This window comes from Molossus molossus, unplaced genomic scaffold (genome assembly GCF_014108415.1).
Source record: "Molossus molossus isolate mMolMol1 unplaced genomic scaffold, mMolMol1.p scaffold_m16_p_6, whole genome shotgun sequence".
NCBI classification, from domain to species: domain Eukaryota; kingdom Metazoa; phylum Chordata; class Mammalia; order Chiroptera; family Molossidae; genus Molossus; species Molossus molossus.
The window spans coordinates 35,459,601-35,531,689 of NW_023425399.1; the positions used below are offsets into that span (position 1 = coordinate 35,459,601).

The window sequence follows — 72,089 nt, forward strand, 5'->3', positions numbered from 1 at the left end:
CTCTTTCCTCCTTGCCTCCTACTCTCTTACCTAGCTATAGTATTCCACTCCATTTCCTTGAAGCCCCATTTCCTGTTGACAATGCTTTTTCCCTCTGAGGTGAGACAGGAAGGCTACAGGAGACTCAAGTGGGAGGAATGTTTTTCTGCTAGATGAAGGGACAATGCTCTGGCAAAGTCTTCAGCGTGGAGCTCAGGCCTTCATTGTAGAGAAGGGTCTGTGCATATTTTAGACCAGAACCATGAGGAGATCTGTCTTAGATCTACACTGTGAGAACCTAATGAGGTTCCTGGAAGTAAAGCTCAGAAATGTGTGATGACCTCCTAACAGTATAGCCTTCATAGTTTCTCACTCTCATGCTTGTCCACACTCAGTCTCCAGGAACTCATGAAAATGGATGTTTACCAGTTCCTACAATGTCTGGCTCCAGTGGCATCATGCCATGTAAGCAGATTGCAGCTGTAATTCTCCAGGTTGGCCTGTCTGTCCAGATTTCAGAGTAGATGTTTATCCTGAAACTTCAGTTCTCTGATGGGTCCAAGAAAAGCCATTGATTTTCAGTTTGTCCAGCTTTTTCTTGTTAGAATGGGAGTGATAATTCCCAAACTGTTTAGGTATAGGAGTTGAGATCAGTGTGCTTTTATGCAGAAATTGTCACAACAGAATAATGAGATCAATATTTTACACCTTTTAATTTTGAATAATTATAGATACCTGAAGAGTTTAAAAAAAATTTTATAGGAAGGTCACATTTTTTCTTCAGCCAGTTTCCCTCAATGGTAACATCTGTATAATTATGGTACAATGTAAAATCCAGAAAGTTGGCATTGTTGTAATCCACAGAGCTTAATCAGATATCACTAGAATTACATGCATTTGTGTGTGTGTGTGTGTAACATGCAATCAGATTTATTTTTAGGAATAAAGATAACTTCCATAAACACAAACATGTTAAAAATAGGAAACTGGTACTGATAAAATACTATTATATCTGGCACAAAACTTATTTGGAATTCATCAGTTTTTATATGCACTCTTTTGTGTGCATTTCTATAAAATTTTATCACATGTCTTGATTTAATTAACCACTGCACAGTCAGGATATAGAACTGTTCAATCACCATAAAGAAACTCCCTGATGTTACTCCTTACTAAGTACTGACCTATTCTTCATTACTATAATCTTGTTACCTAGATATATACATAATATTTTGTTCATATGTGTGTGTATGCATAATATATATATATACATATCTCAGCATATAATCCTTCACGATTAGTTTTTTTTTTAATAGAACTCAGTATAATATCTTTGCGATTCATCCAAGTTGTTGCATACAATAGTTCATTACTTTTTATTGCTGAGTATTCCATTGTTTGGATGTACAGTCGGCCCTCATTTATCTTGGTTAATCAGTTCCAGACTCTACTGTGATAAATGAATTTCTGCAAAGTAGTATTCTTTATTTATAAACTGAATATTTTCGCAGCTAGAGCATAGAAAATCTGTTTATGACCTTCTAAATACATTTTTTAACATTAGAGCCTGCTAGACATGAAATGACACCCTTTAGTCACCATTACACTCATATTACCCAATATATTGGACAAAATAAGTTAAAATATGTTAGATGTTACAAATATTATATTATTATTATTGTACATTTAATTACACACACACACAGTTCTTACATACAACCACTAACCTATGAAAATAGTGCAACTCATTCAATGATGAAGCGATGAAGATGAAGAGATGTACTGTACAGCAAAGAAGAGCAAGATTACTGCTCCTCTGAAGGCATGACCTCAGTAGGAGAGTCTTCAGGTGGTGCAGTATATTCAGCAGGTGCATCGTGGTCTTCTTCCACTGAAGGAATACCAGGAGTAGGCAGTGGCTGAAGAACATCATGATAGGCAGTTGTTGGAGCTGTTTTTTTCATATGCGTGAGGAGCCTTTTGTAGTGTTCTATTGCCCCATCAGGTGCATTCCAGAACCACAATGCATGCATCATTTGTGGGTCTTATTTGCCAATCATGTCCTGTACTACCTCAATAGTTCTCACCACTTGTGAGAGACACTCAAGTGTAGGTCAACTTCCTCCTCCTGACCCTCAGGAATCTCTGGCTGCTCTTCCTCCTCCTCACTTACAGACTTAGTCATCTCCACCAGATCCTCATCAGTTAAGGGATCTGAATGTGTTTCCAGCAGCTCATCCATGTGTTCTGGATGATACTCACCCTCCTCAAGGATCTTCTGGAATGTGTTGTTCACATAGTCCTCTGCTTCAGGCTGGTCAGCAGAGGAATCTTCAGATGACACCTTTTATGGAACTTCTCGAACCAACCCTTGCTTAACGTGAAATCTGTGAACATTACAGAAGAGGGTCCTGGTTGAAGTTCAACCACCGTAAAGCACTGATAGAGCTGCCTTGCCTTCTCCCGGATGACCAGCGAATCCAACAGAATGTTTTTCTTGCATCTGTCGCTGATCCAAATGGCTAGGGCAAACTCCATTTTCACTGTGAACTTATTACAACTTGTCACAACGCACTTCGCTTTCTTCTTGAAAGAGACAGTAGCCGTTGCACGGATGGAGCGAACAGTATACTCATTCAAGTCCTAATGGTGGGCACCCTCCATGATTTTCTTGCCATCTTTGATCATATCCAAGAGTTTCACCTTTTCCTGGATGGTAAGCATCTTCCTCCAGTGTTCGGTTTTATTGTCAGAAGGCTTAGAAGAAGCAGCATGGTTAGGAGTCATCGTGGGGCTTAGAAAAAAATTCTCAGAAATCGCAAACACAAGAGCAAAGATACTTCCAATGCATAGTGATGTGGAATTTGCATGAGGCTGAGCCAATCAGTGGCCAGGATAGAAAGAGGATAGAATAGCCAATTAGTGAACAGGAAGCTCTGATTGGCTTGGTTTCACCACACCTGTTTTTTTGGAAAAAAGTGATTGCCCACACACAAGGAGTGGTCGGAAGGTTGTACCTGGCGTTGAAGGATTTGCGGGGGTGCTCGAATATGTAGGCCTACAGTTCATATGTAATTTTAATTTTAATTTCAATACAAAGGTGTATAATTGACTCAGACAACTGAGCGCACGCTGTTATCACTTTCACTGGCTCTATCAACTTTTTAATGAATAAATTTGAAAAAATCATGATAGAGTGAAGCCACAAAAGTCTAAGTGCGAAGTGGTGAGGGATGACTGTACAACCATCACTCAACTGTTAGAGGACATTTGGGTTATCTGCAATTTTTGGTGATGGCAAATGAAGCTGCTATGAACATTTATGTATAGGTTTTGAAGGAACATACATTTTTATGATTTTAGGATAAATTCCAAGAAAGTGATAGTTGGGTCAAACCATAAGTGTATATTTATCTTTATAAGAAACTGCCAAATTGTTTTCCAGACTGGTGGTACCCTCTTTATCTTACCACTAGCAATGTATAAGAGATCTAAGAGATCCAGTTGTTCCATATCCCTGTCAGTACTTGCAATTAACATTATATTTTAATTTAATTTTTAATATTTCAATCCTCACCCCAAAATATGTTTTTATTGATTTTAAGAGAGAAGAATGGAGAGAGAAAGAAAGAGAGAGAGAGAAAGAGAGAGAGAGAGAAACATTGTTCAGTTGTCTCCTATATGCACTCTGGTGGGGATTGAACCCGAAACCCAGGTATGTGCCCTGACTGGCATTTGAACCCACAATTTTTTGGTGTAGGGAACAATGCTCCAAACCACGCAGCCAGGGCTATATTTTTATTGTAGTCATTCTAAGTTGTGTGCAATGGTATTTTATCACAGTTTTAATGTGCATTTCACTAATGGCCGATGATGTTAAAAATCTTTTCATATGCATAATTGTCATCCTTTGATTTTCTTTGGTGAAACATCCAAGATTTTGTTCATTTCTAATTGGATTTTCACTTTCTTACTGTTTAGTTTACAAAATTATTAATATATTCTGGATCCAAGTCCTTTGTCAGATGTTTGTTTTGCAAATAATTTCTCCCAGTCTATGGCATGTCTTTTTATTGTCTTAGAAAGGTATTCTGCAAAGTAACATTTTTTAATGAAGTTTAACTTATTGATTTCTAAAATAGATGTGCTTTTGGTTACATGTCTGAGATCCCATTACCTAATATTTTTCAATAGATTAAAAATAAGAATAAATAAATTATAAAACAGAAAATTGTAATGAAAGGTATTTTTGGGAGGTGAATGAAACATATATAATAGTAGTATATGTTTGTATAATATATAAATATGTGTATGCTTATAATGTTCATATGTATACACATATATGTAGCCACAAAATAAATTTATCAAATAAATCACAACTAAAGGAAATATTAAATTGTAGAGAAAACTTATAGACTTATTAAAATATTTTCATAGCTTTGTGTTATTAAATTTGAAAGCTTTCAAAAAATAAATGATTTTATAAGGAAATTTAAATGACTAAATAATAAAATAATCATGTAGAATGTGCAATAATAGATAACTATCTACTTAAACAAAAGGAAAATAAAATAATATAGATTTTCATCATGAATACTTTCAAGCACAAAAAATGTAAACCCATTTATGTCTGTATTTTGTACAGTGTTAGAATAAACAAAGGTAAAAATAAAATTAAACTGAATAAATGCAGTTGTTATTGAAACCAATTCATGACAAACTAGCACGGGCAGAAAAAATGGCAATTTAAATTACACTCTATGAAAGAATAAAATATACATAGGAAATATGTTACAGTGATCAAGTGAAGTTAATGCTAAAAATGCAGAAAATCTAAATTTTCATGAAATCCACTACAGATTAATTATATTCATAAGTTGATGTAAAAAACAAAATGTTACAATTACTTAGATACTTTTTAAAATGTACTTAGTGCAATTCAAATATGTAAGGCACAAATAATTCTGATAATATAATAATAGAGTTATTTTTATTAAAATATAATTTTCATAGGCTTATATGTGTACATATAGATAGGTTTATATATGTATTTATAGCTCACAATAATATCCAGCAACATAATTAATGTTGAAACACTGGGCACTTTCCCCTGTAAACTAGAAACAAAAGGAGGACAATTGCAATCATCAGTATTCTTTATAATTGTTCTGAAAATATAAAGGCTATAAATAGTGAAAGCAGAAAGAAAATAATTATTATTTTCAATTTCTGTAATTATACATTCAGGAAACTTTAAGAAAAACAACAACAACTAAAATTAGTGGGAGAATTTAGTAGTGTGGTCAATCACATAATAAATATCCAAATACAGCTTTCTTATATAATAATATCTCTTTAGGAGTTATATTACAGAAAATAATTTTATTCATCATATAATATTGTAAATACTAATATCGCAAATATAAGATAATAAACAAGAAATATCACAATAAATGAAAAGGTATTATATAAAAATATATAACATATAAAAACTTAGAAGACTTGAATAAATGGAGAACTATATTTTATGTGGCTAGAGACATAATATTGAAAGTAAGCCGCTTGTCCTAAAATAACCAACTTGAATTCAACTTACAGAAAAAGGAGTACAATTTTATTTTTCTTTCTTTTTAAGAATTGACAGAAATTATTCTAATGTTTACCTAAAAATATGAATATGTAGAAGTGGCTAGAGAAAACCTGACATTAGAAGAAGCATAAACGATTTGGTTTACCAAATATTAAAATATTTTAAGTGACATCACAAAAGATGTGAGAATAGAAAGCTTAAGGAATTGATCTCTCTATCAAAACATCTATTGAACTGCCAGAACTGTTCCAGTCAAATATATGAGAACTCTAGAGTCTAGTCAAATACTTACAGTGCTCAAGGGAGGGCGTGATGAAGAAAGGCTGGTTAATTTCAGTAGCAGCAACCACTCCTCATCTCTGAGCCCTGTGGCAAGCAGCAATGGGGTCACCACCATATCTTCCTGGTACAACTTTCTGGTACTGGATGGAAATAAGTACCTTGCTTTCCAAAGATTGCGGTTGTGTATTTTGATCTGCCTAGTGGTCACTGGACTGGCAAAGAGACTGCCCATTGTTTCAAACCCATTGGGTTAATGTGGCTTCTCAGGAACAATCTGTAAAAAAAAATTAAAAAAAATAAAAAGGCAGACCACACCTCTCTCTTTCCTTCTCTCTCTCTCTTTCTCTGTTTCTTTTTCATATTGGAATCTAGCTCTCAAGGAAAATCTGTCAGGTAACTGACTATGAAGTAACAGAACTAAGAATTCAAATGCTACAAACAAAAAATATAGCCTTTGCAAAAATAATTTAGAAAAGTCACTAAACTAACAGATTACCGAAGCCCTCAGCAAGAAACAATGGTATCCCTGTAAGAAAAAATAATCTTGTCCTGGACTGTTTGGTTCAGCAGTTAGAGCGTCTGCTCGTGGTCCAGAGGGGCCCGTGTTTGGTTCCCGCTAAGGGCACGTACCTCAGTTGCAGCTTATCCCCGGGGCCCGGTTGGGGTCGTGTGGGTAGCAGCCACTCAATGTATCTCTCTCGCATTGATGTTTCTCTCTCTCTCTTCCTCCCTCTCTCCTTCCTGGTCTATCTAAAGATAAATAAAAATAAAAAAAATTGTCCTTGGGTGAGGATAAAAAAAAGTAAATAAAAATGGACTTGAGCCCTGGCTAGTTTGGCTCAGCAGTTGGAGCATTGGCCTGCAGACCAGAGAGTCTCACTAAGAGTTCGGTTCCCGCTAAGAGCACATACCAAAAAAAATAAATAAATAAAAAAAAAAAATGGACTTGAATGAAGATTTCTCCAAAGATGATATAAAAACAGCCTTTAAGAACATGAAAATATGCACACTTTCATTGGTAATAAGGAAATGCAGATGAAAATCACAATGAGATACCACTTCATATATACTAGGACACCACTACTACAAATAATAAAAAAGGAAAATAAAAAGTGTTGGTAAGGATGTGAAGAATTAGGGATCGTCATACATTATGGTGGCAATGTATGATGGTGTAACTGATGTGGAAAATAGTTTGCACCTCCTCAAATAGTTAAACATAGAATTAACATATGACCCAGAAATTCTGTTTGTACCTATATAACCAAGAGATATTAAAACACATGTTCACATAAAAGCTTGTACATGGCCCTGGCCAGTTTGGCTCAGCGGTTAGAGCATCGGCTTTTGGTCCAAAGAGATCCAGATTCGGTTCCCGCTAAGGGCGTGTACCTTGGTTGCAGTTTGTCCCCGGCCCTGGTTGGTTGTGCGGGTGGCAGCCACCCAATGTGTCCCTTTCACATCGATGTTTCTCTCTCTCTCTTTCTCTCTTCCTCTCTCTCCCTCCCACTCTATCTGAACAAAAAAATGAAAAAATATCCTTGGGTGAGGATAGAAAAACAACAACTTGTACATGAATTTGAATGTTTATAGCAGCATTATTCATAGTAGCTTAAAAGAATAAACAATCCAAATGCACATCAATGGATGAACAAATTGTAATATATATTTATAATATTATATAAATATATATGTTATATATTATAAATACTTATATATAATATTATTCAGCCATAAAAAGAAACAAAGTATTGATGCATGCTGTAAGTTGGATGGACTTTGAAAACATTATGCTAAGTGAAAGAACACAGACACAAAAGGTCACATATTTTCTGATTTCTTTGAAATGCAATGTGATAAACTGATAATTACAGAAAGATAATTGTGGTTGCCAGAGGATGGGGAGGATAGAATGAAGTATGGCTTTAAAATAAGACTATATTTTGATATTGTATTCATGGTATGTTGTAGTTTAATGTTTCTCCCCCTATGAGTGTCATAATTGAATTAAGAGTAAGAGCTCATGAACAAGTTTTGAATTGAATTGAACCAAGGCCAAAATTGGGCCACAGTCACCCAATAGTAAACTTTTTTTGAATTGTGATGAGGATTGTACTTAATTCCTACATCGATCTGAACACGCACATTATAACTGCTGATTAACTCAATTTCTAACTTAAATCAGTAGATCAATAATGTAGGAAGACCTGTTGTATAGTGGGCATGGCAGCTTGAAGATAGAAAATAATAGGCTAGGAGTACTGCCAAGCTTAATGCATGGGAAGTGCTTTTACCTCCTTGCACTAAAGAACTTACTCTACCAGCTTCTCTCACTTCCTTCCAAGTTTCTCCTAAAAGTACTATCTCAATAAATTATTTATACATGAATGCTCATTTCAGGCTCTGCTTCTAGTGAAGCTCATTTAAGACCCTGGATACCTATATATATCATTGAATTTCTTTGATCTTCCCTATATTCCTGGGGGAATGAGTGCTTTAATCCTAAAGTATGTCAGTATATATGCTAACATTCTATTGGCCAAAGCAGGTCACATGGCCAATCCTAGCATCAAGAGGCCGAAATGCAGTCTGTCCATAGACAAAAACAGAGAGAGAATAGTTGCTAATTATACACCAAATAATCATAGAATTATTAATAAATTGGGTCAATTTTATTTAACCAACTACAGTTTTTCATCAAGATATACCAAAGATCTTTGCAATTGGTTTCTGAGATATCTTACTAAATTTAACTGATTGCCTAAGAATCCTTTAAAAATACACACAATGCCATCTCTGGAAGGAATTCTGTCAAGTGGAATATTTTACATCTTCTACTCTTCTACAGGCATTATCGTTCCTCATAAAATGGCACCTCAGACTGCTCTCTGGATGATCCTCCCATTATTTCAGCCCTGTTTCTGTTCTAAGGGAAGATTAAAGATTCCTTGTCAACAGATTAATGATTCTGCATTAAATCAGTTGGACTACTGGCCACCTTTCTATGAGGTGTGTTAATTTTAGGAAAATTTATGAAACTGTGAACTTAACCCAGTCAAGAAGCAGAATATTACCAGCATGACAAAAGCCACCCTCATGCTCCTTTCTAGACTCTTAGCCCCCAAGGGTAACCACAATCCTGATTTTGATTAACATAGATTAGTTTCTGCCCTTTAGATAAGTAGAGTTAGGTATGTAGTGTGTACTCTTGTGTCTTGTGTCACTTAACTCTGTGTTTGTGATTTATCCATATTTTTACATATTGCTGTAAAGCATTAGTTCTTATTCTGTGTAATATTTATTTATTTATTATACTGATAATTAAAAACTTGGTAACTTGGTTTTTAGCCATTAGGAATAAAGCTGCTATGAACATTCTGCTACATTACTTTTGTTGAACCTATGAATAGATTTTATTTGGGTATACACCTACAAGTCACATTGCTGAGCCATAGGATTTGTATATGTTCATATTTAGTCACACTTTTAGATTCTATTTTAAGAGTCTGACTGGAGAGTGGTATAGACTTAGTCATAGGTACATATAGCTACATTTCATTTATAACCTTGTGATTTTCCACTTAAAATTTAATGAATCTATTTTTCTCTGGGCCAAAGCTGTTGTTTGGTTGCAAATGAGGCAGTTGTAAAAGCTGCACTACTTTATCTCTCTGGGGCTGTATCCAGTGTATTACTTACAGATTGGTAAGAGATGGAGGTTCTTCCCACCAGCACTATCATGCACAGGGAAATGCCCTACCATACCATTATCCAATATTCTCCTGGGAATGGATAATGGGCCTGGAAAATGATTATCCCTTTAGAGTCCCAGTAACAGAGTCATTTATCATTTAGAGTCTTACAGAGAAGGATAGTCCTTGTTCAATGGCTATGCTAAATGAGATGAGTGCTCGCCAGGGCAGGAGGCAGCACTGCCTCCCTCCTTAATTTGCATCCCTGTCTGTCTGTGGAGGGAGCAGAATCTTAGAATCTGAGAGATGACAGAGCCCTTTGGGGAAAGAGAAAGACAGACAGAGACGTAGAGAAAGATACTTCCAGTTCTCTGAGAAAGCCATACCTCTTCTTTCCTTATGGATCCAAGTTAAAGTACCTGTCCACTGAAAAGGTTAAAGAGATTGTCTTGCTCAGCATCTGATTTTTGGCCACAACCAATAAATGTATCCAAGAGACCCTAGACTAGAGAGAAAAAAATGCTGAGTTGAAGGCTTCCCTTCAAAGGGCTTACCTCTCAGATAGATTTGACCAATGGGAGCAAAATATAAAACACACTGAGGAAAACTTCATCACAACACCTTCCTTTACAACAGGTTGATTTTTTTATGCTCTTTCCGATCTGTCTTTGCCCCTTGGTGAATACAAAAGCTGTCTGAAAAGCTTCCTTCACAGTTTCCATTTTGGTGGAGAAGACATGAACAATATGCAGGAAACAATATGAAAATAAAATACAAATTATAAATCAAATGATACATATGACTATGAATGAGTGAATGTGTTTCACCTTACAAATTATACCAACAGAGAGGCATTTAATTTGGCATTAAAGTAGCCTGAAGTCATAGTTATATCCTAAATATATATACTTACCAATATATGTTTAAATAAAAATTTAGTTATGCTGCCCCGGCCTGTGTGGCTCAGTTGGTTGGGTATTGTCCTGTGCACCAAAAGGATGCTGGTTCGGTTCCCAATCAGGGCACATACCCAGGTTGTGGGCTCGTTTCCCAGTAGGGGGTGTGCAGGAGGCAGCCGAGGGATGTTTCACTTCCACATCAATGTTTCAGAATCTCTCCCCCCTCTCTCTAAAAATCACTAAAAGTATTTTTAAAAATTAGTTATGCTTTTAAATAAATTTAGTTTTTCATCCGAGTGAAAAACAGACTTTCAAGGAGGAGAAGGCAGAGCTATCGAAGGAATCACATGCCCCTTCAAGTAAGAAACTTGACTACAGTTAAAGAAATATGTTTACAAAATTGTGGCCAGGATTAAAGGGAACCAACAGAAATTGTGAAGCCCCTGGGGCCAGCAATAGTTTCTCAAGAAATGAAACAAAGCTCTGTGTTTAAATCATGTTCTGTTCTTTTTTAAAAAATGCATAACTATTGTACTATTATGATTTAATGATCATTAAACACTTCTAGCTCATTAAGCATTCATTAATTAGGTTCTAATTCTGCAAACTCCTTTTTCCAGCTATGAAAACTGGGAGTGGTCTTGTTGTTGTTTTTCTCAACTGCCTTTATCTGGCTGAAAGAGAAAAGAAAGTTAAAGTTTGAGAGTTGTGTAAAAACTTTGGAAAAAATGTCAACAATCAGCTTCAAAGGGTGAACACAAAGTTTTCTGAAACATCTGTAATTATATTAGGATTTTATAGACAAGACATTATCTTCTAGCTCCAAACCTATATTTAGGGGCTAAAATAACAGATTGCCTCCTGTTCAGTCCCAGCTATTGATTTAGGAATTCATAGAACTATTTATTCTCCTGCTAAATAAAAAAGATTGCTTACCATAGCAACCTGTGCATTACTATTCAACTTCCTGGTTACAAAGCATCTTCCTAAGAAGGATTTACATCAATGTACAAAGTAAACCCAATTTTTAAACATAATTTTAAGAGGGGAGGCTGTTCTTTGAAACTCATAACATAGAGGACAACCCCAGGTGGAGACTGTCAACTACCTAAGTCATTTTTGCATTTATTTAATTGGCATTTTTTCTCTGATCCCAGGCATTCTGTTTCTCTTGCAGTTCTATAAGCCAAAATGGGTGAGAAATAAAGTATTATGCACAACCCACACTCAGCATAAGAAGCTTGCTGGTCTCTATGGGAAGTTCCAGCTTAAGTTAGCTTCACACTGCTATTCTTAGAGTTATCTTATTTTCTTTTGTTAGAAAAAGTCAAATTCCTGATCCTACCACTCAAAATCTCAAAGTGAAAATATTTAGTCTAATTTTCAAGTGTATTGCCCTGATGTCAATTAAGTGTTGGAAACACTCGTGATTGTTTTTACCTATTATTGTGGATTGAAGTAGCATTTTAATTAGGGGAAATATATTTGACTTGTTCTCATAAGTGATAGTCACAGTATTTGTGACTGAGCTTAAAATTTATAGAGCCAGGAAGTTTTGATTTGTGGATTAATGATTGAACCATTCAAGTCCTTTTTGCAGTTTCTCTGGTTAAAAGGGGCCAGTTAGTTCACAAGAGCACTGTAGCACTGCAGCACTGCTCACAGTCAAAGGTACTGCTGATAAATAACTCTGGAATTGCTAGTGATTTTGATGCTCAGTTTCAGCTCTAGGACAATTTTTATTTAATGGAAGACAATGGCTAAACAGAAAATACAAGTGCTGAGGCTCAAGTAACCAAGGAGGACTTGGTAGATAATAGAGGTGAAGAGAGGTGACCATAGAGGTTATATCCAAGGAAATGTTTTGGAGGAAGATGAGCTGGAAAATGGGGTTAAACTTTGGGTCCAGGTAGAAGCTCTTTTTTTTTTTTTTTTTTGTATGCTTTGTGTCTGGAGCCCAGCCTGGGCCCCATGAAACATGCCAACAGAGATGACATGGGCTTTGCTTTCAGATTAAACTCCCGTCGTCCAGCCTTGATGAAAAATGCAAATCTGGGTCCTTGGCAGATATACCATTGCATTACTTTTCATGGAGACTTGGCTTAGCAATAAGTGGTTCTCTTCATCCAAGGTGACCTCAGCTTTGATGGGTGCTGTCTGTGAGAGAATCAGGAAGGTCCACCCAGATGGATAAAGTGGGATGAGGAATCAGCTAACAAATGTATTAAAGCAGGCCTTCTACAGTTATCAGGGATTTGTGGTCCAAGTAATAAATCAGACAGCTCATGGGTGACTGGAATATTACCATTGTCTGAAATATTATTTTCCACTGTTATCCTTGTTACAGAGTTCTTACCAGTTTCTTTGGAGTGATGATGCTCCTCATTGGTAGACATCAGTAGCACTTGGAGAGCTAATAATCCTAAAGATTCAGAAACTCCACTCATAGTGACTCCATTTCGGGAGATACCTGAGGATCTGCATTTCTAACAAGCTCTCCAGTGATGCCTTTGTACTGACTGAGGCCCAAAGTTTGAGAAGCACTGAGGAAGTGGTCTGTTAATCTGTGGTTGGGCCCAGAAGTCTGTGTCTTAACAAGTGGCCAGATGATACTGGTGCTCTCCAAAGTCTGAGAAGAGCTGTTTTAAACCACATGTTCTCAATCTCAGCTAAACATTGGACCCACCCGATGAGCTGCTTGAAGAATGCCAATGCCTGAGTCTCACTCAGCTGGTTCTGTTGACATTGGACTGGGAAACATCCTGACATGGAGATTAGGTGAAGGTCTCCAGATGATTCTAATGTGCAGCCAAGGTTGAAAACCATTTCTTAGATCATCTTTTCACTTCTAGGTTGCAAGACTAGACTCCAAAATTTGTACTTTTCAATGTGTTGCTATGGAAGGAACAGAGATGGATACAAATTCTGGCATCTGAAAGGAAATAAGCTTTGCTAGCCTTGGGTGAAGTCAACCCCAGCTACCTCACATACTGCAGGGAGTGTGAGTAATAAAGAGCTCATTTAAGAAGTACTGGGAGTGAGTCAGCCAGAAGAGGTAGAACTTTGGGTAAAGAGCAAATCCTATAAATCTGTAGAAGTAAAATCCATTTAGTTACCTCCAAAGGGCCAAATGTGCTATTTAAAATGCTCCAATAGAGCATTCAGTTTCACAGCTGTCTGTAGCTTTGAGGCCAAATTCTCATTTCTTAAAGTTAGGAAACAGAAGTAGGAGCACTACCAAAAGCCACACGTATAACTGAGATAATAATTAAGCCCCAAATACTTCAAGGACCCCTGTCCAGTCCTCGTAAGTGCATTATTCTTTGCTGGCTGATGCAAATAGATTTCTCTTGACCTTCCTCATGCCTGACCCAGACCTCTAAATCTGCATATTATTACCATGAAAGAATGTCAAAATTTAAAATTTTAGAGAATAGATTCCTCCAAAGCTAACCCACATCCTTTTGTTATATTCCCAAGATATTGAATTTGTTTTTTCTGTTTTTATGAAACAAGAATGTGTTGAACAACAATAAGATTCCTTCCATTTGGAAATGCAGTTTTACATTTAGGCAGAAAATGAGAGTATAAAGCCCTGTCAGAGCACAGGATGAAGAATCAGAAACACAGGCTCCTCAACCTGGTTTTGACCTTATGTGAGCTGGAGAAAGTTGTTTATTCTGAGCCTTGGTTGCATTAACTGTCAAATGACAATGACTTTTCATGTTCTCTTTTGATTTTAATACTGTAAAAGGTTCTTACTAGACAATGGGGATCTGAAAAACTATATAATCACAATCAACTGCGAATCTATTGGGCTAGTTTTCAAACTTTCAACTGAAACACTAAGTGGATCATTGCCTCTGCAATGACACAGCTTCAGGGCTGACTCCTTCTCCCCTCTTCCTGCTGTGTAAAGGCTGTTGTTTTCATTGATGTGAGAGACTGGAAAAAGCAAGCCATATTCTCCAACTCATTCCTCTTAGGGTGATAGCAAATAAACTATTTTTTCTATGATCTGCTTCCAAATCACTCTCACCATCTGTGAATCTCCCATTCTCAGAAAGTTATCAGTTGAAGCATTTCCCTCTGTTGGTTTGTACTTAGCCATATTTTTTAAATGAAGTTCCATTTGCTTTTTGGTTCCAGGAAAATGTAAGCTATTTCAAGGCCTGTTGCTGCTCCTCTCTGATTAGAATGAGGTGGGGGTGGAGGACAAACTTCTCTAAGTTGCTGGTAAACTAACATATTCCAAAGACTCTTGCTTAGTCCTCCTGAGTAGATTGATCTTTGCCAACAGATAACAAATACATTTTTCTTGACTTTGTCAACCACTGTACCCATGCCAAAGTTGAGACTATATTAACATAAAAGGATCAAAACGTAATCACTGCAGAGAGTTGATCGAGCCAAACCTAGAATTTGCGATGATGGGCATTGATAGCAATTGTATTACTATTAAGGGTTTGTAGGAGAAGAATTGCCCATTTTGCCTAAAGTGTGTCAATAAGAAGAAAGAGGAGCCAGAGAAAGGTACAGTTCTGGACTTCAGGAACCCTAGGCTTGAATTTTGATCATTAAATAACTAGCTATGGGAACTTGGAACTATTCCTCAGTTGCTCCAGGTGTGAAATAGGCTTAGAGCAGTGCTTCTTGAACTTTATTATGCATTTGAATCCCTTGGTATGTTGGTAAATGCAGACTTTATTCAGTAGGTCTTGGATCCTGTGCTTCTGATGTGTCTGAGGTGATGCCCATGTTGAGAATCTAGACCACACTCTGAGTAGCAAGTGGACGGAAGATTCTCCCCAAGTTACCATGTAGTTCTGCAAGCAAATGAGTACATAAATAAATAACTCTTAAGCCATTTTGAAGAACTCTATTAAGTATGATACTGAAGTCCAAATTCTTTAAAGCAGCATATGAATGTGGGTAGCACCTGAGTGCAGTCTCCATAATTTCACCCCTCCTTTGCAGGAAAAATACCAATCACAGAAGTAAAAACTTTTGGAGTAATGATCATATTCTGTTCCCCAAAATATTATTCTCTGCCTATCACATCCCTTGTAACCCCTCTCCAAAATAACCTAGAAGAAATTTATAGTATTAGAAGCATTTTGATTTATATTGCAGCCAGAGAATTATGCTTTTTAGGTTTTAGCAAAATTTATGAAACATAAACAATGGGGTTAAGTCAATGTTTTTACTATCAAAGCAGTTATTTTATTTTAAATTTTTATATTGTAGTATGAGTTACTAATGTCCGTCCTGAGATTGAATCTTTATTCTAGTGAGTGACACTATATTAGCAAGTATTTGCATGCCACTAAAAAGAAATGCTAAGTTGAAGTTCTAACCTAACTTATGTGAACAGATACGAAATCCAGGGAAGTGTGTCTGGTATGCATGGATTGCTTTGCACACCCCAACACATGCTTGTAAAATGAACAAATGTGATGGTTAATATATAGCCAGATATATAAATTTGGCTTTCTACTCTTATATATTTAACTGGATAGTGTTATGAGGCTTCAGAGTGTTCAGGTTTTTCCTTGGAAATGTAGTCACTTGTGACAAGATACAACCTACTAGCACTAACAGCAGAAACAAGCTGTGGGCTCTTCTGAGGAAGCCATTTCCAGATTTCATCTACAAGACTAACAACAAAGTCAAGTTCGGCTTTCTTGCAGTGTGTGGAAAGAGGTCATTGGGGGTGGCCTAGCTTCTATTTGGCATCAAGGAACAGAAAATTATAAGAGAGAGTTTCATGGACAATGAACATTAGTGCCTTCTTGTTTGGTGTATAAAAAGTTACTGCTTAGAGTGCTGGATGGTTGGCTCAGTTGGTTGGAGTGTTGTCCAGTACACCAACAGTTTGCAGACTTGATTCCAGTCAGGACACATACCTAGGTCGCAGGTTGATCCCCAGTTGGGGCGCTTCTAGGATGCAACCAACCAATCGATGTTTCTTTCTCACATCACTATTTCTCTCTCTCTCTCTCCCTTCCTCTTTTTTTGAAATCAATAAAAACAGGTGAGGATAAAAAAAAGTTACTGCTTAGAATATAAACTTAATGGAGATATATTTTTAAAAAGTACCTTACACTCATTGGGTAAATATTAAAAATTATTAGAGTCCTTGTTGTCTTGAAATATCATATCATAATAATACTCTAAAATTGAACTGATGTGAATTTTTAAATATTGCGACTTAATGGTCAAGGCAATTCATTTGGAATTAGAATACACTGATTTAAAATCTGACCTTAAACTTTCTGGGCCTCAATTTTCTTACTATACAATCTTATCTACCTAAAATGATAGTTTATATATTTACCAAGGTCCAAACTTGCCCTGTATTTCCATGATCAATTTCCCAATGAAATATATATATCTTTTTTATATTTACTTATAAATCCCAATCTATGTTCACTGTTCTTTTCCACAAAAAATTTTTACATTTAATTGTTTTTAGGATTTGGCCATTTCCTTTTAAAAAGCCCACACAGAATTTTCTATCTGATGATGTTTGGGTTTCAGAGCCTAATAAGGCCCAGGAGACAGAGGAGGGACTGGAGGAAAGCAGACAGATGGGTTCAGTAATGTGCATCTGCTCCTTTTAGCGTGTATGTTGGTGAGTTTGACTTGTACGGAACTGGGATTTTTGGAAAGGAGCTTCAAATTGACCACTGATAATTGTTTTCTAGAAGCCATTTGTAGGTGGTTAGCTTCTGGCTCAGAGAGGTATTTGGTAGAAGATGAAGTCCAGAGGTCCCTTGGGGCTGGCTCAACTACAGCCTTCTGAGACCAACCATGTGTTTCTCTGCCCAGCCCTTGGCTACCATTAGAATACTGACACCATGAAAATCAGAAAATGCTACAGATTGGGGTATTTACTGAAGCCAGTTGTTAAAAATTTGCGAGCATGACAACTGGATGTTGCACATACACATCCACACAAAGACACACAGACCACTACTCCCCATATTCAGAAATTGTAAATGTCTGTGTCAAGGCAAAGAATGACACTAGAAATTTCCTCTCCCAAATGCCCATTTTTAGTATTTTTCTCCAATTTAGGACATCCATGCAACTAATCTTTTAAGAACATGTACAATGTATAATTATTGTGTATATATATATATATATATATACACACTATATATAGTATATATACTATATATAGTGTATATATTGTATATATATAACATATATATACAATATATATTGTATATATATTATGAATATTATTCCATTTATATATATATTAATGGAATAATATTCATAATATATTAAAGTGGGTTGTAAATGGAAAGAAGAAAACAATCATTCATGTTTACATAACCCAAATTATTACAATTAGTAATATGGGTAGTATATCACAACTGTTTTTATTTTTTCTATATACAATCCTGTGGTTTAGGTTTCTTCTCAGTTCTTCACTATGATAACTAATACTGTGATAGACAACTTAATGTATAACTTAGATGGTAGAGAGAGTGTAGAATTATAGATTGTTATTTTTGGGGAATCCTGTTACCCTCTGAAATATTGGCAAGGTTTGGGAGAAGATAGCATGTACAGTTTAATCATGGCCAAGGGAAACTCAGCTGTCCGTAGAACAGTTTGCAGAACCTGAATGGCATCTGTGGGTGTATTGAGATCTGCTACCAGGTGGTACTGAAAAAAAGCTTGCCAGGGTTCAAATCAACCCTGCATCAGGATCAGAGCAGATTAGATATCAGCAATTTTTTTTCTTGCCCCATTTTTGGACCTTATTGAGGACATCTGCTAGGAATGTTTGTCACCTGATACATATCCAGGGAAGCAACACCATCAAATAGAGTTTGATAACAGCAAAATTAGGACCTTTAGTTGTTGGGAGAGACCAAGGTTTTCTGTGTACTATGATTTGCTAAATCTACCCCCAGCTTCTTCGGGGAGCATGTTTCTGAACCCACTGAGGCACCAAATCAAGCCAACTGATCTGGTACATTGTGTTCCCTGATAGCTCTGCTTTGAATATATTTGTGTATTTCTCCACCTGCTCTGTTCACCAAACTGAAAGGTCTGTTGCTGAACACATTTGGTTTTAAATTTATTAAATTCTTCATTTAATTTAAGTCACCAGACATTTAATGTGCAATTTTCCACTGCAAGGCAGCATGAGTTGTTGTACCCCTATTTTTTCAGATTGATAGTCTAATAGAAGTGATGAGTATTAGAATGCCCAGGATATAAGGTACATGGGATAAAGCTTATTATATGAGTTTCCACTGAGATATGGAGACAGAAAAGGTATAAATCTGAGTAAAGAGATGTGGGAACAATGCCTTTATGGGGGAGTGGCATGACTCATTCCTTTGCTGGTAAACATAGAATAAAGGAAATCTAGGGAGAGGGAGTTTTATAGACAGACAAGAAGCTAATAACAATAGCTCACAATTATACAGTGATTTTAATAAAGTGATTTCACATATTTTATTATGGCTAAATAAAAGTAGGAGTGGAAAACACCCTGAATTGGCTAAGCATAGATTTGAAGGACAGAGATGGAAGTATTTCCATGACAGTCAATTGTTGCTATACCACAGAGTCATATTAGTTTGGATTCCTCTAGTAGCCGATCCTAAAAATAAAGACTTTATTTAGTCTATCTGGGAAGGAATCCCAGGAAGTAGGTGAGGAGAATGGAAAGTGAGGTAGGGAAGTGAGGAAATCCGATAAAGAGAGCATGAGTGAATGAATAAGCAGATTATCATCAGGGCCAGGACCAGGGTAAAGTGAGGGAAGCATTCACTCAAGGTGCAGAATTTAAGGGGTGCTAAACAGTCAGTGGCCCAAATACACAATATTTAATAAAACACTGTTTAACATATTAAAATTAACACAAAAAAATATGATATGAAATTATATAATTTTAAATAAAGATAAGATCTAACAGTGCTATGCTGAGCCATATTGGAGCCTGAGGCAAAAGGAAAAATGTGTAAAAATATGAATTTAATGTATTTTTTAATTGGTGAATTTTCTACAGAACATTAAACATGTTGATAAATTTTTAAAAAGTAGGTGTGTTAAAACCCACACCATTATTTTAAAGGTAAATGTTTTATTTACCTCAAAACCAAATTTCATTATAATTTTACTTTACTGACTTTAATGATAACAAAGTCATTAATAATATTTTATTAAAACAATAAAAAGTAAAATAAAATCAATAAAGAAAAAGCTCTATCAGAAATATGCATGTAGGACAGTAGCCTTTGAGCTGGACACCTATTCCAGATATTATTAAATTATATAGTACTGTCTTCAGAGTTTATAACCTAACACTTACTCATATTGGCAGGGATGGAAATACTGTAATGTGAGAACCGTGATGTTAAAATATTACTAAATGAGTGAGCTTGCTACCTTCGTCGCGCCTAGGCCCTGAGATGTGTGGCCACCGGGACCGTGCCAGCTGCAGACATCTATGGAGATTACAAATACTATAGAACTCATCAAAATATATCACTGAAGACTATGATGGCTGAAAACAATTGAACAATGCTAAAGATTGAACAGTGTGTTGTAGCCAACAAACTACCCAGAAACAGGCCATATATTTGCAATATTTGCTTCAAGCACTTTGAAACACCATGAAAATTAGCTAGGCATTATCTCACTCTTATTGGTCAGACGCCATCTGAATGTGATGTGTGTCATAAAACCTTTTAGACAACTAGGTCATCTGGAGAGACATCAACTAACTCATAACCTGCCTTTCAAATGTATGATTTGTCAACGCCACTTTAAAAATCTGAAGACGTTTGTGAAGCACCAACACCTTCCCAATGAAACCTACCAGAATGATGTTAAACAGGTCAGAAGACTGTTGGAGGCCAAGCAAGAAAAGCCAATGTATGGAATGTATCATACTTTTATCGCAGAGGAGAGATGGGCATTACACCCGTGTACTAAGTCTGATCCTACCTACAGCCCTACAAAGAAAAAGAATATTCACACATGTACAATCTGTGGCAAGATGTTTCCGTCACAATCAAAACTTGATAGGCATGCACCTATTCATACTGGTCAGAGGCCTTTTAAATGTGTCCTGTGCAGTAAATCTTTCCAACAGTCAACTCATTTAAAAATCCACCAACTCACACATTCAGAAGAAAGATCTTTTCAATGTTGTTTCTGTCAAAAAGGATTTAAAATTCAAAGCAAACTTCTGAAGTGTAAACAAATCCATACCAAGGAATATGACTTTTCAGACTCTTTCATTAAAGGTGACGAGTCCAGAGTCATGCCTCTTGCCTAATAAATTAAATGCAAAGCAGGATGGTTTTGAAAATGGTGATATAGGTGAATTCGATGAAAATAATCAACTTGATGCCCACTGTATTTATATTGTTCCCTTTCAATGTCCAGAGTGTGAAGAGCGTTTTGAATTAGAGCAGATTCTCAATGGACACATGTGTTTTCCTGTCAGAAGTGGCAAAATTCCAAGCTGTTTCAAAAGAAGCCTCAACTATAAAACTATTGTTAAGAAAATCTTGGCCAAAGTTAAATGTATCAGCAGTAAGAAATTAGATAATTTTAAATCTGAGAAAAAAAATGTATTTAAAAATAGTTTCTTAAAAAAATTGTGATCTTATTTCTGGTGAGCAGAGCCCTGAGCAAACCAAGAGAACATTTATGGGTACTGTTGGCAAACATGGGACAAAGAAGACAGTTGTCAATAAAACGAAAAAGAACATTGACTCTGCCATCTTCTTGGCAAAAGCACTTCCAGAGCCAAAATATGGGGAAAAAACTTGAAAGGCATCCTTACGACAGAAAACATGTTAACTATGGGTAATTCACTGAATAATAAAGACATATCTATCTGTGGTTCATAAGTGAGGAATTCTTTGATAACTGTGAAGTGCTTCAGTGTGGTTTTTCAGTACCAACGGAAAACATGCATGTTGGACTTAAGATGTGTCCTTGTGACAAATGTGAGAAAGTATTTCCTTCTATATCCAAACTACAAAGACACTATTTAATTCATACTGGACAGAGGCCTTTTGGCTGTAATGTTTGTGGGAAATCTTTTAGAGAGTCAACTCACTTAAAAAGACATAAATTAACTCATATTGAAAAGATGCCTTATAAAAGATCTCTCGGCCAAGTAGAATTTGACAATTTGAGCAAACTTTTGATTCATCCAGGTGATAATGTTAACTATAAGGCTTCCCAACAATGCCAGACTCTTGGTTTTCAAAAATGTGAGGTCCCAGATTCACATCAAATATCAGAAATAAAAATTAAGGCAGAATCAGAGGATTTCATTGTCGGCACCCACGGTAGGAGCAGGTAGGCCTCTCTCGCTAATGCACTCCTGGAATCAGACAGAGCCATCATAGTCATTGTTGTAGTTATTCAGAACATACTGAGAAGAATGATGGCCTTCTTTACCAATGTAGTGTTTGTTCTAAAAGTTTTAGATCCTCATCTAAACTGGAGAGACATTATCTAATTCATGCAGGGCAGATGCCATTCGAATGAGCAGTTTGTGGCAAAACATTCAGACAGGCCCCTCACTGGAAGAGACATCAACTTACTCACTTTAAGGAACGACCACAAGAAAAAGTGGTTGTTTAAATTTGGTTATGTAACTGACAGAGCCACTAACACATTTGTGGTCTCTCTGGTGATCTTAAAGCCTGTGCATTTAAAATGTGTTTTCATCAAAAGGCCTGCATTAGGTTGAATGATTTTATAGGCAGTTGCTTGTCCTGCACAGTAAGATAGGATACATAGAAAACTAAGACAATGTTTTAGGAACAGCCATATTTTTAGAGGGAAGAACATGATTTGATGCTATAAACTAAGCATCTATTTTATTGTAATATATACTTTGGCTTTATTGGAATCTGTCTTTTGTAAATCCATGATGCGGTACAAACATTAATTTTTTAAAGAAATTATTCCTTAAGACATGTCATCTTTTAGAAAGAGTTGAAAACTGAGAGGCAAAAATGGGTTTTGGCTGCAGCAAATAGCTCCATGATACTTCATTTATTTTGCATTTTATGTGAAAGCCCAGTTTTGTTCCCCTATGGCTCAAATTCCATTGCAAAGTTTTTTCCTGTAAGCTTTTAAAACATAAAGACAATAAAAGTAAGAATGGATGAGAAAATTTAAAAAATAAATAAATAAAAAATAAAATATTACTAAATGAGATGAAGGTTTTCCTACATAATTAGCACATTATATTTCTGTGTGTTTCATATAGATCTATTTCTATATTTAGCATAATCCTTCTACCCATGTTTTATATTCCATCCCTCCCCACCTTTCTTGAAATTGATCTATTTAATAACTGAAAACAATTTAACTACTTAAAAAATATAAAAATTTTATATAGGAGCATAATATTTCTTTTTTTGTTAAATTTATTGGGATTATATTGTTTAATAATATATGTTTCAAATGTACAATATTATAATGCATCATCTGTATATTGCATTGTGTGCTCATCACCCAAAGTTTAGTATTCTTCTGTCACCATGTATTTGAGCCCTTTTACTCACTTCTACTCCCCCCCCCTTCCTTCTCCTCTGGTAACCACCATACCATTGTCTGTTCAATGAGCTTTTGTTTGTTTGTTTGTTTCATTTATTTATTTGTTGCTTTCTGTTAAAGCCCACATAGAAGTAAAATCATATGGTTCTTGTTCTTCTTTTCCATCTGACTTATTTTGTTCATCATGATACTCACAACATCCATCCATGTTGTCGAAAATGGCAGCATTTATCTTTTCTTATGACTGAGCAGTATTCTCTTATATATATGTACAACATTTTCTTTATTCAATCAGTCATGGAAGGAAGCTTGGATTGTTTCCATTTCTTGGCTACCATGAATAATGCTGCAATGAACATAGGGGTACATATAGCTTTATAAATACTTTTTTTTAATGTTTTTTGGTAGATACTCAGAAAATGAATTACTGGGTCATATGATAGCTCTATTATTAATTTTTTAAGGAACTTTTTTACTGTTTTCCATAGTGGCTGTACCAATTTACATTCCCACTAGCAGCATAAGAGGGTTTCTTTTCTCCACATCCTCTCCAATACTTGCTATTCCTGTTTTGTTGATAATAGCCATTCTAACATAGTTCTGGAAGTCCTAGCCAGACCAATAATGCAAGAGAAAGAAATGAAAAAAAAATTAAATTGGGAATGAAGAAGTAAAATTGTAATTTTTGAAGATGACATGATTCTTTATGGAAAACCCTAAAGACTCCACCAGAAAAACTATTAGAAACAGTAAACAAATATAGTAAAGTTGCAGGAAGCAAAATCAATGTACAAAAATGTGTTGCATTCCTATATACTACTAATAAAATTTCAGAAAAAGAAATAAAAATGATCTATTTTCATTTGCAACAGAAAGAATAAAATGCCTAAGAATCAATTTAACAAAAACTGTATAGGAACTATACACTGAAAACTCAAGACATTATTGAAAGTAACTGAAAAAGAAACAAAGAAATAAAAAGATAGTTCCATGTTCATGGATTGAAAAAAATCAACATAGTTAAAATGTCCATATTACTCAAAACAAGATACAGATTTAAGGCAATCCTTATCAAAATCCCAATGGCCCTTCTCAAAGAAAAAGAACAAAAAATCATCAAATTTATATGGAACCACAAAAGACACCAAATAATCAAAGTAATACTTGAGGGGTGGAAGGGAGCTGAAGGTATCACATCCTTAACTTTAATACTGTAATAACCATTACATATTTCTTTTGCCTAAGGTTCCAGTATAACTTGTCAGGGTGCTGGTTACCACTGTGGGTCTTGTCCTGCTGGGGTTCCTCTGAGAATCATCCCCCTGAAGAGTTGGAGGCTAAGGTATTTATCCACCAACTCCTGCCTTTCAATGGGTGGGGGTTCTTCTTGAGGTGTTAACTCTCTGGTACTCCCAACATTCTCTTGGGGTAGGCAAATTCCCATAAAAAAAAGACACGATCATTGCCCACTATGGAGAGCTTTAATGTGTACCCAGGGACCCCAGATTTTTATATTGTGTGCACTGTAAAAGTACTAGAAAGCTTTCAGGAAAGTGTGAGACATTGTCAGAGCTCTGATTTATAAGTGTTTTTCTGGACTCACTATGTAGAATATGTTGGGAAATGAGGAAAGCAAGAGGCAAGAGGCCATTTAGAGGCCACTACAATAATTTAGCTGGAAAGTAATGTGTGCTTAAGACAAGAGTTTATTGATGGGGCTAAAAAATAAAGAAAAAGAGGCAAGAAAGTATGGCAGGACTTGAATCACTGGGTCCTGACCACCAAATGGATGTGTGGGGGAAAAGAAGGGAAGATGTGTAGATGAGACTGGTTTCTCATGGATGACTGAAATGTTAAAAATTCTATTTCCCGAATTGATGGCTTCAGAGAAAGAGCAAACTTGATGAATAAGGAGATTTGAATTTGAACATGTGTAGATGCACATACATGAGCACAGACTTTTTAACAAAATATGATTTGGAGGGCTAGGAAATTGCAGGATTCTTTTTTGCCTGAGTTGATGTTCACGGAAGAACATCCCCTTTGAGGGGAAGGCTTGGGGGACAGAGGCACATGGCAGGAGAAAGATAATTGATCAAGGCTTTGGTAAATGGCCTATGCACTGGTGCTGACCCATGGACTTCTGGTTACACATCCACAAGGAAAATGCAGGGCACAAAGGCAACATGTGGGAAACCTTCCTAGCAATTCGACACTGCTGCCAGATGCATGTGTGGGGAAGGAGTCTCTGGATGGGACTGCAGCCTGAACTGACAGCTTGACTGCAACCCAGCTAAGCTGCACCTAGATTCCTGACCCACAGAAACTGTGCGAGAACTTTTGTTGTTTTAAGCTACTAGGTTTTGAGGAAACTAATAATACTTTCTCTGTCAATTAGTGGGCCAAAACAGAGATACCTTACAAGAATGTTTTTCTTGAGTTGGGGGTCAGGTAGTGGGGCTGAGAAAAGATAAGTTTTCAATGTAATTGAGATGTGCACTACCCGTTCCTGTATAACTCAATATCTCTTTCCTGGAAAGGGGGCATTTATGTAGTTAGAAGGCATTGATCCTGACTGAAGTTGTGAAGGAAACGATTGCTGCTGTCAGCTTTTATCCTGTCTTCTATGTAAAGGCCCGTTGCCTGCTGAGTGTAATCATCTCATTAGTTCTGAGGCTGCTGTCCATGGTCAAGGCATGTTACTACTCAGCCAATGTTGGGGACCACTTTCGCCAGACATGTCTCCTACCTAGGTAACTAGACAGAGGTCAGAAGGAAGGGCAGAGGAATTAAGAAGAAGGAAAGTAATGGCAGAGCTTAATCCCTCAACTATATTATTTTTCTACAAACACATAAATTGTTTATGGAATCCAGAAGCTGTTTACAATGCAACCATTTCTATAAACAGTAATTTATAAATAATGCATATGGTTTTGGGTTTTTGAAGTGATAAAGTCCTGCAGTTTACCAGTCCCCAGATAGTCACTAAAGTCAGAACATCAGGATTTCTGCACCTCTGGTTTCCATGGTGCCCCTGGGATTTGCTCTGGCTATACTAACAATAATTACTGCTATTTGTTGAACACTGATGATGTGATAGACCATGTGCTAAGGACTGAGTGATTTTTATCCATAATCAATATTCCCCTCCTGTACAAGGTATTATTTCCTTTGTCTTGCAAGTGAAGAAAATGCTCACAGAGGTTAAATAACTTGTTGAAAATCTTCCAGGTAGAAAATACAGACTCGGGTCTGCCAGGTTCTAGAGAAATTGGTCTTTTTACTCTACCATTAGATTAGCTTATATTTCCCCCAGAAGTAGGACCCAAAGCAAGGATTTGTATACAGGTAGTTTATTTATGAGGGGATCCCAGACATTAGTAGGGGGAGTGGAAATGAAGGAAAAGCAAATATGAGGGTACATTTTGTTAAGGTCACTGCTGTGGGTCATTTGGATTTGATCTTTTCAAGGGTTTTCTAAGCAGCTTACAGATGTCTCTCTGAATTTTCTACGTAAGAATCAATTGGGAAAAAATAGTTATCCATCAGCCTCCAGGCCCCCATTTTTTAGGGCTGTCCCTGGGGACAGTATCAGCCATGCACTTCCAGGAAGTGCATTCATGACTGATGAGTAGACTGTTCTAGCATCAGAGAAACTCCAGAATAGAAAGGGAAAGAATCAGAGTATAATTAAGGTGAACCGTGATGGTTTAATATGAGTTGAAGCCTGTACGGACCTGCCTGCTGCAGCCACAGCTGGGATCAGAGATGAGGCTGAGGGAATGTAAGCTGGGGAATCAGATACAGCTGTACTCTCCCTAACTCAGCCCTTCCAGGCCAATTGGCATGATCCTTCTGTCGCATTGGCTTTGGAAAGGCAGTAAAGCTTAAACACGACCAGTTACACCCAAGTAACAAATCACCCCACCAAATCAAGTGTATGTGTGGTAGACACTGTGAAGTGCATGGATGGAAAGGGCTTTCTTCCATATTAAAGTGGCAGATTGGGCAAGAGACACCCACCTGAGTTTGCTGTTGAAATAGGTGCTATTTTCCAATGGACAATAGGAAGCTGGAAGAATTTGGCCAAAACTTCTGGCAACTACTATCATGCTGCCATGAGATAAGATGAATGGAAGTCAGCTTTGAAGCAAGACTGTGAAGGGGCTGAGATTTTAACCACTTAAAAGCTCATGAATTAGTCTGTTACTCTTTCATGGATGTCTACAGAATACACGAGACTCCTGTGTCAGACACAGAGGACTTTATTACCCAAACACAGTAAGCAGCAAGAGCATGATCATATTTTTGTCAGTTCTTGTTATTCTCAAGTCCAACTGGGGCTACAGGGATGAGCCCAAGCAGATGCCTGTACATGTAGTAGGTTGAATTTCTGGACAGAACCTTAAGCTTCAGAAACCTGAATTGCATATTGGCCAGGTAAGCCCTCCCAGTGCTCACAGGGGTCATTATCTTCTTATCTTTAATAGTAAGGATGTCTGCCCTGCCCTCCAGAAGGAGACACTGTCTCTATCTTATAAAAATATAAGCTTACGATGAGATACTATCTTTGTCTTCTAAGGCTACTCAGTATACAAACACCCTTGAAAACGAACTCTGGAACAAAGGGCAGTTAGTGTCTAATTTATCAAATGTATAGAAATATGAGAGACCCATGAATAATTTTCTTTTAACACTGTTTTTAAACAAGGAGCAACAGAGTTGTCCTAAGGTTGAGCCATATATAGATGTTTTATTGCCTTAACAAGGAGTGTCTTTTCAACACACAAAAACATTTTCTGACTTTGGATGGGGCTGAGGGTAAAAATATGCAAGAATGAACAACAACTTTACATGAAGAGAGAGGGGGTAGAGGACTGGGTGTGGAAGAAAAGCATGTGTGAGAAAGAGAGAGACAGAGACAGGGAGAGAGAGGCAGAGAAAGTTAGAAACTCTATGACATATTCAGAAAAAGATTTTGAGATATGGAAAGCATAAGTGGATGGATGGGTGGATGAATGGATAATTATGTACATATTTATATGAACAGAGAGATTGAAAGAGTGAGAAAAGAAAGGAAAAGAAGACAGAAACCTGAAATAAGAGAGACAGAAACCCATAAGGGTGAGATATAGTCAAGGACACAAAAAGATGGAGTCAGAGAGGTAAATGAAGAACAGAGTAAGACAAAGGAAAAATATGGGTAGATGGACAGATAGATGAGGAGGGCAAAAAAATGAATAAATGGATGAACAAATGTATGGATGAGAGAGATAATTAAAGAGAGAGATGAGGTAATAAAGGACGGATCTGAGCTCTGTATTCAGACCTGGTGATTTAGTTTCGGCACTGTCTAACTGCATGGCTTTGGGCAAGTTACGTTCTTTATCTGTCAAATTGGAATAATATTAATTGTACTGACCTCATAAGGTTGTTTTAAGTCTGAATTAAAATAATCCTCATAAATGCTTAGCAAGTTGGCAGGCCCATGATAATGCTATTACACAGAAAGATAACTTGTTACATCAGCTGAGATGCCCACCCTTATAAATCTTATAAGCTTCAATATTATCAGCATTCACATTAAATTTGTGTTTCCCACTGGAACCACAGCTGAGTCTGGCAGATGTGTCAAATCCTGATAAAGCCAACACTAGCATCCAACATTCAAATAACAATTTTCTGTAAACGGGATCTTCTCATTAAGTTATCCTTCTGTACTCCATAATTATTGCTCTGAATGAGTCTGAGGTTGTCTTCATCTCCATGAAATGAAGTCACACTACTTATACAGTCAATTAAAGGCAAATTGAGCAGATGATATGTTTAAAATAAGAAACAGGCAGTTTTTAGAGTCATTGACACAGTGCTAAAAGAGTTGATTTTCAATCCAAACCAAGTATTTATGTAATTCGGTTTAGCATCCCAACATTTAGATGAAAACCCACACGCTCTACAGACTTGTTACTCTTTTCCTCTTTACAGAGTTAGCATTTATGATGAGGAATTACTTCTGGAGCCCTATGATTTCAGTTTTATATCCAAACACACAATGTTTTACAGCTCATTCTTGCTAAAGGAAAGAAAAATATATTTGTGCCTAAGTTATTTTGGTATATATCACATTATGATAAAGTATTTCCAAGTAAAGTGACATGAAAAGCACAACCTAAAATGTTTGGCTACATCAGAATGCACTAAGGGATGTTTCTGGCCCACTTCTTTCATTGTCTCATGCACCCTAGCGTTTACGTTTCAAAGGATAGTTATAATTTCTAGCACACATTTAAATCAAAGTTCCTCACTTTAAAATATATATACATATATATTTTCCCTGGCCAGTTTGGCTCAGTGCTTAGAGCATTGACCCATGGATCAGAGAGACCCGGGTTTAGTTCCTACTAGTGGCGCGTGCCTCGGTTGCAGTTTGTCCTCGGCCCCATGAGGTTGTGTGGGTGGCAGCCAGTTGAAGTGTCTCTCTCACATCAATGTTTCTCTCTCTCTCTTCCTCCCTCTCCCCTTCCCACTCTATCTGAAAATAAATGCAAAAATGTCCTCGGATGAATATAAAAAAAATACACACACATATATATATATTTAGAAAGAGGAAGGGATAGAGAGATAGAAACATCGATGTGAGAGAGAAACACAGATTGGCTGCCACCTGCACTCCTCCTACTGAGGATCAAGCCCGAAACCTGGATATGTTCCCTGACCAGGAATCAAACTGGGACCTCTCAGTCTATGGAACCCAATCCACTGATCCACACCAGCTGGGCAAGTTTCCTTACTTTTAACAAAGGTAGAATGAATAAAAATTATCTGATTTAGGAAAAAAATATGTGTTTTTATTTAATGCTTCTTTGCTTCTCTCTCTTCTCTTCCTTCTGGTCAACCTTATGAATAAATAATTACACAGATGGTGTAATTTGAAGACCAGCATGATAATGCATGTGAAAATTCTTCCAAATGGTTTTCTATCTCTTTTCCATTAAACATCCCTCTAGTTAGAAATTTTACCATTACATAGTCTTTCCTTTGGTTTAAAGAGACAGACTTCTCTTTATAGAGTCTCTTTCAGAATGTGAAAGCTTCTTAGTAGAAACAATTGGGTTATATTTGAGGTAAATTAATTTTCTTTCCTAAGCATTCAGATTCAACAAACATTATTCAACCAAACTTTAGTGGTGATTTGAGTGGAATGACATAGTAGAGACAGGAGACCTGACAATAACACTCACTCTTTCATTCATTCACCAATTGTTCACTGAGCTCTTCCTACCTGTCACACACTATGCTATGCTCTGGGTATGTAGTATTGATTTGTCCTCATGGAACATAAAATTTATTGAGGGAGATTGCTGTGTTTAAATAATCACAGAATTAGTAACTGAAGATGGCAATGCCTTCAATGAAAGAGAGTTGCAAGGAGTTACAATGGCCTAAAAAGATTCTGTAATAATAGGTTACCAAAAATCAACTTTGCTGGGACCACAATGCTATCCAAAACAGCAGATTCATGTTTAAAGGGTCAGGTGCTTGGCTGGTTTGGCTCAGCGGTTACGACGACAGCCTGCGGACCAGAGAGTCCCAGGTTCAGTTCCAGCTAAAGGCACATATCTCGGTTGCAGTTTGTCCCCAGTCCCAGTTGGGGGTGTGTGGGTGGAAACCAGTCGATGTGTCTCTCTCATGTCAATATTTCTCTCTCTCTCTTCCTTCCTCTCTCCCTCTGGCTCTATCTGAAGATAAATGCAAACGTGTCCTCAGGTGAGGATTAAAAAATAACAATAATAATAATAAAAATAAATAAAGGGTCAGGTACTCTCATACAAGAAGTAGACACTTTTGCAGGGAGGTAATAGAGGGTAGCTTAATGGGACAGAGAGTTAAAAAGTTTGCCTGGAATGTAAGTTCCAAGCTATGATTTTCTTGGCCCAAATAGTTGCTTCTGAGACTTGCATGATGTCTTTCTACTTCACCGCCAGATGTCAGCTCTCTTCTTTATCTCTCTCATACCCTTATTCTTAGGTTCTACTGGCATTTACCACATGTGGTGCTTGGTAACATAGCAGTATAGGTCTATGACTTGTCCCTTCCTGGTTATCAAGCTCCTTGAGCTTAAAATCTGAGCTTGGTACAACCTCAATAAACACAAGTTATATAAATGAGAGATAACAATAATTTCCAAGGGGGGTATTATTAGTCTCATTTGATAAATAAGGAAATGGGGTTATTAATTCAATGTCAGAAATCCAATATGTAGCTATTTCCAGATCTCAATCCAAGTTTTCTAAAAGTAAAAACTATGTTAAAAAGTTACTCTCTAAAAGAAGGATATAAGGACAACACTTCAAACCACTTGAAATCATTTAAGCTGACTCTAAATTTATGCCTCATTTGCATATAAGTTTGTAGCGATCAGACATAGGTTAGGTTATTTTAGAGTAAATAAACCCCAAAGCTGGGTGGTTTAAAACACCAACAGTTTATTTCTCCTGCATGTTATATGTCTATTGCAGGTCACTTGGAGGCTCTGCCCATTTCTGTTACACATGGAGTAGCCATCACTGCAAACATTGTTTCTTATTATGCCAAAGAGAAAAACAGAGCTTTAGAATGTCTTGCCATTAAATGCTGTAGCCTGGAAGTAACACAATGTCACTTCAGTTTATAATTCATTGGTTAGAACTAGTCATGTGTCCCTATGCCCTCTGCTAGAAGATGCAAAGGCATAATATTTGGCAAGTACTAATGACTCCCAAAGATTAAATAATTTATTCTTCTTACACATGGTCATTTATTCATCAATTATTTATTGAGTTCTTACTACATGCCAGGATCGGTGGACCTGATAACATAATAGCCTGCTATTGATGCACAGCAATCATAGAATCTCAGTGACATTCATGATATGTATTTTTTTTTTCTCTATTGTGCATGTGTCAAGTGATTATGGTCTGGTTGATCTAGGTTGGGCTCAGCTGAGCAAGACTTTAACCCATGGGTTGTACAGGTTACATGAGTCTTCTACTTACAGGCCCTATCCTCCTGGGACCACTGGCATCCGGAGACATGTGCTTCTGGTAGCAAAAGCAGAAGTATAAAGAGTGAGTGGAAACGCAGTAACTCATAAAGCCTAGGCTTGAAACTGCCACACTATCTCATCTGCCTACATTTCACTTACCAACGCAAGTCTTTTGGCTAAATCCAACAGCAATGGAGCAGAGAAGTATGATCAACCTTTCTTGAGATAAAATACATAGTACATAACAAAGGGCACGTAGATTCAGGAAAAAAAAACAAAAAAAACAATTGACTGATATCAATAGTGTAATCAATACAGACAGAGACCAGACTAAAATCTTTAACTTCGTATAGTTTATATTCTATAGAAAAGGATTTATAAAAAAAAATGTGTAAAATTTAAGATTGAGATAACTACTAAGAGAAAACAATAAATTAAGAAAAGAGATTAGAAAAAAATGATGGTGGGGTTTGTGGTGAAAATTTTAGAAGAATGACCAAAAAGGAAGACCTTACAAAACAAGAGTATAATTGAGTAAATTGCTTAAAGAAGTGAGAGAGATATCCATAAAGATAGCTGAGAAAAAAAAAAAAAAACAATTGCAAAGGCTGATAGTGGGGTCTGGCATGTTTGAAGGACAGAAAGAGGGTTTATGTGACTTAAGCAAATGAGTGAGGAGAATACAAAAATGTGAGTGCAGATTGTTTGAGGCAAGTAAAACATTTTATCTTTTAAGTCTGAATGAGGTGAATGTTCACTGGAGAATTTCCAGCAAAAAGTGCTCATGGTCTGCTTCCATGTGTGTTTTTATTTAATGGTGTTTTTTTAAAAAATATGCATTTTTGATTTTTTTTTTTTAGATAGTGAGGAAGGGAGAGAGAGATAGAAACATCGATGTGAGAGTGTGAGAGACACATTTATCAGCCACTTCATGCTCAGCCCCACTGGGGATTGAGCCTGCGACCCGGGCATATGCCCCGACTGGGAATCGAACTGGGACCTCAGTCCATGGGACAACTCTCAATCCGCTAAACCACACCGGCTGGGTTGCTTCCACTTTTTACTGGATCACTCTGACTAACCTACTGGGAATGGACTGATGGAAGTGGGGATGGGGGTACAGGGTGGGAAACCAAACTAATAACTCATCACATAATTACAGGTATTAGACAATGGTGGCTTTGTAAAGGGTCTTAGTAGTAATGTGATAATAAGTCACTGAATTGGTTGAATTCTGAAAATATTTTGAAGTTAAGTCGGTCAAGTTTGCTGACAATCAGATTTTCAGAGTAAGAGAGAGTGGTATTAGGGATAATGTCAAGGAGTTTGGTTTAATCAACTAGATAAAAATAAGAATTTCAATTTCTTGAGATAGGAAAGACTCTGTGAGGAGCACATGAGAAAGAAAGATTAAGGATGATTTGGGAACCTGTTATGTTTAAAGTACCTATTAATCATCCAAGTGGAAAAGCAAGCAGGCTGTCAAATAGTGAGATGAGTGGAGGAGAGGTCCAGGCTGGAGAGATGAATTTTGGGCCTCCTGTGTATGTTTACATGTAGATTTTAAACTATTCAGGGCCATAAGACTGAACTCACCAGGAGTATGTATTAAGATAAAATAGTGACAGAAGCCAAGGCCTGAACTCGGGGGCACTTCTAATGTCCAATGCCAAGAAGATAATGAGGAACCAGCAACAGAAGCTTAGAATAAATGACTCCAGCATAGGTGAGAAACAATGAGAGTGTGATGTCATGGAAATTAAGTGAATAAATGTTTTCAAAGGGAAATAAATTTTCAAGTTTGTCCAGTGCTACCCATATGTCAAGTAAGATTGTGGCTAGGTTGAGCAACATGCAGGTCATCTATCATCTTGTGAGACAGAGTAGTTTGAATAAGGGAGCAAAAGCTTGGTCAATATAGGTTTAAGAGAAAATAGGACAGGAGAAAAGTGGAGAGTAAAATGTTTTGTTTGCTTGAGGGTGATAGAGAAATCCTTTCTTTTCTTTTTTAAATAAATGAGAACAACATTTATTTGTTGTTCAGACCTATTGAAAAAAAAATAACAACATAAAAGAGAGAAATCTTGCTGAATTGATGGCCTTGAGAGATAAAAAAGATAGGTTTTGTGTACAAAGGGAGGGGTATGCTTTATCTAGGAGCACAGAGCTTTCATTCACAGGATCTAAAGGGAAGGCAGAGTAACTGGGTATAGACCAGGTAAGTGGAAGATGCTGTGGTAGGAACTGTGTGCTTCCATTCTCTCAGTGAGAAGGGAAACATTTGTTTATTGTTCAGAGTCAACTCTCTCACCTCCAACTGAGGTAGCTCTAATCAAATACCTTCTTAAAACCATACTGGTGCTTTAATGCTAAACAAACACACAGCATGTTGGAAATATTCAACACAGGGGCAAAGGATGGGCCCTATAGAGGTAACCAAGGTCATTTATAGCAAAGATGACTGCAGATGGTTATTTTTGTTTTTTGCCTTGGGACAGCTGGGATTGGGAAAAATTACACTCTTTGTCTTCCTGCAGAAGATGCTTTATACCAGTTGCCTGGCGATTAGATTCTCATCCTGCTGCTAGAATTTATAACTTTATGGAGGAAGTTTATTTACTTATAGAAACTCAGTTGGGCTTCTAAAGAGTGAATAGGGGTTGCTTTCTAAATCAAGGTTGTTGACAGTTTTCTTCCTGAGAGTTGTTAGAATCCAATCCACTATTGAAAGTATAGTTCTGGCCCAGCTGGTGTGGCTCAGTGGTTGAGCATCGATCCATGCACCAAGAGGTCACCGATTCAATTCTCAATCAGGACACATGCCCAGGTTGTGGGCCTGGTTCCCAGTGGAGAGCATGCAGGAGGTGGCCAATCAATGTTCTCATCTATCAATGTTTCTCTCTCTCTCTCCCGCTCTCACTTCCTCTCTCTCTAAAATCAATAAAGGAAAAAAAAAAAAAAACTTACCAAAAAAAAAAAAAAGGAAAGTATAGTTCTGAAGATCTCCATCAGTTGCTTTGCTTGTACTTTGCAAGGCCTCCTTGTGTTCTAAATACCAACTTGCCCCATCTCTTCAAGTGGCTCAGATGTTAGATTGTTGAGAATACTTTTTCTAATGCCAATTAATTAAAAATCAACAATTAAGTGACATTTGGGAGCACTTTTCTCCCTTTCTGTATCATCATATCTTTGAGAACAGAGACTGTCCCATTATTTGAGGCGTCCAGTGAGGGCCCACCTTATATACTATATGCACTTAATGAGTTAATGAAAGGACAACATTTTCACTTCCTTCAAGCATAATTAAAATTTGGCTAAGAAAGGACTCTGGCCCTGACCGGATGGCTTAGTTGGTTGGAGTGACACCACTTACACCAAGAGTTTGAAGGTTCTATTCCTGGTCAGGGCATATGCCTAGGTTACAGGTTTGATCCCTGATTGGGGAGCATACGAGAGGCAACCAATCAATGTTTGTCACTCATTGTGAAGTTTTTTTCCCACTCCCTTCCTCTCTCTAAAAATCAATGAAAGCATATCCTCAGATGAGAATTAGAAAAAAAAGGGCTCTGTGAGCAAATTGTTAAAGGTTAGCAGCAAGTCTGTTTAGAACAATAACAAGGGTTAACTAATTATTTTTAAAAAAAACACCTCTTAATTTAAAATTTTAGTTTTTAATTACTTTTATGACAATTTATGTTGAATTTTACCTGCTTCTTGCTGGCTGCGGATGACAGATTACTATTTTAATTATGTATCCAGTGATTACAACAAAGCGTTGAGGCCCATTTTCTTCTTCTTCTTCTTCTTCTTCTTCTTCTTCTTCTTCTTCTTCTTCTTCTTCTTCTTCTTCTTCTTCTTCTAGCTCTCTTAAAATTGGAAGTGAGAAGTGTTGGGTATAATCAAGTTCTCCTGGAAATGGCAGTAATATACAGTAAAATATTAGTGCCTGCCAAATGAATAAGATTCACATGTCTATCCAAAGCTTTGGAGGATAAGGAATATTAAACATGTGTGTGATGGCCCAGGCTTTAAATATTTTTATTCTCTGCCTTTGCCCCGCTGGCAAGAGCTAATTCACTCTCTATAGTAGTTTTTGTGAATAAAAAATCATCCTTTTGCTTAGTGGCTTAAACACCACCATTTTGCTATATTATGATTCCATAGGTTGGCAATTGGGCTGCAATCAGTTGAGTGGATATTCTGGTTTTGGCTGGAATTACTTATTTGTCTGTGGTGAGCAACCAGGTTGGCTGGGGCTGGCTCTTTCAAAATGACCTCCACTGGGATAGCTAATTTTTGCTTCACATATCTCCTATCTCAGCAGGCTATTCAGGGCAGTTCAGCTAGAAGCATACAAATCCTTTTAAGGCTGACTCAAATTCTGCCACATTCTATTGACCAAAGCAAGTCTCAAAGCCAGAAAGATTCAGAAAGAGGATAAATGGATTTCACATATTTATTTATTTATTTTTCTAATCCTCACCCAAGGATATTTTTTTTATTGATTTTTAAATAAAGTGGGAAGGAGGGAGGGAGGGAGAGAGAGAAAGAGAGAGAAACATTGATATGAGAGAGACACATTGATTGGTTGCCTCCCACATGACCCCTACTGGGTTGAGTGATCAGAACTGCAAACAAGGTACATACCCTTGACAAGGAATCAACCTGTGATTCTTCAGTCATGGGTTGATGCTCTAACTGCTGAGCCAAGCTAGTCAGGGCTAAATTTTATGACTAATGGGAGGAGCTGAAAAATCATACCCAGGCAAAGTGCCTGTATATGGGGAGGTCATTTTTTCAAACTACCGCACCAGTGAAAATATATTAAAAAAAAATGTACATCAGTGAAATACATTTGTTAGTTGGGTCTTCTGGTATTGAGAATCCTAAATGGCTATGGATTTTGTACTGAAGTCAGAAGTAGGGCCCAGGTTTGCTATGCAGAAAAGTGGTAGGCAGTTAGACAGACATGAGCAGAGCAAGGACAATGAGTCAGGTACAGAAGGTCATCAGCGTGGAAAGCCCCAGGTGCCTAGAAAGGGGCAAAACTGGAATAACAAGAACCTAAACCTCAGGGTAACCTTTCCTCCCCTAGCATATCACTGTTCATGTGGTTCAGACTATCCATCTTACCTTTCCTCCACTGGCCAGTTGCTAGTCTTGTGGTAGACCCCTTAGAGAATGAACAAGGGGCAGGAGAATAGCCTCATATGACCCCCATACAAGCCCTTGCACAACCACTCTCTTAAGCATTAAGCCCTAGGAATAACATCTAGGCCTCAACTCTGTTTCAGCTCCAGACCCACAAAAGCAGTAAAACCAAATAAGCAATGCAAAGGCTGGCCTCAGGAACAGAGGCATTGACTAATGCCCTCCTACCTTGGTGCCAAACAATCAGTGGAGACCATGACCTTGAAAAGACACACCTAGAAAGCCAATAAATATTCTATTGAGATCCTCCCCAGGGACCTCCCCTAAATTTTATACCCTTAAAAGCCCTTAGGATGGAAGACCAGTGTGCTCTCCTATTGGGAGTATGCCCTTACCTTTTCCATTTCTCTCCTTTCTCCCCCACCCCTAGGTGCATTACCTTTACCCTTCTCTCTCTTAAGTTCCAAGGCCCCCTTCTTTTGCCTCTTTAACTTGTTTCCTAAGCCCCTTTCTTCTACCTCTGACTTCTTCTATCTCTGTGACTTTCTAAATAAACTTTATCTTATAATTTGAACCTTGGCTCTGAATTCTTTCTTAGCCAGAACACAAGTACTGAGGTCAATGAACCAAGGTCCTGTCTGACTCCACCATTATAACACCTGGTGCTGTTCTTGTCACTAACAGAATGAATGTACTGCTTCTTAAAGATGGATGATGGGCTCTGACTTCCGAAGTGAGAGCTCTTTCTACTGAAGTTTATTACCACTTTAGAGACAATAGCAGGGCTCTATCAGGGAAAGTCAACATGATCAGTAAATGCTCCCAATCTCTGGGTGGAGGCAACTATAGCTTCTTCCATTAGCATTTCTTTTTCCCTTTGGAAAGGTAATACACCAAGTCGTTACTGCCATATTTTCAGCTAACTTGAACATAGCCATAATTACGACGCTAACTGATAGCTAAAGTGTTAAAAAAAAAAAATTGAGGTTATATACATTTATGATAAATCTTGTTGACCTTCCAAAGACTTCAAGGGTCAAATACATAAATCTATGATGATGAAAGGACAGGCAGATGTGCTCATGCATTTGAACAGATTACTCTACCTAGCTCATGGATAATACTTCTGCTCATTTTACCCTAAGCATTGAACCTTCTCTTATTGTCAATCCTAAATTCAGATTTGCCCAATAGATTAAATAGAAAATAATACTGGAGATGATGGCAGTATAGTGTCCAGTGCTGATGGTGCTGCAGTATTATGCTATTTAGATGTTGTAAACTTGAGTTATGTTTCTTTCTGTCCAACCTTCCTTGTTTCCTATAATGTTTGCAAGCTATATTCTCAGTACATTCCAGCAATTCTTGGAGCTACTTGATAATAAAAATTCCTCTTCCTAAAATGCCCTTTGCTAATAAATCCCTTTTCTGCTAAGTTAACCAGAAACATTTTAGTTGTTTGCAACTAACAACAATATTGATTAAATTTGAAATGCTTTTCTTTAATTCTCCTCAAATTTTCTCAGTTATTAGTCAAAATATTTATTTTAGGAGGACCAATCTTGGAATTGACATAGGTTCACGGTGCTTTTCTAATGCAGGTAAATAAAAAGCAGCGGTACCCTGCCCAGACCCCATTATCAGGCAGATGCATTCATTCTCAGATTCTGTAAGTATTGGCTACTAACATTTTATAGCTTCTTCCTCATCCCTATCCCCCAGTGGAAGAATTGTCCAGAGTACTCAGCCACTAATGCCTTCTCTCCCTCCAGCACCCCAGGAAATACCTTATAGACAATGATGGACTGATATGGGTGTAGAAAGGCCAACCCTGTGTCTTGAAGGGGAACATCTCACTGTACTTCAGAAATTCTCACAAAATAAGAAACTCTCAGGCCAAAGCTAGACTCCAGTGGAGCCTACATCCTTGCTTAGTTCCTTCTCCTGCACTCTTTTGCTTCTTGCATTTTTCCTCTCCTGAGAGCTCTTTCTCAATGAACCACATATGCCTGAATCCCTGGTTCAGGCTCTGCTTCTAGCACAGCCAGGCCAAGACTGCAGATGGGGATCTGGGAGAGTATTTCAATTGTGGAGTCTAATTACTATAGCAACTGACCCCAGATGTCAATGTGTTGAAAAATAAAGGATTATTTCATACTCACTTTAGTTTAATGTGATTTTGGAAATATCAAAAAGGTATTCAAAAGCCAGGTTCCATTTATCTTGTGGCTCCTCCCTTCTCTAGGTCCTCAGCATCCATTTTGCTCCAGGAAAAGACCATGGGACTAGTAGTAAGGCAGATTTTAGGGGCCTGTTCCGGAAGCAGTGATCTCCCTTACACACACATTCCATTAAGCAGAAGTCAGACATGTGCAAGGAAACTGGCAAATGCTGTGTGGCTTTGCGTCCAAGCAAGAGGAAAGACACGGAGGAGGCCCCCAGGCCTACCTACAGGAGAGATGATGAGGGGAAGCTGTCCTAGGAAGCTGTAGCACAATACACACCACTAAGCTATATCTCAGGTAGCCATATTGAACAAACAGGGTCTCTTTGGGGAGTGAAAAGACATACTTTCAATAATTAAGTCAGGGTCCCAGGGGTGAAATGGGACTTCCAGATGAACAGGAATTCCCTAGCTATATCTGACCCACAAGCAATAAAAAAATGGCTGATTCACACTTATATGGATAATAAATTGTTTTGAAATTCTCCCTATTGGAGCACAAACCACAAATCTGGGCTGAAGGGAAAAAGAAAAAAAAGCATCAAAGTTTGTAACCTTAGTAGGTATTAACTGAGCTTCATCTCTTCCCAGCCCTGAGACAATACCATTCTTAGAGTCTCTGAAGGGTCTAAATTCTAGTCTCTGCCCAAGGCTTTCTGCTGATTTATCTTCTCTTCTCTTTCAATCCCCACAGTGGTGGAAAGCTGACATTAACACTTGCTCTATGGCCTTTGTCTGATTCCCTTCATCTCTCCCAGCTGAAAAACTAGAGGTGTGTAGCAGATTTCTGAGGCCCTTCTGGTACAAACATTCTTGGATTCTAGAAGATTCAGATGCTCAGTTGCAAAAAGAGAGAATTCAGCCACCTTCTTAAGAGGTAGTGTGATGTTGTGATTTATAATAAACATATATTTGGTTTTCTCCTTTCTGAAGGAAAGCTCCTAAAACCCTTGGAATTCCCTGTGAGGACAGCAATAAAGGTGTCATTGTTATGTTAGTGAGGTGACTTTTTGATCAGAAACCAAAAGATGGGGACTGATTATCAGGAGAAACAACCATGTGATTCAGGGTTTGGAACTTTAGTTGCTCCCCAATCTCCCAGGAAGGAGAATGGCTGGGGGTTAGATCTATTGCTAGCCAAGGATTTAACCAATGTGCCTATGTAGTGAAACCTCCATAAACACACAAATTCATGAAATGCAAAGAGCTTTTGGGTTGATGAACACATGGAGATGCGGGGAGAGTGGCACTCCTGGAGAGAGAGGGGAGTTCCATGCCTTCCCCCATATCTTGCCCTATGCATCTCTTCCATCTACCTGTTCCTGAGTCATATCCTTTTATAATAACCTGGTGATCCAGTAAGTGAATGTTTCTCTGAATTCTATTAGCCATTCTAGCAAATTAATCAAACCCAAGATCTTTGGAACTTATGTCTAATTGGTCAGAAGCATCAGAGACAACCTGAGCTTAACACTGGTGTCTGAAATAGAAGGGAGGGCAGTCTTAGAAAACAGAACCCTTAATATGTGGAACCTGATGCTATTTCCAGGTGGATAATATCAGAATTGAGTTAAATTGTAAGACACACAGTTGGATGTCTGAGAATTGCCTATTGGTATGTAAAAACCCCACTCCACATGCTAGAAATTGGTGATCAGAATCATGTAGTTGGGGATATAGAAGTTAACATAGAAGTTTGTGATCCAACATGAGTGACCACTGATGGTCAAAGGAAGTAAAAAGAATGGATCACGAGAGATGTGCTTAAGGTGTCAACGAGAAAACCAAAATGGATCAGTAAAACACAAGTGTGCTGGAAATCATGGAGGCCTCAAGGCCTCTCCACCAGCCTCCTCCTCCTCCCATTCTCAGGTAGGGTCCCAGTGTGAGCCAGGCCGGAAGCAGTTGGTGTCTGGTTTACTCTCACAGGCCCAAAATGTGCTGAAAGCCCATGATACCAAAGGTGATCTAACTGCAGTTTCAACCTGTCTTCAAAATATAACCTTAATTAACCAGTATGAAATATTCTGGTGAAGCACTAGTGAGGTAATCTGCCGCACAGGCCCCAACAGAAAGGAGAGGCAATATGCATGACAAAAACACTTCCCATTTTCTTCCGACAAAGAAAAGGTGTCCAAGCTCCCAAATATTTTTTTTTCTTTTGTTAAAAGTTTCCTTGCCCTTCTTCCTATAAAAACTTTCTATGTTTTTCAACCCCTGGAGCACCCTTCTACTTGCTAGATGGGATGTAGCCCAATTCATGAATCACTTAAAAAAGCCCGTTAGTTCTCCAAATTGACTTGGTTGAATTTTTTAAATTTTATTTTCACCTGAGAACGTGTTTATTGATTTTTAGAGAGATTGGAAGGGGAAGAGAAATATCAATGTGAAAGAAACATCCATCAGTTGTCTCCAGTATGTGCCCTGACCAGGAATCCAACCTGCAACCTAGGTAGGTACCCTGACCTGGAATCAAACCTGTGACTTTTCAGTATGTGGGATGATTATTCAACCAACTGAGCCATACCAGCCAGGGCAAAATTCGTTATTTAGCAAGAGTAAACAAGACACCGACTGCTTCCAGCCTGGCTCACACTGGGACCCTGCCTGAGAATCGGAGGAGGAGGAGGTTGGTGGGGAGGCCTTTAGGTCTCCATAATTTCCAGCATGCTTTTGTTTATTGATCCATATGAAGCATCATCCAGATCTCCTCTTCTGGGCAATACTTTTACCCCCAACTGTTAGGAATTTTTCTTGTTGACTGTTCACAATAGGGGCCCTGCCTGGAATTTGCCCTTGGCTTTAGAAGACTGCCTTTCTTAAGGCCATGCAGCAGAGGCACTGGCTGAGTGATAACAAGGGCCTGGCCACTTTCCCTCAGTGGGGACAACTGAGAAGGTCATCTGCTCCAGAACTCAGTGGCCAAGGCCCGTGTGGTAATTGCACTGAGGGCCAGATTTTCTCTTTTCAGTCCCACCTTTCTTATTTCCTAATGCTCCTGAGAGCATGCCCCAGAAAACACTTTAATTGCAACGTCTTGACTCAATTTGTTTCACCCAGAATCTCTGGGGATACAAATGAAGACAATCTGACACATAAAATCTAAATAAAAGTTTGTGTTGGGGACATGCAATTTCAAAGCACATTCTAAATCCCCCATTCTTAGTCTCCAACCACTGCTTCCCAGCCCCTTCCTATGCAGACTTTCCGCCACATAAGGATCCAGAGAAATGGAAGGGAGGACCAGCAGAGGCTGGGAAGCAGCCCCCTACAGCCTTCCTATCTGCTGCTGCTGCTCTACACTGCCTTCCCATTTGCCTCCTGTTAATGCAAATGCAAGGTCTTAAAATAGATTTTTTTCTTTGCTAAGACCTATAACACTTCATCATTTTCTTCTCTCACAAGTTTTTTAAATTATATTTCATCTGCCTAACTGAGGTTTTTATATGTTTAAAGAAAAAGTCAGAAGTGTGTGTGTGTGTGTGTTTCAGCATTATATAGTAAATCTCTGGCAGACACAACCTGTGATATGGTCAGGCTCCCTGTCTCTCTCTACATTATGAATTATTCAGGTAATTCCAGCTGTGGCCCAGATGTTCCTGACTATGATCTTGACACTCTGAATCCATGAGCACCTTCTCTCAAACACTGTGTTATTCTTTAAGGTTTTAGAGACCTGGGGCCCCTAACCACAGACCAAGAAGAGCCTATCTTCTACCACAGATTACTATGGGCACAAAATCCTCAGGCAGTTTTTCTTCTGGGGATGGCGGAGTCCAAACAAACCATTTTGTTGCAAATAGAACTTGGGAGAGTGGTTCTTGTTACTGGAAAGGAAGTTGCTGACTCCCAGCACACAATGAGCCAAACACCCTCAAAGTGTGAAGATATAAGATACGCATTCCAACACCATTTTCAGTCTTTCACAGTTTGTTGCACAACTGTCAATTCTATGGCTTCAATCCTTCTGTTAGGAGTTTATTTCTGAAATCGTATATTTAACGTCTTCATTCAAAGTGCACGTCATGTTACACAACAGTGGTGTTCCTGAACAAATGCACATGGTGTGACTTCTCATGTGACACTAATGTCTGAAATTTCTCTGCTCTCCACGTATTTACGACATGAGGGTCTAAACCCCCCATGCCCGTGGTCCCTGTGCATTTCTCACACTGGCATGACCTCCTGCATCTCTCATCCCATGACTATTTAGACAGGTCTGGTTGGCCTTTCCTTGTCTGGGTGCAACATCCACCCTTTCTCCAGCTTCTAGGAGAAATTCAGAAACACTAAGTGCATTGAAGGTGTGCATTCACTGTCTCTTAAGAGGGCAGGTGGGCCCACTGTCTTCCTGGCTTCATTCTTATTCCTCTTTTCTATTAGAATGTCTTGTGCCTGTGTGTTTCTTCCAAAAAACCTGTTGCCAAAAGGTGACCCTAGGGGTATGGATTTAGCAGTCTGCTGCCTTGAGAAAAAATTTAGTTGCTTTCTTGCCTTCCCACCTTGAAATTCTAGGAGGTTTCATCTTTTTTTTTTTTTTTTCCCTTGACTTTGTTTTATTGTTCAGGGTATGAAGATATGGCCCTAGGCACTAAGAAATCAACATCACAAAGTTATCAACTGGGTGAGAAGGCAGCAAACTGATCATCTTTACTAAGCCTCTCTCTCTGTGGATGAGGAAATACAGGCAAGACGTGAGGCAATTCTGTTCCACTGGTCTATATGCTTGTTCTTGTGCCAGTACCAGGCTGTTTTGGTTACAGTCGCTTTGTAGTATAACCTGATATCTGGTATTCTGATCCCACCTACTTTGTTCTTCTTTTTCAAGATTGCTGTGGCTTTTCGGGGTCTTTTTTGGTTCCATATGAACTTTTGAAGTATTTGTTCTAGTTCTATGAAATATGTCGTAGGTATTTTGATGGGGATTGCATTGAATCTATAGATTGCTTTGGGTAGTATGGACATTTTAATTATGTTAATTCTTCCAATCCATGAACAGGGTATGTGCTTCCACTTTTTTATATCTTCCTCTATTTCTTTTTTCAATGACCTGTAGTTTTCTGTAAATAGGTCCTTTACTTCTTTGGTTATGTTTATTCCTAGGTATCGTAATTTTTTTGGCGCGATGGTAAATGGGATTGTTTTTTCAGTTTCTCTTTCTGTGAGTTCATCATTAGTGTACAAGAATGCCGTCGATTTCTTGACGTTAATTTTGTATCCTGAAACCCAGATATGGACCCAAGGCAATACGCTCAATTAATATTTGACAAAGGTGGCAAGACTATACAGTGGAGTAAAGACAGCCTCTTTAATAAATGGTGTTGGGAAAATTGGACAGCTACATGCAAAAAAATGAAACTAGACCATCAACTTACACCATACACAAAAATAAACTCAAAATGGATAAAAGACTTAAATGTGACCCGTGAATCCATAAAAATTCTAGAAGAAAATGTAGGCAACAAAATTTCGGACATCATACGGAGCAGAATTTTCACTGATACATCACCTAAGGCAACAGAAATAAAGGAGAAAATGAACACATGGGACTACATCAAACTCAAAAGCTTCTGCACAGCAAAAGAAACAATCATCAAAATGGAAAGGCAACCCACTGTATGGGAGAACATCATTGCCAATGATGTATCAGATAGGGGGTTAATTTCCAATATATATAGAATGCTCATACAACTCCACAAAAGGAAGACAAAGAACCCAATTAAAAAATGGGCAGAGGAGCTGAATAGACACCTCTCCAAACAGGACATACAAATGGCCAAAAGACATATGAAGAAATGCTCAACATCACTAATCATCAGAGAGATGCAAATTAAAACAACAATGAGGTATCACCTCACACCTGTCAGAATGGCTGCCATCAACAAATCATCAAACAACAAGTGTTGGCGAGGGTGTGGAGAAAAGGGGACTGTAATACACTGCTGGTGGGAATGCAGACTGGTGCAGCCTCTATGGAAAACAATATGATGCTACCTCAAAAAATTAAAAATTGAACTCCCATTTGACCCAGTGATCCCACTTCTAGGAATATACCCTAAGAAGCCTGAAACACCAATCAGGAAGAATATATGTACCCTCATGTTCATAGCAGCACTATTTACAATAGCTAAGATCTGGAAACAGCCCAAGTGTCCACCAGTAGACGAATGGATAAAAAAGCAGTGGTACATATACACAATGGAGTACTATGCAGCAGTAAGAAAGAAAGATCTCTTATCCTTTGAGACGACATGGAGGGACCTGGAAAGTATTATCCTAAGTGAAAGAAGCCAAGCAGAAAAAGACAAATACCACATGATCTCACTTATATATGGAATATAATGAACATAACAGTCTGAGGAATACAGTAGACCCAGAAACATGGAAGTAGGGCACAGACTGACATCCCTCAGAAGAGGGGATGGGGGGTGGGGGAGTGGGAAGAGATAAACCATAGAACTTATATGCATGTATGCATGACCAATGGACATGGACAACTAAGCTGGGGACGGGGCAGAGGTGGGGTGGGGTGGGGGGTGCCAATGGGGTAAAAAGTTAAAATATCTGTAACAAAAAATAAATAAAAATTCATAATAAAAAAAAAAAAAGAAGAAGAAGAGAGGCAAAGGCACACCCTGGGCCAGGACCTGAGACGTGGGGGCTTGCAGAGCTTGGGGAAGGTGCTGCTCTTCAGTTCCTTATTCTCCATCACTACTTGGACAGACTTAACAATGTCTTGGGTTTGCAGCATGCTCATGTTCCAGGATGTCGTATAGTTGAGGCCTTCCACCACCAAATGGTTGAGGGATTAGGGCAGGTTGACTTTGGTGCCCTGAACTGCCATGGGGATCTTGCTGGAAATCTCGGCTGCCAGGACAAAGGATGTGTAAAGCATGTCCTCCTTGTCTGGGAATACTTGGCTGACCAGCCCACTTCCCTGGGCCTTGACAGCCATCATCTTGTGGGTGGTGAAGGCCAGCTGGTTGACCAGGCTCTGATTCCCAATGAGTCTCGACAGACGTTCCCACATTGGCTACCAAACCCACATTCACCTCTTTCACATGGAAGAGAGCATCCTGGGCACAGTACCGGATGTCACAGGCAATGATGAGATCTACACCTCCGCCAATGCAGTCCTCATGGATGGCGGCAGTCACCGCGGTTTAGGGCATTTCTTGATGACACTGAAGGTCTCTTGGTATCTGCTGATGAAGTTATGGAGGTACGAGCTTATGCGGGCCATATTATCTCCTTGAGATTGAAGAAGGTCTGAAGCCATGTCCATGAGGTCTATACCTACAGTGAACATTGTTTCTGCACCAGAAATCACCACAGCTCGACAGTCAGCATCTTGCAATTTCTTGTTAAAACACTCCACCATCTCGCTCCAGAAGGCCTTGTTCATGGCATTCCTCTTTTCAGGCTGGTTTAGCTGTACATGCAGAATGAATCTCTGAGCAGCTGTCATCTGAAGGGACTATAGTTATGGTGTGGGGCTTCACTGAGGGTCCTCCGGAGGCTTCATCTTGTGCAGAGGAGCCCCTGGGCAAAGCTAAGGTTGAGACCCAGGTGGGTGGGGGCTGTCAGTCATCACTTCAGTAGGTCACGGAGTCTGCAAGAAGCTGCTGTTGTTGTGGCCATTGCTACAAAGTTGCTCTGGGAGGCTTCATCTTTATGTCTAGTCTGTCCTCAATTAACCATGGCTTCTAAAGCTCTGCCTTCAGGTTCTCCTGCCCAATGAACATAGTGTTACTATCAAGTATAACAAGTTTTAAAACAGTGGTAATCACAATGAATGCTTATGTCAAGAAATTTCCACAAAATAGTGAGTCCCTGTAGGACAAGATATTTTTCTTATTCATGCTTATGCCCTTATCGCCTAGCAGAGTTCCTGGCACCAGGTGGGCCTTCATTGAGTCAATGAATTAATAACACTACAGGGAATTATTTCATAAAGCAAAGTATCTTCTTTAATGGGAATAATAAGCTCTACTTCAAATGTGATTATGAATGTGTTTTTGTATTTGGGGATTTTCTTAAGTATAATAAGATGAAATGGACTTAATTACTCAGAGGGAAATGTAACCCGAATCTTTTCCATATGGAGGTTGGCTAATTTCTCTCTGGAAAAAAGGGACTTTGCTTGGATTCTGCACTCTTGTCATAGATAAAATTGTAGAAGGTATACTCTGAGCTCTAGGTGTTCAGCAAGTCGACATTTTCATGCTTCTTGATGCTTACAAATTATGATCTAGTTTTTATTTCTATTTTGTTTCTAGTGCCAATGCTCCAGGGTCAGTATGCTAATTCAAAAACTAATTGCATACATTTGCATATTGTGCATATTCTTGGCTCCATAGAGGCAGAATTAAAATTAAATAGGGTTTTTTACTCTTTCACTAGTTTAGTATGGTTTTCAAATTTTTCAGAAAATTTTATTTTCCTTCATTGTTCTTGTTAATGGCAAAACAATACCAGATGTTAGACCTTGGTCTTTGAGTTTGGCTAAGAAAAGAATTCACAACCAAGAACTATAATTATAAGAGAAAGTTTATGTAGAAAGTCACAGAGGTAGAGTGACTCTGGAAATGAGTTACAGAGACAAAAGAAGGGCCCTTGAAACTTAGGAGAAAAAAGCAAGGGTACGCACCTTGAAGGAAGAAAGAGGTAGGGAAAAGGAAAGGTGCAGGAGAGAGAGAGAGCGAGCAAGAGAGAGAGAGAGAGAGAGAGAGAGAGAGAATGTGAGCAAAAACTGGGTCATTTGTCTTAAGGGCTTTAATCTGGAGGTCTCAGGGAGGATCTCAATATAATATTCATTAGCTTTTCAGGTGTGTTTTCTTATGGTTGGTCGTGGTCTCTACTGATTGGTCTGCACCAGCGCAGGGGATCATTAGTCATTGCAACTGGTCCTGACATCAGCCATGGCATTATTTCATCTGGTTTTCTTGCTTTTCTGATCCTGGAGCTGAAACACAACTGAGGCCTATATGTTATCTCTAATTTGTCCAAAACTTTGTCTCTGTGGTCAACAGACCCGAGGCTTTGTTCCCAAGATTATTTGATGGGGGTGAGAACCTCATTGTCTTGAGGGCTTAATGTTTAAGAGTGGTCATGCAAGGGCTTGTATGGGAGTCTTATGAGGTTTTTCTTCAGCCTCCCTGTTCTAAGGGAATCTACTATGTGACTAGTGACATGCTAGGGTAGGAAAGGTCAGGAGAGGGCCTAAACCATATGACCATCAATATGAAAGGCCAGGGGGTCTAATCCACATGACCAGTGATATGCTAGGGGGAGAAAGAAAACCCTGGGAGCAAGGTCCCACCCTACAATACTTGTTTTCCCAGCAGTTCTTCCTATTGCTAGGTACCTGGGTCTTTCTGCTCTGGGGACCTTCTGTACCTGGACTGTTGTTCCTACTCTGCTCATGCCTGTCTAACTGCCTGCTGTATCAGTTCTCAAACTCTTTGAAACTGCAGAAAAGAAAATGGGGTTTAGAAATTATCAGTTAATCTAGTCAATATAAAAGAAGATTGTACTTTCTTGACATGAATGATGATAATCTAGAGTGACCAGGTTATTTTCACTGGTTCTTGACCTGGAGTCCATGAATCCAAATTGGTACAGGGGCCGAGGGTCGGTGAATATCTAAAAAAAAAGTCAGACACCTTTGTTTCACTGAAATTCAACATTATCTTTAATTATATACACAGGAAACCAATTGCAATATTATTAGCAGTATCTGGATCTTTGGAAACAATAGAAATCACAGTTTTTTAAATCTCACAATGCAGTTGTTTTAGATACTTTAAAATGATATTTACTTTTGAATCACTACTTTTCAATTACATTATTAGACTTTCCACTAGTTCTTGTTATTTAATATGTCTTTAAAAAAGCAGAACCATTACTATATCACAAATGTATGCATTTTAACACATTTAGGTTGCTAAATTTGAGTCTAATTCAGCTTTTACTTTGTATCACTGTACAATTCACTTTATACATTCAAAAACTTTAACTTAAGGAAGGGTCCTTCAGCTCCTCAGAGTGCCAGCAGGGTCTGAGTGACAGAAAAGGTTAAGACTGTGAAATTTACCTATTTATTTGTGAGTTTCCTTACTTTTATGTATTTATGTATCTCTTGTTTAACCACCGTCCAAGTCTTCTTATCTCTTTCTCCTCAACACGGCCCTCCTGGGGACATCAGTTATTTGCTGAACAGCAAATATGCTTTCCCCCAATATGCCTGATGATATTTGAAACTCAGTAAACTATTTCTGAAGAAGAAAGAACTCACTCAAGCATGGCTTGATGCTCTAAAAAAGAGTCATTATATTTTAGAATGAGGGTAATATTTTATATATATATATATATATATATATATATATATATATATATATACATAGTCTCCAAAAGCTGGTAGGCTTCTAAAAAAAGCTACCCTCTAATTGGGCCCCTATCAATCCCAAAACCTTACAACAGATTCTAAGTATAAAAACACCTTTTCACTCCCATTAAAAGTGCAGAAGCCAGTTTAAACAGTATATAATCTACTGAGAAAAATTAACTGGAATCATTCTGAGCTTCCTGAGTTTACTCCTTACAAGGACAAAGCTGAGTCTGGGGAGCATCCAGCACATTGCACTGGGGACCTTGTCCTGCTTCAAGTGGGGATCTAACAAATAGAAGGGTTCAATACACTGGCTTGAAGCCCTTGTAGAGGTAATGTAAATCCAGTTCTCCAGCAGCTCTGCCATGCCCTCTGAAACCTGGCCCCTTAGTTGCTGAGTCATCACAGTGTGGAGGAGCCACATCCAATGAAAACCAGCCTCTGGGAGCTTCAATACCTGCCACACATATTTTGGGTGACAGGCCAGAGCCAAGCATGGGCTTTAGGCAAAAGCATTAAATAGGTGATGTCTGGAACTAAAAACCCCACTTCTGTTTTTCAAGGTTTCTCTAACCCTTCAGCTTTTCCCTTTATCAAGCATTTTGTGCTTATATACTCACTCACATTATACTATAGAAAGTCCTCACTTACTGTCATTTAAAGGTTCCACAACCTTAAGTGAAGCAACATGTCACAAAACCAATTTTACCATAGGCTAATTGCTGTAAACAAGAGCGAGTTCCTATGGCATCTCATCAACATTATAATGAAATGATTTGGAACTAAATAACATTATTCCAAGACTTGCTGTATTAGCAGGGCAATGTGCCCTTCATCAGGGATAACTGTCTTAAAGTGAACTGCTGAATGGTAGGCCGTGAAACCCAGATGCTTTCTTTGCCAAGTTTTCCATTGACTTTGAGTTAATCAGAAGGAAGATTATTTTGTGTGGGTTTGACCTAATCAGCTGAGCTCCTAAAAGAAGGTTTATAGGTCAGAAACAAGAGAAGGTAGAGAGCAATCAGCTCCTTCTGACATGGAAGAAAGCAAACTTCTATGTTGTGGAGTGAACCACCCATTGTGGGAACAGCGTGCAGCCTTGAGAGCTGGAAGTTTCAGACCTACAACCGTCGCAGCTGAACTCCAGGGAAGAATTCCAGCTCAGCCAACATCTCCATTTCAGTCTTGTGAGACCTGAAGCAATGGATCTAGCTAAAGTGTGCCCTGACTCCTGACCCATAGAAACTAGGAGATAACAAATTGTGATGTTTGAGGCTTTAAGTTTGTGGTAAGGTTTTGCACAGAAATAGAAAACTGACAGAGTAGAGGTCCAGAGTTTCCTAAATTTTGTGTGTCATGGATGCCATGGGAAAACTGGTAAAGCATATAGACTTCTGCTCAGAATTAATTTTTAGGTGCTTATAATAAAATGCACAAGGTCACAAAGGAAATGACTTTTAGTGAAATAGAGTAATAAAATATTTCTTAAAATATCTGGGTCAGAGTAACATACACACTTATTTGTTAACACGTTAAATAGTAAGATCTGTTGGTGTGTCTATGAACTACTGTAATATTAATAATAATCACTGCAAACCATATTTTGAGATATCTGCAGCAACAATAGTGCAATATAACATGATCTGCCATTCCTATGGGTGTCAGGGTGTTGAGACCGCTAGCGCTCTTACAGTTCGTTGCTTTCATTCACAGGTTAAGGAACTAAATTTCAGAGAAGGGTTAGTGAACAGAAAGATTATTTTTCGATCCCAGTATATGGGTCCTTGCATTCTACCCGGGTTAAGAACCCTCGATGAGAAAGTTCTTGGGATTCATCCAATCTCAGTATTCTCTGAGCTGGCTTCCCTTTTCCGAGCGCTCTCCAGTGTGTTCCATCAAATAGAACCGCGGGACCCTCCTTCACAGCCTCAGGAGAAGCCCCTACTCCACCCATCGTTTGTCCCTAGATCATTTTTCCTTAATTACATGAATGTCTTGATTTGCATCTGTGATTTATGTATTTTTGATTATGGGAAATTAACTTCAACAGAACACAGCTGCACCATGATAAACTCTGAGTATGTCTGCCTGGGTTTCTAAAATGTCTGCGTTGCAAGTGCCCTCCTGAGGGAGGCCGAAGCTCATAAATCGAATGGCTAAGCCAAGGTTCCAGGCTGTAACTATCCTTTAGTTCACATATCGCCAACCCTGCTTCTTTCTCTCTTCTGTGGTCCCAGCGGGGACCAGAAGTGTGCTTGTGAAACCTGCTGTCCGCCCACTGTTCTCTGCACTGTCAGTGTTATAAATGGATGTTCTCTGCTCTTGGTTGTGCTGTACATCAGTGTAATGTGTGTTTCTGGATTATTTCTTTACTCCTATATTCTTGCCTTTTCAAAGAATTACAAGTCTGTGGCTTTAAAATCCAAGAAGTATTTAAGAACTTATGATACATTTCTTCCCTCTCTTGTTCTAGCCCCTGTTTTTTGTTTTTTGTTTTCTTTCTTAATTTCTTAACTTTTCATAGTATATCTATTATTCCTTGACTTATTCACTTTACATGAAGGCTGTTGACTCACTGTTATGAAAGATGATGGTTTAACTCACTTTACTCACCATTTCCCATGGATGGTAGTTTTATTGTTTTAGCTCTGTGGCTTGCCTGTATTGTATCTCTATTTATATCAACTCTTCCTCCTTCTTTTCTATGTTTCATTTTCTTTCAGATATATATTTGCTTTTATATTGTCAAGCTTAGCATCATATACTGTCTCTCAAGCCAAAATTACGTCTTGTATACATTCCCTATAGATTTAAAATAGGAAATTAGCAAAGAGCTTCTATCTAACTTTGAATATCAAAATATTGTTCTATGCAGGGCAAAGTGGTGGAGGGGACCACAGGTGTAATATGATGAGCTACTAGACCTCTTGGAGAAGAAAGTGCCAATTGTCAAGGTCAAACAATTCTCATATTGTTTATGTCATCAGGATATTAAAATCATGTCTAATTTTTGTTTGTTTAACATTTAAAGAATACATGTGCAATATTTTGTTTTATGTCAGTTACTTCTATTTTGAGGGGCTTCCTAACATGACTTCAGTCCTCAATTTTTATCTCAGTTGATCAGTTCCCAGACCAATTAAATCAAAATTTCTGTGAATGGAACTCTAGCATAAGCTAATTTCCAAATCAAAGTATTCCTATATATTGACAAAATTGAGCCAGATTAATTTGTGAGATGAAGGACAGCTATTACAGATATAGAGAATCCAATAGACTGGATCCTTGGGGAAGCATATCTAAATATTTTCCATCCAAATATTGTAGATGGAGTTCTAGCTTCTGTCATAGCTGTAGAGCATATGACTCAGACCTAGCCTCTGAGCATAGTTCCATCTCCTTTAGCGAGCAGGCATAGGTGACAAGTCTTAGTCTCACTGCAAATGTTTCATAATATTTAAAAATAAATTATTTGGTGACCAACCATTAATAGTGTTTAGTCTATAGAATCTAAGAACTCTGGGCCCTCCATTTTGACTCAGTGCTCTATTCTTAGATAATTTCTGAATTTCTTTTGAAAAGGAAACTTCTTGAACCTGAATTCACATGCTCAGTTCATAAGTGAGATAATAAATTTATTTCCCAAACCCAATTAAATTCTGTTGCTGAGATAGAGACTCACTGTTTAGATCCGAACACTGCTGTCTACTTGGTAAATGATCCCTAGGCTGAAGTGAAACAGAACTGTTAATGTATTTTTGATGACTATTAAAAATTCATGAAAAAAATAAAAAGTGTGATAAATATTCAAAGAGGCCTGGTTTGGGTTCCTTGCCTTAAAGTTATTCTCTCTCATACTCTCTCCCTTTCTCTACAAAGAATATCATAAAACTGCCACATCGTTCTACATTATGGAGAGTCAATTTGATAAGTATGCTGTTATGTCTGTAACCTGTCAGAGGTAAATTGAGTAGAAAATTATACAGTACCCTGGTAAAACCAAATGTTAATATGTAAATTCTCATTAAAAGCCCTAAGAAGCTACAGATGTTTGAGTACATTCTACTGATTGCATTGACCTGACCTGTTTTTACTGCCCCCTTACACAATGTACTAAAATCCTTCAACTGATCTCACCCATGTTATCAGTTTCAGACCAGGAGGCCTCTGCAGAATCACTGGCTATGGCATTAATTCATTTTCTCTCCACTTTCCTCAGTTCTGTCCCCCACCGGCTGGAAACAGCTCTTGGTACAGTGCTGTGAACAGGAAAATGTAGCTTTTCTCCTTCAATAAATAGGACATCCTGTTTGGTCACTCATGCAGCTCATTTTAAATAAATTGAATCAACTTATGCCTATTAACTGCTTGTCCTTGGACTAAGATAACATTGAATGTTCAGGTATCACTAAAATAAGAAATTTGCTGAGTGATCCAAGGCCAGTTCTTACAGAACTTTACCTGAGTAGGACTGGGGAAGAGACATTTTATTGCTTCTAATAAAATAGCATGTTAAAAATTAAGTGTCTTATACCCTTGGAGAGAAGCCTCAGAAAATTAGAAACTTTGAGAATATATTTTAATAGAGTTTTATTTTTATTTTTTGTAATGAGTGAGATACCATGAGTGAAGTTAAGAGATAGAGCTCATCCCAGGAGACTGGCAATGCCCAGCCCCGTCCCAGAGGACCTCTTGTCAGAGGGATTTGGCCTCAAGAGAATCAGCGAATCGAATCAATCAGTAAGCCTAATTCACATGCAGGAGCCACGTGGGAAGTAGCATAACTATTTTTTTTTTTATTAAAGAAGGACTTGAATGTATTGAAGTAAATCATCTCTGAGCATCCCTTCTCTGATACCGGATTTGTTCTAGTACTTTCCAATCCTATGGCTTTAAATGCAGGCAGTCTTTATTTAATTCATACTTTGCCTTTGTTTTTAGTGTGACTCATCAATATTTTAAGTCCTTCTCCCTGTCTGGACATAGCAGATGATTTCCCTGCTCTTTCATGTTACCCATGCCCATGGGACTGCTTTGGCCAGTGGAGTGGGGTGGAAATGTGTGTGTGACTTCTAGGCTTAGCACTTCACTGTTGATGCTTCACCTTTGCGTGGTCTTATCTCCCTGTGTCCTGTGGAAGCAGAAGCTGGCCTGGTGGGACCACAGGACCAATGATGCCTGAAATAACAGTGGTCCTGACTCATGACTGACTTAGAATGAGTGAGAAGTAAATTTGTATTGTGCTAAGCCACTGAAAGTTTGGAGTTACTTTTACCACAGCTAACCTAGCCTATCCTTGTTGAAACAAGCTTCATGTTGAAACTCTCTTGAATGAGGTACTTTAGAGCCACAATTTCTTTGTTTCCAGGTCTTTTGTCTTGATTATTCTTGAAGGAAGCTCTTAGCTATTTTTTAAAATGAACTGCCGCTTGGAAGGTTGTGAGCTGGAGGGTCCAGATGTTGATCTACCTAATACAGACAAATATGCTTCATGAAGTCCACTAATTAATGAAGAAGAGCTATATGCTATAATCAAAATTAAGCTTAGCACAAGGCTCTTTTGGGATCTCTGCGTGTGACTGTCAACAGTACCTTGTTCTATTAACATTTATTAATTTCTCTTGGCTACTCACATTAATTCACCTTTACTCTGATAATGGCTTATAGGAATAAGCTTGATATGAGTGGTTGATTCAGAGAGGCTTGTGTATGGTATCGGTTTCAGAAATACTGATTTCCTCTCAGAAATATTGAGGTTCCAAAAGACAAATTCTAAATCTGGTTTTCTCTGAGCCAAATGAATACTATCTACGTGAATAAGGGAAAAATTACCCACTTCTATTATGGCTCAGGTTTGAGTCTTACTCAAGAAGTGAATTATTTTAATAAATCCTATACTTTTAGATTCTTGAAAAATGAAAATACATTGAATAAAACAACCCCTTTGTAATAGGCATAATATTTAATATTTAAGTGGGTGTATTTCCAGAACCCTTTTCAAATTGGGAACATTGGGGAAGAGGCTGTGTTTTGCATGGCACTTCATAAATTATTTTTTAGAATAAAGAACTTTTAAAATGTAGTTATAGTATTTCATCTGATCCTCCACCATGGAAGTTCCATTAATAATAAACATAACACTGATTTGATGTTTTTCTCCTACAGCAAGGAACTCTTTACTTTCCTTTGAAGTGGATTCAGTCCCCTAAAGCTAAGGTTTTTGAATTAAGTAACTATTGAGTTGTGAAGTGAGAAGGAGGATAAAACTGAAATATTTTGCTAATGCCTTATGGAGGCAGAAGGAGTAATGATGGGGCTTCCATGGGCACTTTTTATTGCTGATAAAGATGAAAATGTCTGGGCTGGAGGGGGCTGGTGTCTCACTAATGTTTAGAAAGCCCTTGCAGAGGGGTGGGCAGGCTCATTCTCCCCTCCTTAATTTTTGAATCTCCTCTTTCTTGACTCTAATTTCTTTTGAAAAGTTGACAGACCCCTTAATTTGTAATTGGTTTTAAACAATTATTGAAATGAGACAGTCACTCTATTAGTGCTGTTCTGTAGTTATTATTACTGCCTGATGAATACAGTTCTTTCAAACTTCTGCACTGTATATTCTACTAAATTATTTTCCTGGAGACCTTTTGATCTGTACTTTTCCTCACTAGCATGGACAGCTATCTTAAGGTTGCTGGTCTCTCCTTAACCCATTAACGATGTCTGTGCCTGAGGATTATGAGGTTGAAACTGCCATTTTTGTATTTCAAAAATAGAAGAATGTTAGAAATGCCACATGGTTCAAACTTTATTTGCTGTGGCTAGAGACTCACAGAGTATTGAAAGGACTGCTTAATATGCATAAACAACCTGTACTTTGTCATTTTATATTCTGTTCACCTACAAAGGAAACAGAAAAGAGGCAGAAAAAAATATCATCAAGAGTGTCTCTGAAGAACTGGCACAAGGTTCCTGGACATTGTGCATCATCTCGCACCCTCCCTGGTCCTGCTCCGGGCTGAGGGGTGATGAAAAAAAAAAGAGCAAAGGAAAGGGAGAGACAACGGTTTACACTGGAGACCCAGCTAGCCTTAGGCACTATCTTTACTCTGGTGGGCCTCTGCCTTTCAATAATGAAGTGAGGATAAGTTCTGCGTACTTTAAAGAATTCTCTTGATAGAAAATAGGATAACAGAGCTGTATTTTATACTTTAGCATCAAAGAATCAGGGCTCATCTGAGACATCTGTAAAGACATTTGTGAAGTAAGTATAAACTTATCTCTCACATCCGCACCAAAGAAAATACAAAAACAACAATCACAAAACCTCAAGGTCATCTAGGTTGCCTATGACCATATATCTGTCTGTGGAGAAGAGAGGAAAACATTTATGAGAGAAGACATCAAGGGGAATAATAAGCAAAGGTGCCTACTTTTCCTCCTTGCCTACTCTGCTATAACTACTTTAATTGCGTTAGCTTATAAGTCCTCCCAACTTTTCTATACGTGGATATTATCACCCCATTTTACAGAGGAGAAGATTAAAGCACACAGAGGAAATACAGCTTGTTCCAAGGGGGAAAGCTTGCTAAGTGGCAGAGGGATAGATTCAAAGCCCAGCTGGCTGTCTCTAAAGTTGTACTTCTCCCAAAATAATACACAAAAATCCAAAGGGAATCAGGCAAGTAGTGAATTTTATGGGAACCAGAAAAGCAAATGGTTCTAGGTAGGGATAGGAATTCACCTGTCCAGAGCTTCTCTGGTAATATGTTCTGCCCTTCTCTGTGAGCCTTTTGTTAGCACATTAATAAAGCCCTATCCCTGATGGTACTTGAGGAAACGTTGGGGAAGAATGGCAGTGGATTGGCTGGGAATATTGCTTGTCCAAGCCTACCATTGCCCTGCCCATGCACCCTGAATAAACAGTTTACCTTGGTGAAATCTTAAAGGTATATATGCTCCTCTGAAGAGACACACCATTTGTAAATGCTCTCAAATAAAGACACAGAATGTTACAGGAGAGAGCATAGTTTGGGATGATGTCAGGAGGCTCTTTCAATTAATATTTGTAAAATATCATACATCTGAAAATGGGGCTAATCATACCTACTTTGTTGAATTTCTCTGAATCAGTAATTCTCAATCTCTCTGTTTCTCTTGGTTTCAGAGCCTCTTCACATTGGAAAATTTGTTGGGGACCCAAAAGACCTTTTGCTTTGTTAGATATGGGTTATACCTCTTGATATTAAAAAATATTATAAATTAAAACCAAGACAACTTAAAATAGTTATTAATCTTTTAAAAGTGTACCAATTACATGTTAACAGAGATTGTATTTCTTAAGAGCAATAACTCTACATTCTGAAAAACTCAGTGTCATTGTTTCACAGCTTTGTAGATCTCTTTAAGGCGGAGCTTACTATAACACAGCCAGATGCTCTGCTCTGCTTCTGCATTCAGTCTGTTGTGATCTATTGTTTGGGCTGATGTGTACAAAGAAAACTCAGCTTCAAATAGATTTGTAATTGAAAAAGTGCAGACCTTATGATCTCCTGAAAAGTGACCTCCAAATGTCCTGGTACTAAACTTTGAGAAAAGAAGCTCAAAAGACCAAGAAGAGTGAATGGATACAGAAGATATACCACAGTGCCAGGACACAGAGCAGATGCATGCTCATAAATTAAATGAGAAAATGTTATACTCAAACCTCCATGTACGTACATACTTATATCTAAGAAGTGTGTACAAAAAGAATATATGTATGTGTGTGTGTGTATACAGGGTGGGGCAAAAGTATATTTACAGTTGTGGATACACAAATGTAAATGGGGCTAATTATTATTCTTTCCCTAGACCCCCCATTGATTGTAGAGAGAATGGAAGGGATGGGGGAGGAAAGAGAGAGAGAGGAAGAGAAGAGAGAAAGAAACATCAACATGAGAGAAATGCATCGATTTGTTGCCTCTGCACATACCCAACCAGGGCTGCAGATCAAATCTGCAACCAGGATACATGCCCTCAACTGGGAATCAAACCTGTGACCCTCAGGTGCACAGGCCGACACTCTAACCACTAAACCACATGGCCAAGGCCAGATATTTTTTCTTTTTCTTTTTTTTTCTTTTATGAATTTTTATTTATTTTTTTGTTACAGATATTTTACCTTTTTACCCCATTGGCACCACCCACCCCACCCCACCTCCACCCCATCCCCAGCTTAGTTGTCCATGTCCATTGGTCATGCATACATGCATATAAGTTCTGTGGTTTATCTCTTCCCACCTCCCCATCCCCCCACCCCCTCTTCTAAGGGATGTCAGTCTGTGCCCTACTTCCATGTTTCTGGGTCTACTGTATTCTTCAGACTGTTATGTTCATTATATTCCGTATATAAGTGAGATCATGTGGTATTTGTCTTTTTCTGCTTGGCTTCTTTCACTTAGGATAATACTTTCCAGGTCCCTCCATGTCGTCTCAAAGGATAAGAGATCTTTCTTTCTTACCGCTGCATAGTACTCCATTGTGTATATGTACCACTGTTTTTTTATCCATTCGTCTACTGGTGGACACTTGGGCTGTTTCCAGATCTTAGCTATTGTAAATAGTGCTGCTATGAACATGGGGGTACATATATTCTTCCTGATTGGTGTTTCAGGCTTCCTAGGGTATATTCCCAGCAGTGGGATCACTGGGTCAAATGGAAGTTCAATTTTTAATTTTTTGAGGTAGCACCATATTGTTTTCCATAGAGGCTGCACCAGTCTGCATTCCCACCAGCAGTGTATTACAGTCCCCTTTTCTCCACACCCTCGCCAACACTTGTTGTTTGACGATTTGTTGATGGCAGCCATTCTGACAGGTGTGAGGTGATACCTCATTGTTGTTTTAATTTGCATCTCTCTGATGATTAGTGATGTTGAGCATTTCTTCATATGTCTTTTGGCCATTTGTATGTCCTGTTTGGAGAGGTGTCTATTCAGCTCCTCTGCCCATTTCTTAATTGGGTTCTTTGTCTTCCTTTTGTGGAGTTGTATGAACACTCTATATATATTGGAAATTAACCCCTTATCTGATACATCATTGGCAATGATGTTCTCCCATACAGTGGGTTGCCTTTCCATTTTGATGATTGTTTCTTTTGCTGTGCAGAAGCTTTTGAGTTTGATGTAGTCCCATATGTTCATTTTCTCCTTTATTTCTGTTGCCTTAGGTGATGTATCAGTGAAAATTCTGCTCCGTATGATGTCCGAAATTTTGTTGCCTACATTTTCTTCTAGAATTTTTATGGATTCACGGGTCACATTTAAGTCTTTTATCCATTTTGAGTTTATTTTTGTGTATGGTGTAAGTTGATGGTCTAGTTTCATTTTTTTGCATGTAGCTGTCCAATTTTCCCAACACCATTTATTAAAGAGGCTGTCTTTACTCCACTGTATGCTCTTGCCACCTTTGTCAAATATTAATTGAGCATATTGCCTTGGGTCCATTTCTGGGTTTTCAGTTCTGTTCCACTGGTCTATATGCCTGTTCTTGTGCCAGTACCAGGCTGTTTTGGTTACAGTCGCTTTGTAGTATAACCTGATATCTGGTATTGTGATGCCACCTACTTTGTTCTTCTTTTTCAAGATTTCTGTGGCTATTAGGGGTCTTTTTTGGTTCCATATGAACTTTTGAATTATTTGTTCTAGTTCTATGAAATATGTCGTTGGTATTTTGATGGGGATTGCATTGAATCTATAGATTGCTTTGGGTAGTATGGACATTTTAATGATGTTAATTCTTCCAATCCATGAACAGGGTATGTGCTTCCACTTTTTTATATCTTCCTCTATTTCTTTTTTAAATGACCTGTAATTTTCTGCAAATAGGTCCTTTACTTCTTTGGTTAAGTTTATTCCTAGGTATCGTAAATTTTTTGGCGCGATGGTAAATGGGATTGTTTTTTCAGTTTCTCTTTCTGTGAGTTCATCATTGGTGTACAAGAATGCCATCGATTTCTTGACGTTAATTTTGTATCCTGCTACTTTGCCAAATTCATTTATTAAGTCTAGTAGATTTTTGATAGAGTCTTTAGGGTTTTCTATGTATAATATCATGTCATCTGCAGGTAATGACAGTTCACTTCCTCCTTTCCAATTTGGATCCCTTTTATTTTTTCTTCATGTCTGATTGCTGTGGCTAAGACTTCCAGTACAATGTTAAATAAGAGTGGCGAAAGTGGACATCCCTGTCTTGTTCCTGTTCTTAATGGAAATGATTCTAGTTTCTGTCCATTGAGTATGATGTTGGCTGTAGGTCTTTCATATATGGCCTTTATTATGTCGAGATATGATCCCTCTATTCCTACATTGCTGAGCGTTTTTATCAGAAATGGATGCTGGATTTTGTCGAATGCTTTTTCAGCATCTATTGATATGATCATGTGGTTTTTATTCTTCATTTTGTTTATGTGTTGTATCACGTTTATTGATTTGTGAATATTGTACCAGCCTTGCATCCCTGGAATGAATCCCACTTGGTCATGGTGAATAATTTTTTTGATGTATTTCTGGATCCGATTTGCTAATATTTTGTTCAGGATTTTGGTGTCTATGTTCATCAGGGATATTGGCCTGTAGTTTTCTTTCTTTGTAGTGTCTTTTTCTGGTTTTGGAATTAGAATTATGCTGGCTTCATAGAACGAGTTTGGAAGTCTTCCTTCTTCTTGAATTTTTTGAAAGAGTTTGCGGAGAATGGGTGTTAGTTCTTTTTTGAATGTTCGGTAAAACTCCCCCGTGAAGCCATCTGGGCCTGGGTTTTTTTTTGCTGGGAGAGTCTTGATTACCTCTTCAATTTCCTTAGTTGTTATTGGTCTGTTCAAGTTTCCTATCTCTTCCGGGAATAGTTTTGGGAGACTGTGTGTTTCTAGAAATTTGTCCATTTCACTTAGATTGTCGAATTTGTTGCCATATAGTTGTTCATAGTAGTTGTTAACGATCTTTTGTATTTCCGTGGTGTTGGTTGTTACTTCTCCTCTTTCATTTTTGATTTTGTGTATTTGGGTTCTCTCTCTTTGTTTCTTGGTGAGTCTAGCTAAGGGTCCATCAATCTTGTTTATCTTTTCGAAAAACCAGCTCTTTGTTTCATTGATCCTTTGAATTGTTTTTTTGGTCTCTGTGTCATTTATTTCTGCTCTGATCTTTACTATTTCCTTCCTTCTACTTGCTCTGGGGTTTTCTTTTTGTTTGCTTTCTAATTCTTTAAGTTGTGAGGTTAGACAGTCAATTAGAAATTTTTCTTGTTTTTTGAGGTAGGCTTGTAGTGCTATGAACTTCCCTCTCAGAACTGCTTTCAATGCATCCCATAGATTTTGTGTTGTTGTGTGTTCATTTTCATTGGTTTTCAAGAAGTTTTTCATTTCTTCCTTGATCTCCTCGGTGACCCATTCATTGTTTAATAACATGCTATTTAGCCTCCTTGAGTTGAAATGTCTTTGCATGTTCTTGTTGCAATTGATTTCTAGTTTCATGCCATTGTGATCTGCGAAGATGCCTGATATGATTTCAATCTTCTTGAACTTGTGGAGATTTAGTTTGTGTCGTATCATGTGGTCTATCTTTGAGAATATCCCATGTGTAATTGAGAAGAATGTGAAATCTGTAGTTTTGGGGTGTAATTCTCTGTAGATATCTATTAAATCCATTTGGTCTAGTGCTTCATTTAGAGTCTCTGTTTCCTTGCTAATTTTTTGCCTAGAGGATCTATCCAGTGCTGTCAACGGGGTGTTGAAGTCCCCTGCTATGATTGTATTGTTGTCGATTTCTTCTTGGAGTCCTCCAGAAGATTTTTAATATATTTTGGTGCTCCTATATTGGGTGCATATATGTTTATCAAGGTTATATCTTCCTGTTGGATAGATCCTTTCAATATTATGTAGTGGCCATCTTTGTCTCTAGTTATGGTTTTCATGTTGAAATCTATTTTATCAGATATGAGAATTGCTACCCCAGCTTTTTTTTGCTTTCCATTTGCTTGGGAAATTTTTTCCATCCCTTCACTTTCAACCTATGTGAGTCTTTTGTTTAGAGGTGGGTCTCTTGTAAAAAACATATAGATGAGTCATGCTTTCTTATGCAATCAGCTACTCTGTGTCTTTTTATGGGAGCATTCAGTCCATTTACATTTAAGGTGATTGTTGATATGTACTTATTTATTGCCATTTTTGTTTAGTGTGGTTCTATTTTTCTTCCCATTTCTACTGCTAATTACAGCAGTCCTTTTAACCTTTCTTGCAGTGCTGGTTTGGTGCTAATGTATTCCCTTAGCCTTTTTTTTTGGTCTGGGAAGCTCTTTATTTGATCTTCTATTTTGAATGATAGCCTTGTTGGGTAGAGTAGTCTTGGATTCAGATTCTTGTTTTTCATGACTTTGATTACTTCACGCCATTCTCTTCTGACCTGTAGTGTTTCTTGTGAGAAGTCAGCTGAGAGCCTTATGGGGTTCCCTTTGTAGGTAACCTGTTGCTTATCTCTTGCTGCTTTTAGGATTCTCTCTTTGTCTTTAATTTGTGGCATTTTAATTACTATGTTTCTTGGTGTGGGCCTGTTTGGGTTCTTCTTACTTGGGACTCTCTGTGCTTCTTGAACTTGAATGCCTTCTTCCTTCACCAAATTAGGGAAGTTTTCTCTCACTATTTTTTTGAATATATTTTCTATCCCTTGCTCCTTTTCTTCTTCTTCGGGGACTCCTATGATGTGAATATTATTATGTTTCCAGTTGTCCCATAGTTCTCTTAAGCTGTCTTCATGTTTTTTAATAGTTTTTTTCTTTTGTTTTTCTGATTGATTGAATTTTTCTACCCTGTCTTCTAATTCACTGATCTGGTCCTCAGCTTCCTCTACTCTGCTTTTTAAACCTTCCAATGTGTTTTTCATTTCTGATATGTCATTTTTTATCTCTTCTTGTTGGTTTTTAATTTCCAATTGGCTTATTTTCAGTGTCTCTATGTCCTTACTCATGCTGTTCAGCTTCCTCTAGATCATGGCTCTGAATTCTAGCTCTGTTAACATGCCTAATTGCTCCACATTGATGTCATCTTCGGTGGAGGTCTCTTGCTCTTTCATTTGGCTTCTGTTTCTGTGCTTCACCATTTTGGCTATCAGTGTGGGCTTTGGAGCCTGTCAAGCTCTCCCTGTGGGTGTTGGTGTTCTGCTGTTTGTGGCTCCCTCTCCTGTGTTTAGATGAGCGAGGGAGGACCACGTTGAACACCACTGTCAAGTCTTACTTTCCTGGTTAAAGTTGCCAGCTTTTTGCCTGGAGGCTAGCAGTCTAGGTTACTTGATGAGTTTTGGGTTGTCAGTTGATTGAAAAACTCCCTCTGGTGCTCAGCCAAGGGGCTTTCACGAGGGTGGGGCAGATGCTGGTTGTTTGTGAGCCTCAATTAGCACTTCAATGGCCCACAGGGTGGGGTTGGGTCTCCGAGGGAATGGCTGCTGCCTCTCCTCAGAGCCCTGGGAAGGAGCAATGTGGCCACCGTCCTGGGTGGCTGCACTCAGCCAAAGCTCTGAGCGCCCTCCAAACCCCGAGTGTCCCGACACTGCTCCAGTCCAGTCTGCCCTCCCTCTGCTGGAGCCCAAGGTGAGTGGCTGTGGCTGTTTCAGCCTCTATCCGGGCTGCGCTGTGGAGCCGCCTGGGAGTGTAACCGGAGGGCGCCGCTTCCAGCTAAGGCCGCTGTGGAGCTGCCGACCGTGGGCTCCCAGCCCCCGTCTCGCGCCTTCGCAAGCCTACCGGGATGGAGTCAGTGTCCCTTTTTGTATGGTCTTCACCAGCTGCTTTTCTGTTGGTTTTTCCCGTCGATTTGTCTGTGTTTTAGTTATAATTCCAGTTTGGTTCTGGGAGACGGTCTGTGTAGCTCCGTTCACTCCGCTGCCATTTTTCCTCTTTCCAGATATTTTTTCTTTTATTATGATTTATTATTATATTATTTTCTATTCCAACAACTGCAAACCTACTCTTGCCCTACCCCGTGTATATGAAAATCTCACAGCCAAGTGAATGAATGAATGAGAGTATACATACAAGCAAACAAAGCTGTGAATCCCCTTGATCTCCCTTAAATCAGAATTCTGATACTGCTTGCTTTCAGAATTATTTTAACAATGGTCTCTTGTTCCCTACCCTTCTTACCTTCCACCTAGGTTGCTAGGCCATAGCACAAATGCATCTTTAATTTCATAAGAAATTGCCAAACTGTTGTTCAAAGTAGCTCTGCTATTTTGTATTTCTAAAATCATAAGATAAGAATTTTAACTGCTTTATATTTTTGTTAGCACTTTTGTAGTAGCTCACTCCCTACCCAATCCTAACAAATATATTCATAGTCATATATTCATTTGTTTTTTGTCTTCAATTTTCTCCACTCTTTAAAAAGTCACAAAATAAGAAATATTAAAATAACTTAGATGGACAAAACTACTACAGAAAAACATTCTTTCAGTAACTAAACTAATAAAAAAATAATGAAGATCTAAAAGTTTCATTGTATAAGCAAAAGACTTTATCTGAAGTAAGTGTATACATTTTTATTCTGAGTGTAATATTTAATGAAGTATTATCTTTTGAAATACTCAAATTACAATTAAAATATAATTTAACATTGTTTGGCTAGTAACTCAAATACTGGAGTTTATATTAAAATTAACAAGCAGCCTAGCTGGTGTGATTAAGTGGTTGAGTGTCAACCCATGGACCAAGAGGTAGCTAGTTCAATCCCTGGTCAGGGCACATGTCCAGGTTGTGGGCTTGATCCCCAGTAAGGGCGTCCAGGTGGCAGCCGATCGATGTTTCTCTATCATGGATATTTCTAGCTCTCTTTACCTCTCCCTTCCTCTCTCTCTAAAACAACCAAAAAACATATTTTAAAACAATAGTAAAATAAAATTAAATTAACAAGTAATTATAAACTTGATACTTTTTCTAAGTGCCTTTCTGATGCTACATAAACTTCCATTAAGTTTTATAAGTTTTAAAAGGTTAATGTCAATCATTCAAACAACTGAATTTCTAATAGTGACTATATGTTCTATAGTTTTTTAATAATATTGTCAATTTTAAATTAGATTTTTACTTTCTTTTAAAAAACAACTTTGTTAAGTTGAGATATAATTCACATACCATAAAATTCACCTAAAGTACACACAGTTGCAGAATTGTGAATATAATAATCTAATTTTTCTAAGTACTTTTCAAAACAGCAAGAACATTATATTGGGTTACATGATTCTTTTTTTTTTCTTTTCTTTTTTTAAATCCTCACCAGGGGATATGTTTTTATTGATTTTAGAGAGAGAAGAATGGGGAGAGAGAGAGAGAGAGAAACATCAGTGTGAGAGAGAAACAGTGGTTGCCTCCTACACGAGCCTTGACTGGGAATCAAACCCAACCCATTTTTGATGTACAGGATGACACTCCAACCAAATGAGCCACAGGTCCAAGGCCATGATTCTTGATCTTCATTTTAGAGGAGTATGAATATTATTACACACATTTTAAGTGATAAGAAATTCATAGCAGCAAGGGTTTAATTTTCCCCAGGACTAAACCTTCCAATGATTAATGTTTAGGTTCGTTTGCAGCTAAATTGATGGATGATATAAAGCTAAATACACTGATACAATTTTAGTTAGGTCTTAAAAACTGTAAAGCTTATTCTTAATATTGCAGTAATTGACTTGAAATTAAGTTAATTAAAAACTTCCTTGAAGTAAGCAAATTTAAAAACAATTAATGGGGAGGCAAAACTTCATTAGGTTTAATAAAAGCTTAATTTATTTTTTCCTTCTCTATTTTCATCCTAAAGATCCCATATTTTCAAGTAACTGCATTGCCTTAAACACTTTATGTTTTCTTTTCTTTTATTTATTTATTTATTTTTGTACATTTACATTCAGGCCAGTTTCCATTAAGGATGATGATATGTATTTATCTATTCAAAGTTGGGGGCATTATTTTAAAATGTATATTAAATGGATTAAAAGTAATCTAAAGGTCACCAAACTATAGGTACTATGAGGCTACATTAATATAAACAGCCAAATTTTGCTAATTGGTGTAACTTTGATTTTGCTAACTGGAGAATCTTTAATTAAATTCCACAGTCCTCCTTTTGACAAGTATTGGGGGGTCCCCTGCAGTACCTCTGAAATGATCATGGAATGGGCATTGGCTCACAATCGATTTGCTCACATCCCTCCTCCCCTTACTGCTCTGTAATGAACTGCTAATCGTTGCTCAATATTCACCAATGACAGGGCTCCACTCCAACCTGCTTGTAGCCTGTTTATTCTGTTAACTGTTTTGGTACATCATTCTTTCTCCTTTGGGTTCAATTATCCTGCTTGGAGCTCAGGGTTTCATGGCAATTATTAGGGCTATACTTTTATCCACAGCCACTTCCTTCCTGGGTTCTCACCTGTGCCAGGTAACTCCATAGGCCCCTCAGGTCCCTCTGCTGTGCCCAGCTAGTCATAGTCTCACCATCCTTAGCAACAGTTCCCTCAGGGCCCCGATAACTTCACCTATCTTTGAGATTGTGCTGTGCCCTCTTTCCACTCCTCCATGCCACCTTGCAACCCATGGCCCTACCTCAACCAAACACCCACCAGTCACAGACACTGCTGTAGTTGCCCGAAGGGGCAGAGCTTCGCTCTTACATCTTCAGAGGAGCTCTATGACCTGCATGTCATGCAGTGACTCCCGGAAAACAGAGTTTGGGGTACGTTTGCCTAAACTCACACAGCAAGTGGGTTAGCTGCCCACCTGCAGTCCAACCCGGGCCACTTCAAGAGGAACTAGAAAGGGAGTTGGGTAAAAGATGCAGCAAGGCCAGCTGGCTGTAACCATACAGATTTAGTGGAATGTCAGATGCAAAGACAGACATCTGTATATCTTTGCCCTGGTCTAACATTTAATATTGAATGGTATTTGGCATAATCCCTGAGTTGGCAAATGAGTTATCTATTTGCATCAAGGAAACCTAGCTATGCAGAGGCACTTGGACTTTTGCCATCCCATTAAATATTTTTGAGTTATCTCAAAGTGTGTGTCATAAGATATGAGATGCCACCAACTTAATGCTTTAATAATTGAATGAGAGGTTGATGTTTATTTTAACAAAACCAAATCCCTTTTCAGCAAGTCTACTTTTTTCCCATTATAAGAGAAGAATTGTATTATGAGACATTCTTCACCCACAATTTCTGAGTCATGTTTCTAGCTGGCATTTTGCCCTCTCATGCATCCCTGACATTGTCACTACCCACAGTAGAAAGGCAGAACTGCTACCACAAATTCACATCTGAGTTCCTTCTCCTTTTTTTTTTTTTTTTTTTTTTACAGTTTGTAGGTTTGCACAATGCTCTGATGATCTGGTATTGGTATGCAAAAGTAATAGCAAATAAAGATCCATGTTAAATGTAATGGAAGCAGAAGTGGGTGCAGGACCTGGCCCAGCAGCGGCTGCAAATGCAACAGCTTCCGAGGAAGGGAAGACAAATCCAGTGGTAGCGGTAGAGCCACTCCAGCCTGAGAAGGGACGACATCTGGTGGTCCAGCAGCAGAGCCTGGTTCCAGAGAGGCCAAAAGCGGGGATGTAAACTCTGTTGATTAAGTGGTGGTTTGGAGACAGAATCCTCGAATGGAAAAGATACACTAGAAGGTACTGGGGATAATTCCGAGGTGATGGATACTCAAGGGGGCTCTGTGGATGAAGAGAATGGCCGACAGTTGGGAGAAGTAGAGCTGCAGTGTGAGATATGTACAAAATGGTTCACAGCAGACACCTTTGGCATAGATACCTCATTCTTTCTACGTTTCATGACCAACTACAGTTTTCACTGCAATGTGTGCCATCATAGTGGGAATACCTGTTTCCTGAAGAAGCAAGTACACTTGAAGGAAATGTGCCTTAGTGCTTTGGCCAATCCAAGATGAACATCTGAAAACCATGTTCTCCAAAGATAAAGATATACCATTTATTGGTAAATACTGGGAGTGCATGATGACCAGACAGAGACCTGGGAAAATGACTTGGCCAAATAACATTGTTAGAACAATGAGTAAAGAAAGAGATGTATTCTTTGTAAAGGAACACCCTGATCTTGAGAGTAAGGACCCAGAAGAAGATTACCCCAAATTTGGACTTTTAGATCAGGATCTTAGTAACATTGGTCCTGCTTATGACAACGAAAAACAAAGCAGTGCCATGTGTACCAGCGGGAATTTAAATGAAGAATTGCAGCAGGAAGCAGTGGAAAAGGAAGAGGAGCTAAGTGCAAGCAGCAGGATGGAGGGACCACCAAGAAGGCCCTGAGTAACCCTTTGTTTTCTGCTCAGCACCTTCCCCCTCATGGCTACCCCTTGGAACACCTGTTCAACAAAGATGGCTATCGGTATATTTTAGCTGAGCCTGACCCCCACACCTCTGACCCTGAGAAGCTTGAACTCAACTGCTGGGCAGGAAAACCTACTCTTGAAGATCTCTACAGAGCCTGCTTGTATGAATGGGTTTTGTTAGCTCTACATGATCGAGCTCCCCAATTAAAGATCTCTGATGACCGAACTGTGGTTGGAGAGATCTACTCCACAGTGCGGGCTTCTCCTGGGGTACAGAAAAGTGCCTGGTACTTTGAAATTACAGCGAATGAGATGCCACCAGACACTGCTGCTAGACTGGGTTGGTTTCAGCCGTTGGGTAACCTTCAAGATCCCTTAGGTTACGATAAGTTTAGCTATTCTTCATGGAGCAAAAAGGGAACCAAGTTCCACCAGTCCACTGGCAAAGACTACTCTTCTAGCTATGGACAGGGAGATGTCCTAGGATTCTATATCACTCTTCCTGAAGACACAGAGATAGCCAAATCACTGCCTGGTACTTACAAAGACAAGGCTTTGATAGAGTTCAAGAGTTATTTGTATTTTGAGGAAAAATACTTTGTTGATAAAGCAGAGAAGAGGCTAAAGCAGACTCCCCATAGTGAGATAATATTTTATAAAAATGGTGTCAATCAAGGTGTGGCTTACAAAGATATTTTTTAAGGCGTTTACTTTCCAGCCATCTCACTGTACAAGAGCTGCATGGTTTCCATTAACTTTGGACCATACTTCAAGTATCCTCCAAAGATCTCACTTACTGCCCTGTGAGTGACATGGGCTGGGTGCTGCCATGGAACACACTCTGGCTGATGTCCTCTATCATGTGGAAACAGAAGCGGATGGGAGGCGGAGTCCTCTGTGGGAACCCTGACCAGGCTCCTCTTTCTTCGCAGACATGGATTGTCTGAAAAATAATGTTGGGTTTTTTTGTTTGTTTGTTTTTTAACTGTTGTGAACGTTATCCCAAAGATACTGCAGAACATAGCCTGTGCTGTTTGCAAGCTAAAAGGCTGAGTGGAATGGGAGACTTCCTGCCCTTCAGTACCCTCCCTGCTTCTGGCGACTGCTCCTATTTTGTGTACCATATGCCAACAAATCCCACAAGCTCCCATTTAAACTGGTGCGGTACCCTGTACCCCACCACCAGGACTTGTTATATTACTGTGGATAATGTTGCCCAAGTAGCTAACTTATTTAAAGACTTGTTCCCTGTGGGCACTGACTCCATCCCACCTGATTTGCAAGGAATTGATGGGCCTGTTTCTGAGAACAGCTGAAATCAATGGTGTGCATTCCAAACTGATCTAAGAGCTTGCCTTTGGTGTGGGGTTGCTTTTGTTATTAATTTTGAAATATATTTTTAACACTGAGATCTCTGAAACTACCCTGTCTCTATAGCTGTAGTCATGAAAGGAACTCACTTGCAGCTCTAACAATTAGAAACTCTTCCCAAATAAAACTTGTGATCAAGTGTGGGGAAAAAAAATGGAAGCAGGACATCTTCTCACTTCTATTCTCCATTGAAGGTATTAATAGGCAAAGAGAATTTCAAAGATGATATACAGTCAAGCTATTTTTAAAGTAACATTGGATAATTCAATTTATGCCTCTTATTTTAGCTTTTAATTTGAACAATGACATCTGAAAAATGTCAGTATATAGCCCCAGATTGCCATCCAAGACAACTGGGAATGTCACTCATTTATTAAATGTGTCTGTGTCAAACTCTGTCCTGAATGCTGGAAATTCAGTAGTGAACAATGCAAATGAGGTTCCCTCCTCATGTGGTCAAAGAAATGATAAACACATAATCCAATAAATTCAACAAAAGACTATCTGGTAGCTTTGAGGATGATGATTTCATTTTTTTTTTTTTTTTAATCCTCATCCGAGGACATTTTTCCATTTTTTGTACAGACAGAGTGGGAGGGAGAGAGAGGAAGAGAGAGAGAGGGAAACATCGATGTGAAAGGGACACATCGAGTGGCTGCCACCCGCACGACCAACCAGGGCCGGGGACAAACTGCAACCGAGGTATATGCCCTTAGCAGGAACCGAACCCGAGTCTCTCCGGACTGCAGGCGGACACTCTAACCGCTGAGCCAAACCGGCCAGGGCTGAGGATGATGATTTCAGACATTAAAAGCAGCTCCCCAAAGAGTGTCTTAAGTGGGATCCAAGCATTCAGTGGGCAATATATACAGAAGAGAAGGACTGTTTAGATTGTGCCAGTTAAGGCCTGGAGGAAATTTCAGGGACGAATAATACAAGGCATGGTCTAATCCCCTTAAGAAAAGTGTTTCCATCATTTCCTTGGCATGTAATTCTGTCTTTTCACATCTGCCCCCTCACCTGGTAGCTGAGCAGATGTGGGAAGGAACGCAGGGTGGGTGGGACTTGGGGAGGGTGCTGCTGAACCTTAGAGAACAGTACATAAAGGCTCACAACATTTAACAACCATGTTTTAACTGGTTAAAATTATTTTAAAATAGTTTTCCTCAGAAAATATGCAAATTAGAAGAGAGTTGCCTGTTTCTAATCATCAAAGGTTTTCAACTCCAGAGCCAGAAAAAAGTCATTTTTGATGCATTTGTAAATGGAACCATCCAATCCTGAAATAGCACTCTTTCATCCACCCCCTGATAATATCTCCCTGTGGAACTAGACTTTTCCCCTCCCAGGCAACTGAGGGGAAGTAATTACCTAAAAATCTCCTTACTTCTCTCTTCATACATTTATGTTGTCTACAATGCAGTCTGTAGAAATAGCCTCAAGGCAGTTCATTGCCTGCACTTTGCACTTTGCATGTAATCTGCATTCCTGGGGGTCATTGCAGCTTCCATCTACTCTTCAATTCTCACCCAAAGCAATGAGCAGAAAAGTTGTGAATCT

The 72,089-nt window shown here is 38.4% G+C and overlaps 3 pseudogenes; 2 read left to right on the forward strand and 1 right to left on the reverse strand.

Annotated features, from left to right (window-relative positions):
• The first annotated feature begins 19,970 nt into the window (after positions 1-19,970).
• Positions 19,971-22,079, forward strand: LOC118618534 (annotated as a pseudogene).
• A 16,040-nt stretch (positions 22,080-38,119) lies between these two features.
• On the reverse strand, positions 38,120-47,044 carry LOC118618535 (annotated as a pseudogene).
• Positions 47,045-68,474: 21,430 nt separating this feature from the next.
• On the forward strand, positions 68,475-70,068 carry LOC118618941 (annotated as a pseudogene).
• Positions 70,069-72,089: the final 2,021 nt, after the last annotated feature.